The sequence below is a fragment of the Pinus tabuliformis genome, chromosome 7 (assembly GCF_031772625.1).
Source record: "Pinus tabuliformis cultivar Carrire ecotype Pingquan chromosome 7, CPIR1, whole genome shotgun sequence".
NCBI lineage: Eukaryota > Viridiplantae > Streptophyta > Pinopsida > Pinales > Pinaceae > Pinus > Pinus tabuliformis.
Window position 1 is genome coordinate 1,255,549,104 of NC_142293.1, and position 72,089 is coordinate 1,255,621,192.

Below are 72,089 nucleotides of genomic sequence, written 5' to 3' on the forward strand. Positions count from 1 at the left end.
TATGCTTTGATAGAAAATTCTTGAGTTGTTTTGATAAATTGAACAAATCCCTCACAATGTCTTGATCAATGCAAAATCAAGAGGTAGCTTCTAATTTTCTCAAAAGATAAGTATTCTTTATTGCTTTCATTACCTTGTTAATTCCCTCTATGTATATTTAGATTTACTTTTATTGCTTGATTATAATCCTTTCCCTTCTATTTTCCTTGGAAGATAGATTTGCAGAAAGAAATGATTGTGGCTAGATTCAGAGGGAGCCTTCAAAAAAATGAGAAGCCTTGTTGCAAAGGAAGACTTTCAAGGTTTGTAGTAGAAGCAACTCAAGGTATGCTTAAGGTTATAAAATTTGTAGCATGTCTCCATCATATAAGAAGGCACAATCATTTTATTTATATCAATAACTCTCTCATATCTAAGGTTTTGCTATAGAATCATAAAGATTCTTATATTGCTAGAGTGATTGATTTATAAAATAAAATCAACCCTTGTAGTATTATCTTTTGCTATTTGTTCACTTAGGTACAACCCTAGATTTTAGGGTTTGATGATAATATCTAGGGTTTATGAAAAAACCCTAGTAAAAGGTTGATATAAGATCCCATGGCATGAAAATGAAACCCTAGGTGTAAATGCTTCCGCTATGGTTGAAACCCTAACATGGTTTAGTTGTTGGATATCTAAGGTTTAACATTAAAGTTTTGATAACCCTAGATTGATGAAAGTTAACTTCACACACACACACACATATATATGTGCTTGGTTTACTTGTTGATGAGATTTGTAGGTACATAACTTTCAAGAGGTTGTAAGGTTGTATGCCTACCTCATACTTGATGATGACTTTATGATGATGTTGAGAACAATGGAAAGAGGGAGCTGTAAGAACCTTGATGACATTGAAGTTTACACTGATGATTGAAAAATGACCTTGTTGCCATATGAATATAAAGAATGATGTTCCTGAAGATCGAATTTCTCCGATGATATGATGATGCAAAATAAAGAGCCTGTGTAGCTAGAAGAATAAAGTTGTTAATGATATAATTATCTCCCTAAGTTGAGAGGGAGATTGGATGTATTATTTGTATGAAGGGAAGTGTATATCCCCATAATTGAGAAGGAGGACATGATTCTTTGCTTCATGTGTCATGACGAACAATTGCAAGTCTAGTAAAGGCCATAATGAGATCGGAGAATGCATAAATCACTACTGATGGTTATTCTTGTTTCATGAGTCATGAACAAAACTCGTTGTTTTAAGAAGTGTTGAGGCTGAGTTTAGTGTTGCTTGAGAAGTTCGAAAAGGAAGCTTCCGTCGATATTTGTTTCGATATTATGATGACCTAAGCAACATCAAAATGGTTGAGGACCCCATATTTTATGCTAGCATTGATCCAGGTGGATATTGGTGGCCACCCACCTATTCCACTTGGACCCTCACCATTGTTTCTTTCATTTTTTCAATTTCCTTAATTGTAGCACAATTTACTATTTTTGGCAGTTTTTCTAGTCTTGAACTTCCATAGTCGTTTTGAGGCCCTAAACAATGTTTTTTTGTCAAAATTACTTGGTGATTGTTATGGAAATTGCATTGACCACTATAGTCTTCAGAGAGATCTTTCCAACGAGGTATCATACGCGTCAAACGAAGATAAGATTACCAAGTTACGACCCTGGGAAGTTGGCTGCCCAACTAACCCCAACGGGGCCCATAAAATATTGGTGTTACAGCTCCTCGGGTTAGGGTTTTGGTTGTTTAGGGTTTTCTCTTATTGTCCAATAATAAAAAGGCCCTTGAGCCTCATTGTAACTCAGTTCAGAGGCATGTAGCCACCACATCTCTTCTTAGAAATAAGCTACCATCGCCCAAGCTAATCTTATTTTCGTTCTGTTTGTAATCATATTTCAGTATTTGATATAAATGAAATGAAGTGTTATTTCTGCTGCATCTCTATATTTATGGTTATATCTGTAATTTGTTGCATTCCTATTTAAATTTGGTTCAATGGTATCAGAGCGGTATGCTCTTTCTCTGCTTTTCTTTGCATGTCCCCAACGAGGTCGGGATATAAGGAGTTAGGGCTTGAACTGGTCAAACCTTTACAAGACCAACCTCGCAAATTCCGATGGCCTCCCATGGCAGATGAAAAGAAAGATGAGGGGGCAGGAGATCCTACCAAAGTCTTGCTTGAAGAAGCCCTTGAGCGACAAAGGAACATGATGATGGACAAATTTTCCCAGATCCTTCTGTGGCTACCCAAGGGCAATGCATCTACTTCCAGTAGCTACTCTAGAAGCGCCACACCTTTTAAGGTACAAGTTAACTTTGACATTCCCATATTTTAGGGTCAGATAGATGTGGATGTCATTGATAAATGGTTAAATCTGCTAGAAGGATATTTTTATGTTCATGATTTTTCCAACCAGGAAAAGATCACTTTTGCACTTCTCAAAGTCGCCCCCCACGTCAAGGACTGATGGGAAACCTACTGCGAGTAAAAGGATGACAGTACGGCCTTACTGTTTTCAACCGCACCCACTTGGAATTCATTATGGGATGCCATCAAGGAGTAGTACTACTCTGTCGGAAGATATGAGGATAAATACATAAAGTGGACCACGCTGTGGCAGGGAAGGGACCAAGACGTGCTGAAGTTTACCAATATTTTTCATACCCTTCGTACAAAGTTGGGTATCAAGGATTCTGAGTGGCATTTGGTACTCAAATACCACGACTGCCTACACATGTACATCCAGGACGAGATGGAGTTCTTGAACATCTCCTCGCTTGGCATAGCGCACTGATTCGCTGTCAAGATCGAGCAAAAGTTTAAACAAAAGAAGCAAGACTTTGGATCTATGAATCCGAAGAACAAAGGACAAAGCCAAGGTGGGGTGACCTAAGACAACCCGTCGAAGCTGCAAGAAAAGAACACCACCACGAAGTCAAAGAAGGACACAGGAAAGTGGTATGAGTTCCATAAGAGCCCCACTCACAACACAAGTGAGTGTCGGACCAAGCAGTCGTTGGTGGCCGATTTGAAGGCTTCAAAATCAGATGCATGTTTCGACCCTGAGTCAGAACCCGATAAGGGGAATGATAAAGGGAAGCAAATATTGACGCGGAGCCCAACGCCACTATTGCCACTACTAAGATCCAGAAGAATGAGCTTGAAGATCCAGAGGAGGGGGAGCGTCTTTTCCACTCACAAATGTGGGTGAAGGGTTTGCCCCTGCAATTCATTATCGACAATGGCAACCAAAAGAACCTCATTTCAGCAGAGGTTGTGAAGCGGTTGGGCCTACTTCACATAGCACACCCATAGTCGTACAACATCGGGTAGCTTCACCAAGGATGAGATATCCGAGTCAGCCAACAGTGTTGCCTTCCCTACAGCATCAAGCCCTTCACAGATGAGGTATTGTGTGATGTTGTTCCTCTCGACGTTTGTGATGTATTATTAGGACAACCATACTTGTGGAAGCGACATGATGTATATGAGTCTAGACCTCACTCTGTGATTATTTCTTTGGGTAATACGTTGTACAGGGTACCAGAGGTAGACCCACTTACCGCAACCTATTTGATCTCTGCTAAGAAATGTAAGATCATCTCCTAGACTAGGAAATTTATTTTCTTTTTGGTTCGCTCTCAAAGTAAGGGGAAGATTATAGCCACATCCATGGCCCCCGGGAAGGGTTCCTCCACACAACAGAAGTAGGTGGATACGGTCATGAAAGAATACAGGGACATCTTCTCCTCACCCATAGGGGTACCGTTGCACTGTCAAGTCAAGCATTCGTTCGATCTGACTCCCGGAGCACCTCTACCCAACAGGCCGATATATCGTTGCTCCATTATGGAAAATGCCAAGTACAAGCAGCGACATGATCAACATCGGGTGCCACACAAGTTTCAGGTGGGCAACAAAGTCTGGTTGCATTTACAGAAAGAACGCCTTACAAGAGCCCATTGGAAGCTTAGACCACTCCGATATGGTCCTTACACCATTACCGAGGTTGTGGGAAATAATGTTTTGGAGCACAACATTCCTCCATTCCTTGGATTACATCCAGTGTTCAATGTAGATCGCTTTCGGCCATACTGTCCACCATTGTTGAACACATCTGACATTGCAGAACAACTCACACGAACAGAGCTCAACCTGGACTGTATGGAATAAGCCACAACTGATTAGGTCATGGACACACAGATCAATAACACTTAGCAATAGAGGATACATCTATATCGAGTTGTCAAAGCAGGCCAACTCCTTCACCAAGGCAAATGGCTCACCAGGGACCAAGTTTAGTAGAAGTTTCCTCATCTCATGGAGGAACTCAACGCAATGGGTACCATTGCTTCCTAAGGGGGGAGGACTGATCTAGGTGGATATTGGTGTCCACCCACTTATTTCACTTGGACCCTCACCATTGTTTCTTTCAGTTTTCAGTTTCCTTAATTTTAGCACAATTTACTATTTTTGGTAGTTTTTTCGGGTCCTGAACTTCCGGAGCCATTTTGAGGCCCTAAACGACATTTTTTTTTTTTGGAAAAATTGTGTGGCAATTGCTAAAACAATCGCGTTGGTTGTTGTAGTCCTCAAAGAGATCTTTCTAACGAGGTATCATACGCGTCAAACAGAGATAATATGACCAAGTTACGACCCTGGGAAGTTGGTTGCCTAACTAACCCCAATGGGGCCCATAAAATCTTGGTGTTACATCTCTTCGGGTTAGGGTTTTGGTTGTTTAGGATTTTCTCTTATTGTTCAATAATAAAAAGGCCCTTGAGCCTCATTGTAACTTAGTTCAGAGGCATGTAGCCGTCACATCTCTTCTCATAGATAAGTTACCATCACCCGAGCTAGTCTTATTTCCATTTTGTTTGTAAGCATATTTTAGTAATTGGTATTAATGAAATGAAGTGTTATTTCTGCTGCATCTTTGTATTTATGGTTATATCTGTAATTTTTTGCGTTCATGTTTAAATCCGGATCAAGCATATTAATAGTAGATATCAATATTGGTTGGGGTCGTGGAGCTAGAGTATGTTCTGATGGATGAACAAGTAATTGATGTGTTGATCTCTCCCTAAGAAGTTTGAATATTTGACAAACACGTTTGGATTGATGGATATCTTTGAAATGGTTAAGAGGGAGAAATGAGTACCTTAGGTTGTGTGCCCATATGATGGTACTTGGGAGGACATCTTGGTCTAGTTGGTATTGAGATCTTAGTTATAGTTTGGCTTTGATGATGTTTAGATCCCTGTGTGGGAGGGTATTTTGGTCTTGGTGTATGGAGAACTTGTTTTTAGGGTTGATATCTTGACCTAGATGATGCCTATATCCTTGTGAGGTTCGGTGTATTAGCATGGAGGCCTAGATGGTATCCATATCCAGTTGGATTGATACCAGGGTTGTAGCTTGATGGTACCTGTTACTGCGCAAACTAGCAGGGGGCATAAGAGGGATTCCTAAAGGGCAACTGCTAGATCAAAGGGCAATGATGGAGGCTTAGCCCACTATCACCTCAGCTAAGACTCCCTACTCTTTACGGACTTTCACCAATGGGAGGAGACTCGGTATATAGAAGGTCACTTGTGAAGGATGAATCAACCAATGGATATGAAGTGACCCTTATAATCCTTTTCCTAGAAGGGGTTTTAAGAATAGAGCTTTCTTGCTTATCAAGCAAGGTATGAAGATTTCTAGGAGAAGGAGATGAGGACTTGAGGGTTAGGTTTAGAGGAATATGCCTTATGAAGGAGTTTCCCAATCCTAAAATCCTTATTGAACTTGACTTCCCGAATGGTTCTTGAAGATTTGATTTTTCAAAGGTGCGAGACCACACGGGACCAAGTGGACCCAACCTAGGTTAAGGGGCAAGAATTTAGCAACCAATGATGTTCTTAACCCAGACAAGGAGGGGGAAAGGATCAAAGCAAGAATTTTCACTTAAAGGTGTCAAATTGATCCTATGAGGCACTAGCCTTGGGGATGCCAGGAGAAAGTTTGATCTCAGATCTAGGGCTTAGGTTATCTGACAACTCCACCATCAGAATGACTTAAAAATTGGAGGAGGCCTCAAGGACACACCAACGCAGGAGAGGCTAGGAGATCAAACTTTTTGGAGGCCTGCTTTGTCAAGAAAGTGATGCCCTAGGTGACCCAACTTGGCTAGACCTAGAAGAAGGTGAAAAAGAGTTAATTTTTGAGTGACCACCTCTTGGTAGATCAGTGCCTTAGTCTTGGGAGAATGGAGTCTAGGATAAATATGAATGAGGACCTTATTTCTTGGTCAATGAGGCCTTAAGGCTACTTCACTTATCTTATAGGGCAAGGGGAAGCAACCTTACATCTTTATAATTTGACTTGAAAAAGGTGTTGGCTTATCAAGATGAATCCATTGATAAAATTATCCCTAGGAAATTTCATTCAAAATTACATAGCCCATACATTGAGAGATGTTATATAGAGACAAAATTCCACAATTTAAGCAGTAAATGCATGCAACAATTAGCCCTAAAAATAGTGAAATTCTGAATCCAATGTATATGACAAAGTAAGATAAAAATAATATTAAAATCATGTACTTACATGTAATATAATATATCCAACCATCAACAATTTGACAATAGTGAAGCTCCAAGATAAGATAAACCAAATCCAAACATCAAAATTCATCCATGGTCCAATTCATCCTCCAAGAAAAGTGTGAAGTTCTCAAGAGAGAGAAGAGATCCAATCCAAAGTGATGATGAGAAAATGAACTCATCTCACTTGTATTTATACACTAATGAGGAGTTTGAATTAGTCTCTTAGGCCTACATAAGCCCCAAAAATAAAATAATGTGCTAATAACCTAACTTTTGGTGACAAGCCCACCAAACTAGCTCACAAATGAAATAATAAGCCTCTTAAGAGGTCAAATGATAAATAATACATGTCGTAGGGCCCTCCAAGAGGCCTAATGAGGTCCATAGGTGCCATAATGAAGAATAAGACCCTCAAAAGTGATGGACAAGGGGTTGACCTCTTATTCTCCAAACAATAAACCTGTCATGCTCCTAGTGGGTGTGGGGGGGAAATAATAACCTCATGGGTCGAAGATGCTTGTAGATAATTTGTAAGGGCTCTGATGACGGTGTAGGTGATGCCACATCATCCTACAAATACTGGGTCAGTTGTCAAGTGTGTGGTAGATCTGTGGGGTTCGCTGGGCAAAGGTGAACTAGGTGCATCTTCCTTGTCCAATAGGTGAATCTCGAGCAATCCTTGAACATTCTCAGGGATCCATGGAGTGTTTTCTACTGTTGTAGAGGTCCATGGCTCTCAACACACACCATAAATGTGGTAATGTAGCCCTTTGGAGGGTTAGGACCCCGTATAGGGAGACCAAATCCAAGATGGAGACCATCTGCAATCCTGCATAAGATCCAATGCGTCCCATAGCCTTCAAGTACAACAAGTCATTTGTTATAGCTCTGATACCACTTGTTATAGATCTGACCTGCAAATATATGAAATGATACCAATATACCCAATAACTGTAAATAATCACCAGAAATAACAAGATCTGAATATAGAAATGCTTCACTTTATTGATCAAACCCTTAAGGTAGGGCAACACCATACATTCACTCCTTAAGGAATGAGAACACTCCACAAGCCATACTCTTGTTCATACAATAATCCTTGACATCTCTCAATGGGGAGTCTCTAGCCTCTATATTGGCCTTATACATACAATACCATGGGTCATTACCACGGTTTCCTCAATACCATCTATTTAATACCATGGTCTTATTACATTATTGCTAACTACTTGTGGTCCCTTACATGATACGGGTTAACCACCTTATTTATTACTATGGCCCATCCCATTATTACATTATTCCCTTGGGTACCTCCCTCTGTACCCCATATTATCCCCCTTAGGTATACTACATTCCACCCCCCTTAAACATGTTTTGTCCCTGAAACATAAGAAGAACACAAATAATAAGATCTACTCAAAAGAGTAGTCCGCTGGTACCATGCACGTGCATCTAGCCATTCCAGAGAAAGGTGAACCTTCGATCTAACTGGTGCCTCACTCGCTTGAGATGGAAGTTGATTCTGGTGGTTCCTCTGTGTTGATGTGTAGTAGGTGGATCGTCGCCCCTCTCTATCTGTCATGCAGGGGTTGTTGTCCTTGTGGCTAATTCATTGCCATCTTGTTGGTTGTTTTCTTGCGGGGTGATGTGGGTGGTGATATGCTAAAGTTTTAACCAACGATGTCTTTTTCTTTAATTCACCACCTAATGGAGCCTGATTGGTAGCTGGTACATGTTGTGGTGCCTGTTGTTGTTTCTTATCTTCCAATATTACTTCAACCACTGAGTCCTCATCTAATGTATCAGTTCCTGTAATATTTTTTGCTGCAGCCTACTTGGATTCTCCCTATTTTTCTGGTACCTGGTTTGATGTTTGTGTTTGGTTGTCGACTAGTAAAGGCTCATCATATGATGTGTTAGTGTCATTAGAGCTTTGTGCTTCTACCTCCATAGTCTCTGCTTGGGTCTTAATAGAAATATCTTGCAATGTTATTTTCTTTTTTTTATACCAGAGTTTTATGAATTTCTTTTGCATATTAATATTGATAGTACCCACAGATTCCATCCAAGGATATCCCAACACAACATCCATGTTATCCATATCTGAAGTATAAAAATCACAATGCAACACATACTTATCCATAGAAAGCTTCAAATCTTTATAAACTTGAACATCCTCATTATCAACCTGTGTGTTTTCAATGTGTTTTGCTGGAACTTGCAATTTTTTTACCAAATTAACATTGATAAAATTATGCTTGCAACTAGGATTTATAGACACAATGATCTTCTCCTTCTGAATCAATCCATGAACCTGCAATAAGGAGATACCAGTAGGAAATAGCCCTTTAGGTTTCTTGGTTTCCTTCTTTCCTGTAAAAATAAAATCTTTGCTAGGTTGTGTGCCTGTCTGTCTGAGCTTAGTAGGAGGACCCAAAAAATTAGATTTACGGTCAAAGTGGTCACAAATGGATTTTGCGAACATCTGCCAAGTAATTGTCCTTGGATAACATTTAGAATGCGACTGCCACCATTGCCATCTTTCTTGGTCCAAGTAAAGTTCTCCCACACGTAGTTTAGTTTCATCATCTATGATGTGTTCCAGAGTGAAATACTGTTCCATTTGTGCTAACCATATTGCTGGATCAGAGCCATCAAATTTGTACATCTTCATCGAATTCTGATCTAGGCACTGGAATTTCAAATTCGCACTGCAGTTGTCCCGCCTTCACAATTTTTTTTGAAAAAGCGCTGATTTTAAATCAGCGATATCTCCCTCATCCGTACTCCGATTCGACCGATTTTTTTTTTTTTTGAAATTGGGTATTTTTTCACAAAGAACTCAGATCTATAATTAGATTCTACAAATATTGCCCCGGAACATATAGATCTGATCTACAAACTCGCCGCCCCAAAAATGTCTACAACACAGCTGATTTTTAAATCAACGATATCTCCCTTATCCGGACTCCGATTCAGCCGATTTTTTTTTCCCCAATTGGGTATTTTTTCACAAAAAACCCAGATCTGCAATCAGATTCTGTAGATTTTGCACCAGAACGTACAGATCTGATCCACAAACTCACTGCCCTGAAAAATGTCTGCAACATAGCTGATTTTTAAATCAGCGATATCTCCCTCATCCGGACTCCGATTCAGCCGATTTTTTTTTTTGAAATTGGGTATTTTTTCGTCAACAACTCAGATCTGCAATTATATTCTATAGATTTTGCACCAGAACGTACAGATCTGATTTGCAAAGTCGCCGCCCAAAAAGTTCCTTAAAAAAAAAATAAAAAAATTCTACTTTGCCCAAGAAAGTGATCTGATATCACTTGTTATAGCTCTGATACCACTTGTTATAGATCTGACCTGCAAATATATGAAATGATACCAATATACCCAATAACTGTAAATAATCACAAGAAATAACAAGATCCGAATATAGAAATGCTTCACTTTATTGATCAAACCCTTAAGGTAGGGTAACACCATACATTCACTCTTTAAGGAAGGAGACCACTCCATAAACCATACACTTGTTCATATAATAATCCTTGACATCTCTCAACGGGGAGTCTCTAGCCTCTATATAGGCCTCATACATATAATACCATGGGTCATTACCATGGTTCCCTCCATGGTTGTGAACTATGGGCCAACAATACATCCAACATGCAGTGGAGACAAATTGAGAAAATTCATAAGCGTTTGATTACAAACAAATTCAAGATTAAAAGTGCGGTTCCTTATGCTATATTGTTAAGTTAAATAGGCACTGCTCCTATTGAAGCAATTGCTATGGTGCGAGTCATAAGGTATTTAAAAAAAATTGAGCATATGGAAGAGGGTAGATGGCCTAAGGTTGTCTTTAATGACAGATTGTGCAAGAGAAAAAATACTTGGGTGCAACAAAATAACAAATAGTTTAGTAAATTGGGTACTTGCTTGAACGCGTGTCCCATAAACAACAAAGAGATAAAAGATTTTGTTATGGAAAAGTTCCACAAGCATATTTGGGATAAGGAGCTAGGAAGAAATAAAAAGTACTATATTGAAGTGTTTAATCCCACTCATAGTCTTCAACCAAAAGCATACATAGAGACCAATATCTCTTGGAGAGCCAAAATTCTTATTGCTCAGTTAAGGACTAATTCTCATCAACTTTGTTGGGAAATAGGGTGTTGGAAAATGCCAAAAGAAGTGTGGGAGGAAAGAGTATGCATTTTTTGTTCTTCCGGAAAAGTGGAAACAGAAAAACGTTTCATTTTAGAATGTGAGGCCTTCAAAGACAACAGAGAAAATTATGCAGATATGCTGGCAGCTAGCTCTTGGGATAATCTATTTAGTGAGGGGTTTGTCGAGAAGCTGGGAGCATTTATTTTGAAGCTTCACAGAAAAAGGGCTGAATACATCAAGCAGATGAAGAAGCAATTTGTCCCATAGGTTATCTTTAGCCTCGTGGACGTTAAATAATTTCTTTCTATATCTATCCTCCCTTATATCATTTATTTATTTATTTTTTCAATTAGTTTTATTATCTCATTCCTATTGAAAATAAATCATAAATTAATAAATAAATATTGTTTTATTCCATGAAAATGAAAATAAATAAATTAATATTTTATCCATTAACTAATTCCTAATTCATAATAACTTTCTCTCAACGGCTAATTCCGGGCCAAGATGCATCTCTGCTATTTAAACAATTGAGAAGATTGGTTTTATAACTGTTGTCTCGTGGATAAACCACATTAGTTGGTTTGAAACTTCAACCAAAATTCAATAATGTGATTAATCCCAAAGACATTCTCTTTATCAATATGAATCACAAAAGTCTTAAATTTAACATCTAAATAGTTATATAACATATTTAAATAATTCCCAATGTAATATATATATATATATTTTAATCTAATGTGATTTTATTAGAAATTCTTTTAAAAATAAGTGTTATTAATTATTTATAATTTATTAAAAATTTAATAAGATTTTATTAGAATTTTTTTTAATAATAAAAAAGAATTCAAATTGGTCACCTACGATTCGTGCTAGTATTAATTTAAATATAATTTATAGATAAATATCACATTTAAAAAACGATCTAAAATATTCGTGCTAGTATTAATTTAAATATAATTTATATATAAATATCACATTTAAAAAAGGAGCTAAAATACTTAATTAACTTGTACCAAAATTCAGAGTAATAGCGACTTTTTTACACATGATTATCTCAATGCCAGCGAAAAATACTCAACTCACACGATAAAAAGCAGAGAAAACCTCTCGAGGAAGTTTTCTTCATCGCCGTGATTCCAAAGGCGGTTTGCTTTAGGGGAGTGCATTTGTAAATTCAAATATCATAAGATTCCTAAATATAATATTTTCCATTGAGGATTTAAAAAAATTCATAGAACTCGATGAAATCGATCGATTTGTTTTAATTTGGGAGAATCTTCGAATTCCCCGACCCACCCTTTTGGGCGAAGAAGAAGAGAAGCAACTCACAAGGACCCCTTCTTCTGGCCCTGTCACAGGTATGATTTTTTGACCTTCGTAATTTGGTGTGTAAACCCCATATTTATATCAATTGTAGCTGGCAGGTTTGATTACTGTACCCTTCTTGAAACTTGCAGTATTGAGGCTGTCTGGTTGCCTTTTGTTCCCATACTTGTATGGGCTTTATCTGTGCTATTCAGCTATCATTGCGGGAAAAACTTTAAGGATATTGATCCTCAGATCCCAAAGCGTTTCTTCATTCATATTGAGCATTTGGTTATATTGGGTATTATTCTCTGATACATCATCACCATCACCAGATTAGGTCATCGGTTAGGTATTGGCTACTGTGTGATATCAAGGATGCCTCCCCCTGTGACAGGACAGAGCACCCATTCATCGGTCCAATTCCTGAACAACGTGCTCTCGCAGAGGGGCCCTTCGGCGCTGCCCTACGATGAGGAGGTGAAATGGCTGATAAGGCAGCATCTGGTGTCTGTGATTCAGGAATACCCCAGCCTCCAGGCTAAGACTGCAATCTTCAATCATAATGATGGGCGAACGGTGAATTTACTGCAGGCCGAGGGAACAGTCCCCATGTATTACCAGGAGGTCATGTATAATATACCTGTCATAATCTGGCTGTTGGAGTCCTATCCCAGGCAGGCTCCCTGTGTCTATGTCACACCAACAAGGGATATGATAATAAAGAGGGGTCACCCACATGTCAATGCATCAGGTATGGTCTCAATTCCTTATCTGCAAACATGGGTTTTTCCTAGCTCTAATCTTGTGGACTTAGTTAGGAATTTGAGTCTGTTATTCGGTCAGGATCCTCCTTTGTATACGAAACAGAGTGCACCACAGCCTAGGCCATCGCCTACTCCTAGTCATACACAGTCGGCGCAAATGAACCACAGTCATGGTGCCCACATAGCCTCTTCTTCGTCCCCTCTTGGTCATAATCCGAATGCCCATGGTGCCCTTGTTCGACCCCCTGGGCCTCCTAGGGGCTATCCTTATAACCGCTTGCCGCCATCTCCGCAGAGGCTCTCCAACGCAGATGACCCATCGGAGGTTTTCAGGAGGAATGCAATCAATAGATTGGTAGAATCGCTGCACACCGACATGATTGAGTTGAGGAAGGCGACGGAGGTGGAGATGGATGGGTTATTTAACACTCAGGCAGAGTTGAGGCAGAGGGAGGAGCAGCTTGAAAAAGGCTTGAGGGAGATGCAGGACGAGAAAGAGGGGTTAGAGCAGCAATTGCAGCTTATTCTTACCAACACTGATGTACTGGATTCATGGTTGCGGAATAACGAGGATAAGATTAAGACCAATGTCGATATCGACGATGTGTTCGAGCCGTGTGATGCCTTGTCCAGGCAAATGCTTGAGTGCACTGCTACAGATCTGGCAATCGAGGACATTTTGTATTCCTTGGATAAGGCTGCTCAGGAGGGTAGTATTCCTGTTGATTCATATTTGAAGAATGTGAGAACCCTCTCCCGGGAGCAGTTTTTCCACCGTGCAACGGCTGCAAAAGTCAGGGCTGCACAGATGCAGTCCCAGGTCGCTAGCATGGCAGCCAGAGCCTCTCCCTATGTTTCATGATTTGAAAGACGAAACCTAAGCAACATTGTGGGATACGGATGTAGACCTTGTTGCTTAGGCGTAAGTATCACAATTTACTTTTTATGTTTTCATAGCAACTATAAATGAAAATGGACATGCCATATAACATTGTAGCTTAAGGTGAATGCATGACTCGGTGCCTTTACATGTATCACATATTGTCTGAGGGGAAAGAGAGGATGATCATGAAACAGTGCCCAGGGAGTGGGCAGAGAGCTTGTGGCAGAGCTAGGTAAGAAAGAAGGGCACTGCTCAGTTATGTTTCAAGTAAAGCTTTTGGTTGGGCATATTCTCCGGTGTTCTTCGTGTATGATGGTTGCAACTTTCGTTCTTGATTGAAAGTAGGCTTAGCCTGGAAGCCTTAAATCTATATTTTCTATTATAACCATTGGATTGCTGACAGGTAGATAAGATTTCTTTTGTAATTTACCATTTCGTGATCTATATTCTGAATCAAGATGACTTTTTATTTTTTCAGCACCAAGTTCAATAATGCACATGCTGCTTTTAATAAATTGTTAATTCCAGCATCCTTTTCAGAAATTTGTTAATTATGTTTGTATGGGCATATTTGATTTTTCGTGGTTTTTTTTAATCATTCCTTCAATGTGTCATGTATATCTTTTTACCCCTTTTCCAAATGAACAATGAACAGTATACATCATCATAAAGATTATTGAGAGGAGGGGCAGTGTTCAGCCAATGGAAAAGGATGAAATTGAGAAGGGGGTTGTTGACCAACCTTATGCTAATGATTTAGCTGTTGTTCCTCCCACTGCTAACACCTTGAATGGACTTCCAAGTCCATATTCAATAAAAATACAGCTTTCGGATATATATATATATATATATTATGGTAGAAATTATTGTCTAGATCTGTTAAGCTGCATAATTTTTTGGTTTCATATTAATGCAAGTGACAATAAGTAAAATAATATAGGAATATTGCACAAAATTTAGCAACAAATCCTGGTTGGCAAGCATATGTCTGAAGTTTAATTTCAGCCTTAGGCCATTCTAAGAGGTCTCTGCTTAACATTTTGTACAGAGTCCAGACATATCTTAGATGGAAAATTGTAAGATGGTGTTGAAGTTTATATATATATATATTATGTGGTAGAAATTATTGTCTAGATCTGTTAAGCTGCATAATTTTTTGGTTTCATATTAATGCAAGTGACAATAACTAAAAGAATATAGGAACATTGCACAAAATTTAGCAACAAATCCTGGTTGGCAATCATATGTCTGAAGTTTAATTTCAGCCTTAGGCCATTCTAAGAGGTCTGTGCGTAGCATTTTGTACAGAGTCCAGACATATCTTAGATGGAAAATTGTAAGATGGTGTTGACATTTGTCCGGAAAGAAGGCCTTAGAGCCAATTTTTCGGACAAGAAGTAGATCTTAATCCCTTTTTTCTAATAGGTAATGGGCAGTTACAAATCAGGCAATATCACGTGGCACATGCATAATGATCCATTTGTCTTGACTAAATCCATGGTCTATGTAGTTGTGATAACGAAGTGAACAGTAAAAGCCATCTTGGAACAAGTGCTGCAAGGTTCCTCAGTTTTTATCCAATCCAGCTCCAAAATCACCTTTTAGCAATTAAACTACAAGATACGTGTTAGTAGTTGCAAACATGTTTTAAACTGTAAACTGCATTTGGAAAGATAATCACATCGACAGAATTAGATCATCCAGTGCATGTGTAAATGGACCCAAAACAAACTTCTTTGGAACAAGTTGTGCCCAATCTAGCTCTGAAAATTACTACAGTCAGAAACAAACAAACACTGGGTTGCCAAAAGTTTACAGCTAGGCAACAACATCAGAGGCCTAAATCAATCATGTCAAAAGATTAACACTAATTATATTTTACCTCTTGAGTTGCATCTACCTCACTCCTTGTGATTATTATATTGTTCACCTACACCAACAAGATCACTACGTCTTTGCCTGACATACAGATTTGGATTTGGACCTGTGTCACAGGGTTCACCAAACTTGAACCTTAAGGTTTGAAGTTCGGTGAACCTCAACAGAAACTTTAGTTTTGGCACAAGTTCATCTAAAGTTCGGTTTAGGTTTGCTTTTCTCTATTTGCTTCAACCGCGGGTCTCCATACAGCCATCAAATGTGCCCTTTGGGTCTCTTTGACTGTTCTTGTTTTGTGGAGTCCAAACAAAATATGGATTAGTGCAAGAACCCAATTTTTCATGGGGCCTGGTAGCAACCTGGCAGCTTCCCTCCGCCCAAACAAAGTAGTGTATTAATCGTTAAAACATATATGTCATGAGGAACACAGAGTCACTTTGTTGCCAAATGCAATTTTAGTAAGAGATAGTTAAATAAATTGTTGTCTATATTGTATATTATAATATTAATAATTACATATTATATATAATTTTATAAATTGGTGTTTATATCATATATTAGTACCTACATATTATATTATATATGAATTTGTGTTTTGGTCTACCTCAATCTGTAAGAGCCTTCACCAATCTATATTAGATGTTCTCTACTTGCAACCTGATTACTTTTCAAGTTGCATCAGATACATATAAATTCTCGCTAAATCTCTATAGGATACCACTCTTTACGACCATTTGATAGTTTCCAGCCAAAATAAGAAACCATGGGTAGAACTAATCCAATGGTAACCAACTTCAATGTAGGGGTGAATGTCTCCTCAAAGTCCACTCACTTCTATGGTGCAAATCCTTTTGCAATCAACTTTGTCTTGTAGTTATCCAGTGAACCATCAGCTTTGTATTTTGTATAATAAATCCAATTGCAACCAACGGGCTTCTTACATGGAGGCAACTCTTCCAACACTAAATGTTGTTCTTCACGAGTGCATTAAACTCAACCTTCATGTTCCTGTTCTACTCACCCATGCCTCTTACTTCATTATCGTCCAGAGGTTCATAAGGATTTAATGCAAGAAGGAATTTAGCAATCTGAACTGCTTATCTTGATTCTCTATGCACCCAACCTCATCCATAAAGTTGTGACAGTACCATATTGGTATCCACTTCTCTATTTTAATTTCCACATAAGCCATATCTCTTCCTCCTTTTGCAAATTCAGTCCCATAGTCTGGAATATCCCATATATCTTGCTCCTGGAGCAAATTCAGTCCCATAATGTGGAATATCCCTTAGGGTTACTAATAAGCACTTGCCTCTATCTTCAATCCTCTGTATTCTTACTGCTGCAAATCTGCACCGTTCCCGACTTCTTGAGGCTGTTGCTGATACCAATCTGGCTTCCGCTGCCTCCAAACTCACTCCACAGAATGGTGACCCGCTGTCCAAATCTGCCTACAAAATCCCTTGCACTGTCACAGATCAGTGCTTGGGAAGGGTCGCTGCCACAAATATAGATTTGAGAGATAAATTGCTGCTCCCTGAGTTTCTCCGCAGCCGTAATTGGCCTCAGGAACTGAGCTGTTACTGGCTGTTCTGCTGATCTTGGTGCCCTGTGCTGCCACAGATAGGCCATAGATGGTCCCTTGCTGCTCCTAAACTTGCGTCAGCTAGGCCTCGTTGCCTCAGAATGGTGGCTTTTTATTAGATGATGTCTCTGCTGCCCTAGGATGGCCTCAGTTAGGTCTTAATACCACAGAATGACCCTTTTTCTTGATCTGGCGACAGCTTACTGCCCTAGAATGGTCTTTAACAGGTTCTGTGAGGGATACACTGGCCTAGAAAATATTTTGTGCTTGTTTGCTGCTCTACAGGAACCCAGACTACCACGCGGCCTTGGATAAGAACATCAATCTACCTTGCTGACTTGGACAGAAGTCTGAGTCTGTCTGGCTGCCCTAATCCTTAGCCACTGCAACCTTAGAATGGAAGAAGGTGTCACAGAAAGTCTCCTAAAGTCAATTATCCCACAGAGATCTTCTTGCTTGCCAAAAGAACCAGATATAAAGTGCCTCAGAAAATTATGCCAAACAGTGGAGATAAAGAGAGGGGATTGGCTAGGTTGGGATCATCACCACCGAAACAAATCGAAGGAAAAAGGGGTCTTAAACCCTCAGAGCCTCAGCTCACAAAACAGAAATATCCAATCAACCATGATGATGATAATGATTCTCCTCTCTTATTTATAGACTTCCTTTGGGGTCTCTTCTTCTTATTTTAATTCGATGGGTTACAAGTTTCCTGCCACTTCGCCCCAATTCTGGCTTCCTTCACAAGTTTTGTCCTAGTTACCCCAATTTACCTAGTGTTGCCCCAAAAGCATTGGATAATGGGTTTCTCGCTTTATCATTGACTATAGCCTACGGGTTTGGATCAATTTTATCAGAACCGAACCGGTGACCGAACTGGAAAACCTTGTGGGCCGGGAACTGGTCGAAACCAGATTCGAACCGGTAAAAAAACCAGACCAAAAAACTGGTCGACCAAAAACACATAAAATATTCAAATTTTAAAGAAAAACATATATATTCATGTGCATCCATATGAATCCAAACCATTTATGCACAAATAAGCAAAAGTTCTCATTTATATAGCATGTAAGGGTGCACATAACCAAAATAGCATCGAGTGCAATGCATCTCTGAACCAAAAATACATCAACAAACAGGCTCTATATGGCCTCTAACATCCCAAAAATATCATGCTACAACAAATACCTACCTATCATCAAAATCATTGCCTATATTGGGATATTCGTTATCAATATAACCCTTTAAGCATTAAAATAAGATAGAAAAAACGTAGCATGTCAAGTCAAGATTTTGTTCGAGAGATGGGTACATTTTTAGTAGGGTAACGATCAATGTTGCACAAAGCGGGGATGATGCGGGGATGTTTTTTGGAAGCGGATCTGCGGAAGCATCATTTCCCAAAAATCTAGGAAGCGAAGCATCTACTATATATATATATATATTTTTTGCATTTATATTGAAGAAAAACATCCAAAATACCAAATTAGTTGTAGAAGACATGAAAGCATGCATATTTTTACATAAATGAAGATAGATATGACATCCATTGTACATCAATGATTAATTATTCCAGCATCAACCATCTAGATGCTTCAACCATCTAGAATCTAGATTCCTCTTTTCTTGTCTGCCCTTTGCCTCTACTTCGATTTTCTAGAGATATTAGTCAACATTGTCCAATTCTGATCAAACGGCCTAATCCAAGCCTTATAATATGGTAGAGCAAGCTTAACATGCCTGATCAATGATTTTGACTTGAGTGAAAGGTACATTTTTGCTAAGGCCATGACAAAGGAGTTCAACAATCAACGACATCAACACTGGGGTACATATAGGGTTCGGTGCTGTTGATTAAATGCCAATCACATGCCCTCATACATGATATAATCCAATGAAACACTGCAATACCATTGATTTTAAAAACTGTTAAGTATGCTGAATTTTGAATGGGATATGAAATTCTATTTTCTCCATATGAAGTTTGATGAGGTTGGAACCACTCTCAAACATCTTGAGTCATTTCGTGGTAATGTTAAGAATTTAAGTAAAAGGATGAAAATGAAGATTAAAGGAGAATGTCTCTTTTACTTCAAGAATTTAACATTACCATTAAGGAGCATCAAGGAATCATCTAAGGAGCATCAAGGGGCACCTTGGGAGTATTCAAAAAGAATAGTTCCTCACATAACAGTAAGGAATTTCCAAAAAAAGACGAAAAAGGCCCCGCCAAACCATGTGAACCGTCCACCTTCTCTCGGATCTGCTCGCGATCTCTGGTGGATACACACTATAACCTCAGCAGATCTGCAACCGATCCTTTCCAGGTTCACGGATTGGGGAGTCAGAATCGCAGATCGGGTCTCCGCGGATCCGATTTTCCAAGAATTGCCAAAAAAAAGCGGAATTACGGATCCGATTGGTGGTAGATCTGTATGGGACGCAGTTCTGCCTCTTGATCCTTGGGGGGGAGGACAGTTCCTACAATTATGGTCATGAAAGAGGAGTTCGACAACCAATGCCACTAACATCAAGGTACATAGAAGGTTTGGTGCTCTTGATTAAATACTAGTTCCATACCCTCGTACATGACAAAATCTAATGGAAACGTTCCATTCTTCCCAATCTTGAAATCTTCAAAACTGTTAAGTCTGCTAGATTTTGAGTGAGATATAAAATTATACTTTCTCCATATGAAATCCAATGACTCAAACATCCTGAGTTGTTTCATGGTAATGTTACAAATTTAATTAAAAGTGATCGCTTTTACTTTAATAATTTAATATTACCATGAAATGCATAGCAATACCAGGGCCATAGGCTTGATTATTACGCTGTCCCACTCAAAAATTCATGTTTTTTCTTAAAAAAATTGTGTTTGGAACATCTTTGGTCGAATTGTACAGAACTAGCCGGTTCAGTTCAAAATCAGCTGGTTTGGCACAAAACCAACGGGTTCAGTGAAAAATGGTCGCTTTGGTATTGAATCGGCCGTTTTTTGGTTCCAAACCTAGAACTGAACTGGTTTGGCCCCCAAACTTATCTGATTGACTTGTTCCACTGGTTCCAGTATGGTTCTAATAACATTGGGTTGGGATAGGCTACTTTGTACTCCCTTGAGCAATTGCAACATTATAGTAGGGATTTTGTGGTAATGTTAAAAATTTAAGTAAAATGATAAAAATGAAAGATAAAGGAGAATGTCTCTTTTTAAGGAGCATCTAGGAATCGTCTAGGAAGCATCAAGGGGCACCTTGGGAGTATTCAAAAAGTATAGTTCCTCACATAACAGTCGGGGATTTCCAAAAAAAAAGACAAAAAAGGCCCTGCCGAACCATGTGAACCGTCCACCTTCTTTCGAATCCGCTCGCAGTCTCCGGTGGATACACGCTAGAACCTCTGTGGATCTGCAGTCGATCCTTTCTAGGTCCACGGATCGGGGAGTTGGAATCGCAGATCAGGTCCCCACGGATCTGATTTTCCAAGAATCGCCAAAAAAAGCGGAATCGCGGATCCGATTTTCCAAGAATCGCCCAAAAAAAGTGGAATCGCGGATCCGATCGGTGGCAAATTTGCATGGGACGCAGTTACGCCTCTTGATCCTTGGGGGGAGGACAATGCCTGCAATTATGGTCATGATAGAGGAGTTCGACAACCACTGCCACTAACATCAAGGTACATAGAAGGTTTGGTGCTCTTGATTAAATACTAGTTCCACACCCTCGTACATGACAAAATCTAATTGAAACACTACATTCTCCCCAATCTTGAAATATTGAAAAACTGTTAAGTCCGTTGGAATTTGAGTGAGATATAAAATTATACTTTCTCCATATGAAATCCAATGACTCAAACATCCTGAGTTGTTTCATGGCAATGTTACAAATTTAAGTAAAAGTGATCACTTTTACTTAAGAATTTAACATTACCATGAAATGCATAGCAATACCAGGGCCATAGGCTTGAATATTAGGTTGTCCCACTCAAAAATTCATGTTTTTTCTTAAAAAAATTGTGTTTGGAGCATCTCTCGTCGAATTGTACAGAACCGGCCGGTTCAGTACAAAATCCGCTGGTTTGGCACAAAACCAACGGGTTCAGTGAAAAATGGCCGTTTTGGTACTGAACTGGCCATTTTCCGGTTCCAAACCTAGAACCAGACTGGTTTGGCCTTCAAACCCATCCGACTGACTTGTTCCACTGCTTCTGGTCTGGTTCTGATAACACTGGGTTGGGATAGGCTACTTTGTACTCCCTTGAGCAATTGCAACATTACAGTAGGGAACATTACAGCCCTCCCTTCCCGACATTGCCTGTCCTCAAGCAACTGCAAGTTCGGGTGCTGCAAAATTTGGCCCCCTATTTTCAAGAGTGAGGGCTTTTCAATTGTCTCATCTTTTCCTATGATCACTTTCAAAACATCCATCTTCATTCAAAACAAGTGATGCAACATTTGCCACCATGATGAATATTTGCAACAGCAAAAGCTGCACATAAATGCCTTGAATCGATCAAGTGACCAGCACTGAAGTTTGGGGTGATGCTGATGTTAAAACTTCCATATTCATATAATAGAACTTGATGAAGACCATCTTTCTTGCTGACCATTGGCATCTTCATATTCTTCATAACAATATTGATTGTACCTTCATCTTGCTTGTGATGATCTGACACAAGATCCTTTCTTCTGTTACATCCCTAGATTTTAATCTCGTATGGATTGCACCGGAAATACCTCCCTGCCTCCATCATTAGCTAAATTGTTATTCATCTTTATTGCTTCTTCTCTGGTCCTTATAGCATCATCGTTTAGCTTTCTTCTATAGCTATTGTCAAATTCTTCCATTTTCCTAGGTTCTTCCTCTTTCCATCTAAACAGCAGCTCATCCCTGTCAAGTTTGTCTCTACTGACGTCACCTCAATCTGTCTGATCCCTAATTCTTGCATCCTTATCTACTTTGTCTCTTTTTCTAAAATCTTCTTCCTTATTTTTTCTCACATTGCAATCATCTACATTTTCTTGTCACTCCACAATATGCCTCTCTATTTCTCTGGATTCTCCAAAATTTTCTCTATCATACTGATTCTTCCTATCACCAGCATCTTTCCTCTTGCTTGGACGCGGATGGTCCTACCTTTCACATCTTCTACTATCCTGTCCTCTTATGTTTCCTGTGCAAGTGCATGTTTTCCATTGTACCATCAAAGATTCATCGCCTCCCCAACAATCAGAATGCCTGCATTCTCAGACCAGGCTTACAGAATATGAATCTTTCTTCATCAGTTACTGCCTCTTTATCTGAAGCTGGCTTGGCAGGTGACAATAATGCCTCTACTTTGGCTAAATCTTTCTCATCTTTAGCAACCTTGAATTGGGCGACAGATAGCCTCCCACTCAAGCTTCCTAACTATCTCACCTTTTCTAGCTTTGGCCGCTGCTACTTTCATTTTCTCCAGCTCTTCACTATCAATGTGCTTTGACCATCGAGCTTTGGCTTCTGAAGATTCTGGTAGATGGCCAGCAATACTGTGTCCAGCTAAAACTTCCTCAGTTACAAACTTACAACTGGAATTGTTGAAAATGCTTTTATCTGTGCCCTCTCTTCCTTATCCTGAAGAGCCTTTGTCAGTGCTTCTCCACTAATGCAGCTGAAACAGCAGGAAAAAGAAAGGAAAAAGAAAGTCTTTTCCTCTAAGGAACACAATGAACTCCTTATTTCTTGAAAGAAGAGTGCCTCCAGTGAGTCTCTTAATTTCTTCAGCCATTTCTTCATTGCTGGTAGTTTGAACACCCCGTTTAACTGCAATTTTGTCAGTCGCTCTTCTATCCTGTAGCTTCACTATAGCAGCAACCAAATCCCGGTGATTCTTGTTTCTCCCTAATGCAAAGTGAGGATGTATTGTTCTTGCAAGCTTTCGCAGTTTGGTCATTTCCATGTTACCCAATGTTGGTCTCATGCATTAAGGAAGAAGTCTAAAAGGTTGCTTGCAGCCAGGAACTACAGCTGGCAATAAGTCTGCATCTACAGGTCCAGGACCTGACCAGTAAGTAAGATGTAGACCCAATCCATCCAGCATTTTGTCTATTTCATTTTCATAGTCTGGCTCGCCATTTGGCTGATAAGGCTGTTTTTATCAACGCTGTCTCTGCCAAGATGAGAACTGGATACATGATCACGATTGACCATATCGGCTGGTTTATCTCTGATTAATGTACAACCTGTGCTGCTTCCATCAACTCTACCAATTAGCTTGCTTATAGTTTCAGCCTCAGATAGCATGCATTCCTCATGATCCAAAGCAGCCCTTTGATTGTTTTCAGATTGCAGTTTTGCAGATTTTACAAGTGGTGGTTCATAGTTCAATCCTTTGTATAGAACAACAAAACCCCCTGACCTCCAAATCGCTAATCCTCCAGTTCTCCTCTCCAATAATTCGTGGGTTCTCTTCACATTCATGGACGATGAACCTTCACATCTGAACTTTACTAACTTAGATGTTTTCCATTTTTCGTGTACACTACTCACATTTTCCATTTTTCATGTACACTGCTCGCGATCGTACGAGTAACATCAGCACTACACAACTTGATTCTTTCCTTAAAGCGTATTCCACGGCCTCTGAGCCTATTGAGTTCTTGTTCAGGAATAATCAGTTCGGCCAATGTAGGCATTTTCACTCATCTCTCCCTGTCCACATTTTTCTTCCGTACATCCTCTTTCCTTCTCTCCCATGGTTACAAAGCATCTGGAACTCAATAGGGGGTACTCCATCTTCTGTTAAGATCATACCAACCTGAATCATCTTCTGTAGCATCATGCAAGACAATCTGTATAATTGCATCAGAATGACGAAGGTGTGGCCACCTAGCATCTACTGAAGGAAGCCGATTATCAATGCCACCTTCAACCTATAGAGCTCTGCCAGTTGGAAATTGCGATCGTCCTCATGCTAAAACTGTTCCAGTACTGGAAGGCAAACTTGCAATGGATTCTCCTAATGAAGCAGAGGAAACGGTTAGAGAGACACCTCCTTGAGTTTCTGCTTCTAAAGACGTTCTACCTTTCACATCCTCAGCAATGTCAGCATCCATTTCAGATACTTCTGCTTCCATTGTGGAATCCTGTTGATTAGTAGGTTCAATTCGAGATCAAATTATCGTTTTGCTTTGAGATTCCTCTTTTTCCTGATCAGGTGATGGATGATAAATTTGTTGCTGCTGCTGTGGCAGTGCTTGAGTTTGCATCTCATTCAATCATTGGGAACAAACCATATTATATCCCCCCATGTCCAGTAGTCCTGCCTTGATCCATATTAGGCCCCCGTCCAGGTTGGACTCCATGGCCACATTTGACAGGTTGCCATGCCCTAAGCCTTGATCACTATCTGGGCCTGCATGTGAAACAGGACCAACTGCACTGCCTGAATTCATTTGATATCGTTTCTTGGGAGGTGGCTGACTTGGCAATGGAGATTGGACTTGTGGCTGGAATGGAACACCTGTTTTAGTTTAACCACTTCCTGACTGAAACATTGCTTGCGACTGTGATTGCTGTTGGACAATTGATTGAAAGCCCAAACTCTGAGTTGGCTGATCCTGCAACTGATGTGGAGCTGGTTGCATAGGAGGCCTTGGCTGTTGTGGCAATGGTGGCTTCACTGGTTGATGTGGCTGACTTAGAGACTGTTGGATGTTAGGATGCAGGCATCACTTGTGAAGGCTACAGCATACCAAGCATTATTGGTGCCTCTAAAGAATTTCTGGAACGTAGTACTGGAGAGGAGGCCTACTCCATTTCTTTTCCTTTCATCTTCTCGCTCATCTCCGTGCCAGTTATCTCGTTTGCAGCATGACCTAAATTCTCAACTGTGAGATCCTTTCTGTGGTCTAGCACACTTTCCTTTTGTTCCTCCTGTGCTTGATTTTTGTGGGCACTTGTTCGATTCTTGTTAGGAGGGCATAGCCATGTAAATTGACTTGGGTGTGCCTTCGACCATGCTTCAGCTTGTTCTATCTTTTTTGCTAGGTTCTTGTGATGCTCTTCACACTTCTGCCAAAAGTTTGCATACTTCTTCCCCATGGGGAAAACCAATTCCAGCAGCTCCATTTTTCAAATAATCCCTCCAGGCTGGCAGGAGAGCCAGCTCCGATACCACTGTAATGTCTGTTAGGGTAAAATGGCCCTTAGGGTTACTGATAAACACTTGCCTCTATCTTCAATCCTCTGTACCCTTACTGCTGCAAATCTGCACTGTTCCCAACTGCTTGAGGCTGCTGCTGGTACCAATCTTGTTTCCACTGCTCCCAAACTCACTCCACTGTGTCTTGCTGCCACAGAATGGTGACCTGCTGTCCAAATTTGCCTACCGAATCCCTTGCGCTGTCATGGATCAGTGCTTGGGAATGGCCGTTGCCATAAATGTAGAATTGAGAGATAAATTGCTGCTCCCTGAGGTTGTCAACACCCTTAACTGGCCTCAGAAACTTGAGCTGTTACAGGCTGTTCTGCTGATCTTTGTGTCCTGTGCTGCCACAGATAGGCCATAGATGGTCCCTCGCTGCTCGTAAACTTGCTTCAGCTAGGCCTTGGTGCCTCAGAATGGTTCAGAATGGTGGCCTCGGTGCTTCAGCTAGGAATCACGAGGGCCTCAGTTAGGTCTTAATACCACAAAATGACCCTTTTTCTTGATCTGATGGGGGTTTTCTGCCTTCGAATGGTCTCTAACAGGTTCTGTTAGGGATCCGCTGGCCCAGACAAGATTTTGTGCTCATTTGGTGCTCTACAAGAACCAACACTACCACATGGCCTTGGATAAGAACTGCAATCTACCTCACTGACTTGGACAGAAGTCGGAGTCTGTCTGGCTGCCCTAATCCTTAGCCACCGCAACCTTAGAATGGAAGGTGTCACAGAAAGTCTCCTAAAGCCAATTATCCCACAGATATCTCCTTGCTTGCCAAAAAACCAAATATATAGTTCCTCAGAAAATTATGCCAAACAATGGAGATAAAGAGATGGGATTGGCTAGGGTTGGATCATCACCACTGAAACCAATCCAAGGAAAAATGGGTCTTAAAACCATCAGAGTCTCAGCTTACAAAACATAAATATCCAATCAACCATGATGAGAATATTGATTCTCCTCTCTCTTGTTTATAGACTCTCTTTGGGGTCTATTCTCCTTATTTTAATTTGAGGGGTTACAAGTTTTCCTCCACTTAGCCCCAATTCTGTCTTCTTTCACAAGTTTTGCCCCAATGACACCAATTTACCCAATGTTGCCCCAAAAGCATTGGATAATGGGTTCCCCCCTTTATCATTGACTATAGCCTACGGGGTTGGATAGGCTACTTTGTCCTCCCTTGAGCAATCAATTAGTAGGGAACATTACATAATCTTCGTGTGCTTCTTGCATATCCTTAATTCTACAATTGTTTCCCTTGCACCTTGCTTGATATTTTAGCTTCAGACCAGCAAATTTCTTCAGATAAGTCTGAATTAGACTGAAATAAACTTGATTTTTTGTCAACAATATTGCTACTTAGGGTTGCCTTGTTAGAGTCAAGATCACACATCCTGTAAGCCTTTGACTGATTGTGATGCAACTAACAAACATTACCGGTATACTTTCGGAGCAATCCTTCCCTTTAAAATGCATCTATCCATTTTCATTACCTTTTTATCTCTCATCTTCACTTTTCCATTACACGTGGAAGTTGGTGTATGAGGTGCATGAAACTGTCTCTGTATCCCTTGTTGCGAAAATCAGTGGACTGATTGGAAGGAAATTCTCCATTATCTGACTGGAGGACCATTATTCTTTTACCTACTTCCTCTTTTACTGTGGCCTTATAAACTTTAAATACAACAGTAACATCAGAATTATTCTGAACGTTACTCTCACAATTGTTTAGAGATTTCATCAACAAAAAGTAAAAGGATACCTTGCACTAGAAACTGAGGCTGGTTTTATTGGTCTGCGATATCACGATGGACTTTATTGGTCACAGGCCTAGCTCTCTAGGCGCTCACTTATTCAAATACCTTCTAGTGTAGCTTTCCAACTAAACAAACTGAACTTATTTCTTCCATCTCCTGTATTATTGACAATCTGTATACCTTCTTGGACTTTTTTTTTTTGACAGAAATGAGTAGGTTGATGTATTAATTCTTGGCTGGAAAGCCATAATTCAGATTACAAAGAGGTACAGAGATCAGATTTCTCTTCTATCAGGATCCAATTGACTTCCCGTCTATTGAGCCTGTGATTTTTACTAGCTGTAGTTCTTGTAACTTTATCTATCTTTCCTAAATTGCTGATACAAACAAACTGCTTCATTAAAAGGCAGTAAAACATTGTAAACAGGCTATTTAAGGGATGGGGTCCCAGCCTTCGTCTCCATCTCTTAGGAGCGCTCCAGGGGGGCGAAGCACCGCTTTGTTGGCTTCAGCATCGGCTTCTTTATTGTTTTCTCTCTTAACATGAAGGAACTCCAGATTCTAGAAAGTGTTTATCAGGACTCTAATTCTGCTCAGGAGTCTTGATAATCTTAAATTTGAGGGAGAGGATTTATTCACCATGGCCTTAATTATGGACTGGGAGTCCCCAAAAATAATTGCATCTTTGATGCCCAAAGAGATGAGCATCTTGAGTCCCTGGAGGAGAGCCAAGGCTTCAGCTTGAATGCTGGAGTTGAAGCCCACTCCCCAAGCATATCTAGATTCGATTCTGCCATCTGCATTTTTAATGACACCACCTGCTCCAGAACTGCCGGGATTGCCTTTTGCGGCACCGTCAAAGAAGAGAGTTTTTCTTGCCTTCTTTTTGCATAACTCAACGAGTTCTTCAGTCTTGAGACGGATTTGCCAATGCTTTAGGGGAGGAGGAAGCCTGACTTTGTCAACGAACTGGAGGCCCAGAGAATCTCCCCAAGCTGCGTCTTGATCGCTAAGATCTTCCCTGTCTAACTGATCTCCCACACAGTCCTTCAGGTGACTTTTGATTTTAATCCAGATTATTTTAGGATCGCTCTTTTTATCATTAAAAATCCTTTGGTTTCGTTCCAACCAAATGTGCCAGCAGGTAATTTTAGGAAGGGCGAGCCAGGCGGTTTTGATATGAAGGTTCTGAGTGCCACCAGGATACATGCGCATCCAATTTGCAAACAGGTCTGAGCAATGATTAGGAGGAGTGAAGTCAGAGATCAGGGGACTTAACGCCTCCTTCCAAAGAGCAGCTGCGAATTTGCAGGAGAGCATCAAATGAGTGACTGATTCTTCATGGTCTTCGCACAGCGAGCAACGTGAGGGACCGTTAACGCCTCTTTTGCGAAGGCTGTCTTTAGTCAATACCCTGTGATGGCAAAGAAGCCAGCAAAAGATGTCTATCTTGGGGATCGTTGAATGGGACCAGATCCCCTGCCAAGGCCTTGGATCAGGCGGCACGTTCGGATGCTGAGTGAGCTGTTTGTAGCCCTGCGAGACTGTGTACTTACCCGGGATCGATCCCCATCCCCGTGCGTCTGCTTTGCTGATGTTTAATGGAGCTTTGCCTTTTAAGTGGGTGAGGAGGTTGGAGTATTCTTTGGACAGATGCGATGGCACCTCAAGATTTCCCCAGCTCTGCCAGTTGTTGTTTTCCCATTGAGATAAGTCCCACAGCGTTTTGACGCCAGCTCTATCCATCCAGTCTTTTAACAGGATCAGAGAACGATCATCAACGATGGGGTCGCTGCCCATAATGCGGTCCTCCCAGATGTTAATACGCTTCCCATTTCCAGGGATCCAGTGCATGTGTTGTTTGATTAAGGCAGAGGCTCTGTCACACAGCTTATGAATCATAGTTCCAGGGGTGGTGATAGGATTGTCAAGGCAGCGGGCTCTCTGCCCACGGAAGTACTTTTTCCATAACACAAGCTGAGCCCAACCCGGATTTGGAGCAATTATCCTCCATAACAGCTTTGCGCCCAAAGCAATATTTTGCTTGTTGATATTCTTGAATTGCAGTCCCCCTTCCATTCTGGGCAAGGAGATTGTGTCCCAGCTTACTAATGGAATTCTCTTCTCATTAGCTTTCCCACCTTTCCAAAAAAAATTCCTGATATACTCCTCAATTTTCCTTGTGATGCCAAGAGGAGCCATCATCACTGCAGCCTGATAGATGGGAAGGCTATTTAGAACAGCTTTTATTAGCACAGTCTTACCTGCTAGGTTGAGCCAGTTGTATCCCCAGGAACAGATTTTAGACTTGATTTTTTCCAGCAGAGGCAACCAGTCTTTACTGAGGGCTCTTTTTTGGAAGACAGGGAGACCCAGATATTTGAAGGATGACCAAGCAGAGGAGGCTGCAAAACCAAAGCAGTTAGAAATGGCTTGGATCATTCTGGTCTTTATATTCCAGCAGAAAATGTGACATTTGCCTTTATTGAGGTTACTTCCTGAGTCTTCACAATAGACATCCAACACTTCTTTGAATTTTTTAGCCAAAGGAAGGGAGGCAGCGCCCAGGAGGAGAGTGTCATCCGCGAACAGTGCATGGTTTATGCTTTTGACGCCTCTTACGATGCTTATTCCCATTATTTCTTGTTCTGCCTGCTTTTTATTCAAAAGGAAACTGAGGACGGAGGCTTGGAGGACGAAGAGCAAGGGTGATAGAGGGCACCCTTGCCTCAGCCCTCTAGAGGCTTTGAAAAAGTCTGTGGCCCTCCCGTTCACCAAAGGGGCGATCCAAGGCTCACTGATACATGCCTTGATCCAGGTGGTGAATTTGGGGCCAAACCCAAATTTGTGCAAGACATCCAGCAGAAATCTGTGCCTTACCCTATCAAAGGCGCTTTCTAGGTCCAGTTTGACAACCATACCTTTCTCTTTCCGGGTCAAGCTTGAGTGGATCGCCTCTTGGACCAGGATAAAGTTGTCCACTATCTGTCTTCCCTGAATGAAACCTCCCTGATTCTCTGGAATAATGGAAGGAAGAATAGATTTCAACCTGTTGGCAATCACTTTTGTTATCAGTTTGTAACCTATGTTACAAAGGGAGATAGGGCGAAATCTGGAGAAAGTGTTGGCTCCTTTTTCCTTAGGGATAAGGGCTAAGAAAGCCGAGTTGGTACTTCCTCCTATTTTCTGACAAGCTTGAGATTTTCGGACCATTCTGCCTAAATCTTTTTCCACAATCTGCCAGCAAGTCTGCAAGAATCTGGCAGTGAAGCCATCTGGGCCCGGAGCCTTGTCAGGCTCCATGGCGAATAGAGCGGATTTAATTTCATCATTAGTGACATCTGCTTCCAAGAATTGGTTCTTTCTGGCCGAGATCAGAGTGGGTACCTCATTTACTAAGGATGAGGTCTGCCCCTGGCCCTCTTTTTCACTATACAGACTTTTGAAATGAAGGAAGGCAGCATTTTTTATGCTTTGGATATCTCTGTGGGTGTTGTTCTCTTCCTTGATTTCAGAGATGGAGTTGAAATTTTTTCGAGCTTGGGATTGCTTGTGAAAGAAAGCAGAGTTCCTATCTCCTGCCTTGAGCCAAAGCCTACGAGATTTGACCCTCCAATACTCTTCCTCGGCCAAGCTTGCTTTTAGAAGCTTTTGCTGGAGCTCAGCCTCCTTATCAAGGACTTCTTTTGTGATCACTTCATTTTCCGCTTTCAAATGGTGGTTCTCGAGGCATTCTTGAATCTTTTTCCTTTCCACTGCTGGATTGGGAAGGGATTTAGCCCAAGTTTTCAATGCAGCTTTCACTCTCCTAAGCTTTTCTTCCCAAACGAAGAAGGCAGAGCCGTTGACAGGCTGCTTCCATGTGTTTTTTACTAGTTGCATAAAGGTCTGCTCCTTGACCCAAAGGGGGCTGAATTTAAAAGGAATAGGGCCTTGATCCATATGGGCCACGAGATCAAGTTTGATGGGTCTGTGATCAGATACGCTGCAAGGGAGAATATGCATTCTAGATTCTAAACCAAGAAGAAGAAAAGAACTTTGAACAAGAAATCTGTCTAACCTTGCAGCAATGTGACCCGGGCCGAGCCTTCTGTTGGACCAGGTGTATTTGCCCGATGAGGGTTTGATGTCGATCATATCCCAATCCTGAAGCAGATCCTCCACCCATTCGCGCGCCGGGTCCCTTACTATGCTTCCTCCGCGTTTTTCAGCCAAGGATAAGGTGAGATTTAGATCCCCGGCAATGATGATGTTTACCAGGTCTTCAGAATCTGCCAATCCTCTAATGGATTCCCAGCAGATCTTTTTCTCTCCAGCGCTAACTGGAGCATACACATTAATAAGGCAGAGGGTCTCATCTGAGTCCACATGTTTCAGCTTTGTGAACAGCCAGTGAGAGTTGGCGACCTCTAGAACCTTTGAGAATTTGTTTGTGTTCCATAGAGTGCCCAGGCCTCCTGAGGCACCCCGGGCTGAGACTGCTTGTCCTTCACTTCTTTTCCATAAATTTTTGCCTATGTGGAGGAAGGCCTTATCCTCCATTTTAGTCTCCTGGATGAGGAGTATGTCAGGAGAATCAGATCTTATCAGACTTTTGATGGCTTCTTCTTTTATTTTGCTCCCCATACCCCTACAGTTCCAGGAGACGATCTTCATCACTTGCTTTTGGAGTGGGGAGCTCCTTTGGAGCTCTGGATCTGGTTTCTAGTCATCTTCGGTGTTTTAGCCAAAAGTTTCTCAAGGGTAGGCTGGCTTCCTTGCACTTTGTCTTTGTATGTCTCCTGCTCTCTCTTTTCTCGGGCGGATTTTCGACCTCTCATTGATCGTCTGGTCGAAGATTGTGCACCTGCTATTTCTCCTTCTTCTTCTGAATCCTCCGAACTTTGCACATCCTCAGCCTCTTCTGAGGGTATCTCTTCCGTTCTGACTGCATTGTTTTCGACTTGCTTTGGCTCCGGCGAGGGCTCATTGTGAGATGGTCCTTCATTCTGTATCTCTACTCCTTGAGAATCCTCTGTTGCTGAACTTAATTGAATAAATTTATTTCCTTGTTCTTCCATGTGAGGGGTTTGGAGCCCAGAGCCAGTCTGTGGGACTTTGGCATTGTTATTACCAGATCTTGGTGCTTTGTTTTTGGATCTTTTAACCTGAGTCCATCCTTCCTCCTTACCTTTCTCTGCTTCACTGTTTTTCGGACAACCTCTAGCAAAATGGCCGTAGACATGGCATTTCCTGCACTTAAACGGGAGCTGCTCATAATCCAGTTTTTGAACATGCGACCAGCTTCCCACCCTAATCTTTATTGCCTCAGGCAGACCGACCTCCAGGTCAACTTCAACACAGATTCTAGCGCAATCGAATTGATCTTTGCTGTTGGCACGGTCGATGAATTTACCTAAGGTATTTCCGATGTGCATGAGGGATTCCCAGTTCCAGCAATGCATTGGCAGATTGGGCAAACGAACCCACACAGGGACGGCTGAGGGGACGTCAACTGCTGGATCGAAATCAGGCGTCCATTTGTTAAGATACAGCCCTTGAGGGCCCATGAAATAGGGGCCATTGCGGAATATCAGCTCCTTATCTTCTTTTTCAGTAAATTCAAACAGGAAGAAACCCTTCCCCAGAAAGTACGAAGTAACTCTACTTTTAATGAGCGGCGCCCAGTTCCTTGCGACCTAGCTCTCTGTAGATTTGGGGGAGGGCCAGAGCCCAGTGAACTGCCCAACCAAAGCACGCTCAGCAAGAGAGAGGGCGACCTGGATCGGCTTCTCGGGAGGAAGCGAGATCTCAGGGATGTCATCCAAGCGTTTTACAAATTTCGCAGCCTCAGACGTTTTCTTTTTAGGAAGAGAGCTCAGCAGATTAACAAAAGCCTCGACTTCAGAGAGAGGGGGCGAAGGAGGCTCCATTGGAGCAACATTAGCTCGATCCAGTCGAGCTCACCCAAGAACAGCGGGCATAGCCCCCAGATCAGCTCAGAACAGAACGATCAGGGGAGCAGAGTCCGGATCGCCGAAGAGGAAGGAGCAGCGTCGTGCGGAAAAGCCCACCTTAATGGTCTCAGGGCCAAGGCGGCAGCTTTAGGTGCAGGGGCAGTCGCTCTTACCCTAAATCGCAGATTGACATCAAAAAATCGTATACCTTCTTGGACTTATTCAACAAGCAAAGATACTAAAAGTTTATGTGTCCATGCCTTTGCATTCATTTTGAATAGCTTTTGCTGTCAAGACTCAATATTGGCCACCAAAGCATGTGATTCTACTCAATGTTGCACGATTCGTACTCATATGAGACTCGTCACGGCATTGACTCGTTGACTCGTATAAGACTTGGGAACGACCCTTATAAGACTCGTCAAAATACAAAAAATCTTAAAATATCGTAAATTTTAAGCACAAAAAAGAAACTAATGACAATTCCAATCCTTATAAGTTATAAAAACAACAATATATGCAATAATTCATAACATCATCTCATATCTATAAAAGTACAACATAACATATTTGATTTTTGTAAGTAAAACATTTAGATATTGAATAAGAAAAGGACTCATGATTTCATAATTAAAATAAAAAATGTCAGCAAGTTCAAAATTCAAATACATATGTCATAAACGATAAATGATTGTCTCATAACAATCTTGAGTCTCATCACTCATGGATGACCATGCCTAAAATAAGCCCTTGTGGAGCTAGTGGTAACATCGGAAGGCTGAAGCAACTGTGAGGCATGTGTATTTGGAGTTTCCATTTGAGATGGCAAACTAGAGAGATCTTTAGTCTCTTCATCAAGCCAACTCAAATCAGGGGCCTCCTCCTCCACAACCTAATCAAACTCTAAATCAATAGTATCCAATAATATTTGATCTGTGTCCTTTGGTTGCACTTGTTTTGTGAGCATTCGAAGGTTGTAGTAGATGAAAATCAACTTCTCCAACCTCTCATGCTCCAACCAGATCTCTTTTTGCTATGGATGTGCTCAAACACTGACCAATTGCGCTCACAAGAAGAAGCATTGCAGGGTTGACTCATAACTCTGATGGTGAATTCTTGTAATTGTGGTGCCTCTGTGCCACAATCTATCCACCAATGAGCTGTAAAAAAATAACAACAAAGATTATTAGTTTGCAACGCCAAACACATAAAAGAGAACTAGCAAAATTACAAGCTAAGTTCTAGCATTTTGCATTTACAAGGCATTTTCTTGTCCTTGAGACGTTGGCTTGAGCTGAATCCAAACATGCTAGATGCTTCCTTGTACATATCTCATTGTTTTGTTGATTTTGTCCTGAATATCTTGATTTGGGAACATCTTCTCAATACATATCATGACACCTCTCATCACCTCGGGATCTCTTTGAATGCTAGACCCCTCATTATAGAATAAGCTTGGATTGAGATATGCTCCTGCGGCATGCAATGGTGAATGTAGTTTCGTGTCCCACCTAGAATTAATAATTTTCCATATAGGGAGATATTTAGATTCATTTCCCTTATAGAAAGTCTTGATGGCCTTTTTGACCATGTCAATGCCCTCATAAATATATCCCATTGTAGGTTTCTCTCCATCCATCAATCTCAAGACCTTCACAAGGGGCTCAGTGAAGTTGACAATCTCAGTGAATTTGTCCCACAAGCTATTAGCAAAGACAAATGTTTTCATAGATATTGCTTCTAGTTTTGTGCTATCTTTCCAAAATACCCATTGCTGGTTGCAAAACATTCTTCTCAAAGCTTGGTACTCCTACAAAAGGCTTTGAAGGGAAATAAAGTTTGTAGCAAACCGCGTGACAGTTGGGTGACTAAGCTCACCCTGTGAGAATTCCCTCATAAGGTTCAACAACCAAGCATGATTATAAATATACTTGGTAATATGCTTGCATTCTTGCACACATCTTGCACCCACTCCAACTTCCCAATGTCCTCTAGCATCAAGTCTACGTAATGGGTAGCGCATGGAGTCCAAAAAATAGTGGGATATTTGGCACAAAGCAACCTTCCAGCTGCCACATAATTTGTTGCATTGTCCGTGATTACTTGGACAACATTTGCAACCCCAACTTCCTCCACCACATCAGCCAACAATGAAAAAATCAAATGTGCATATTTTACATTTGCAGATGCATCAATGGATTTTAGGAACACAGTTCCTTTAGAGCAAGCTACAACAAAATTTATTATTGTTCTACCCCTCTGATTTGTCCACCCATCAGACATAATTGTACAACCTGTGAATTTCCATGAGCTTTTAAAGCTCTCCAATTGTTCCTTGACACACTCAAGCTCCTCATCTAGCTCTTTTCCCCTAAGTGCATTATAAGATGGGGCTTTGTATCCAGGGCCAACACTTGCAATGGCATCCACCATGGGATGACAAAAATAAGACTTTGCATAGTTGAATGAAATATTGTTATGGTACCAAAACCTTCTCACGGCCATATCTGCCTCCTTCCTCTTTTTTTCATTGAAACTGTCCAAGGTTGGTTGAGATCCTGGAGTTGTACGAGGACTGAAGAAAGAAGAGGTTATACTCCAGTTTGCCACAACAGAGGAGTTACCAATAACTGGACTTTGAAACTGTGTTTCACTTTGAGATGAAGATCTACCTATCCCAACAACCTCATCCTTCTTTCTTGCCCTTTTAAGACTTGTTTCTTTAATGGATTCCAAAGCAACTACCATTTCAGTAGTGACTTCATCAGGGAAACTTGGACAACATCCCACACCATTCCCAAGGATTCTGGCTAGGTGGTATTTCAGCCTGCATGCATTGTGGCATTGCAATAATTGCACTTGATATTGTGGTCATTACCGGCAATGATTCGTTGACCATGTGCCCATGCCGGATCATGAGACTGTTTGAAACCCTTTGGTGGCATGGCGACAAAATTTGGAAAAAAAAAAAAATTTAATTTTTTTTTGTTATTTTAATTTGCAATCTTTTTCGCTGTGTGGCTGAGAAACTCAGCCACAGGCAGCCACAAACATAATTTTTTTTTTGCAAACATAAAAAAAAAAAAAAAACAAAAAAAAACAAAAATGAATACATGGAAAACATTCTAACTAGGTTCATGAAGCCTACCTGAAGCTTAGTCTTATATGATGAAGCCTCCTTTAGCTTCCTCCAACAGCGCCTTTAGCTTCACTCTCAACACTCACACAAATTAGCCAAACACTCAAATGACAAGTGAATGAGAAATGGAAGGGAGAGAGGTGCTTATAAAGCATTTTTTCCCTTCAATTTCATGTCGGGTCACGAAACTGTCTGAAACCCTTTGGTGGCATGGTGACAAAATCTGGTTAAAAAAATAAATTTAATTTTTTTTTTGGTTTTAATTATTTTTTTGGTTTTGATTTTTTTTTGTTATTTTAATTTGCAATCTTTTTTGCTGCGTGGTTGAGAAACTCAGCCACAGGCAGCCCCAAACATAATTTTTTTTGCAAACATAAAAAAAATTAAAAACAAAAAAAATACATGGAAAACATTCTAACTAGGTTCATGAAGCCTACCTGAAGCTTAGTCTTATCCGTTGAAGCCTCCTTTAGCTTCCTCTGACAGCTCCTTTAGCTTCCTCCGACAGCTCCTTTAGCTTCACTCTCAACACTCACACAAATTAGCCAAACACTCAAATGACAAGTGAATGAGAAATGGAAGGGAGAGAGGTGCTTATAAAGCATTTTTTCCCTCCAATTTCCCTTTTCCTCCACCTCATTTCCAAAAAAGAAAAAAAAAATAAATTGAAAATTTAGACAGTTTGTGGGTTTTTATGCCTGACGGGTCCTATACGGGTCCGATAGGGGTCTAATGAGCTACTCGCGGGTTTGATGCGGGTAGCCGGTTCTTATGGAAAACCTGCCAGGTCCGGGTCTAGACTGCGGGTTCTATGCTGGTGACCCAGCCCAGCCATAGACCCGCACTTACCCGCGGGTTTAAAACGGGTGGTGGTGCTTCACTGATTCTACCACATCATTTCCAACAAATTTTTTAATCCATGTTCTTCAATTCCTGATGTAGTCACCTTGCCATTTCTCTTATCTTTTTTGATGAAACATATATCGCATCCAGGTGTTGTGGATTTTGCCTGTTTATCTCACTAGAAGAATCTTACTTAAGCATGGTATGTAAAGGACATTTTGAAAGATGAATGTCTCACCACCAAAGATTTGATCCCCACATTTACTCTACCTTAAACTTAGTGCTTTCAAGTTTCTACCATTACTTAAAACTATTGTTTCTAATTTTGATTTGTCTTCAACAAAATCCAGACCAAATTTTCCAGTTAATCATATTGATTAAATGTTTGCTAATCGAAAAACCAATTAACCAAAGACCTACCTCCCTCATGAGAGACAGCAAATGCACAGACATCCTCCTTTTCTATGCCACATTTGCTTGTTGTTTGCTAAGCTGACCTTTGTCGTGTTCTATATCCGACTACCTCTTTGCACATTTTCTTCTTCAGATGTCATACCTTACTACAATATTGAATTTGGATCTGATAACATATAAAATATCCACACACACAATGTTATGCAGTTGCACATAGAAAAGAGATGACATGTCTAGTGGCAAAAATCATTATTAAACTAAATGAAATTCATTCGGTTTTATGAATTTATTAAGTCATTTTATATAATGCTAACTGAAAATTCTATGATATATATGTATTATATACAGTAAAGCACATCATAATATGACCATTATAGTAAATATACTCTATTGTATCTCTCATTACCAACAGGGAAACTGTAAATGGAAATGTTTCTAGACTCATTCTACAAGTTCGTGATGTTATTTTTTGAACCTGCTTGCAGTCTCATTGTAGAGCAGACATGGCTCTAGCCTCTGATACTAGTGGGTTGAACCAACAACAGAATGATGCTACTCTTCTGAAAATAAATCAGTTTAATTGAGGAGGTTAGCCTTCAAAAAACGTTCATGGTTTACTGCAGGAAATATAACTTTATTAATTCAGAATGTCAAATTTACATGACCCTCAGCTGCTTATGAAACTAAGCTTCTAAAAGGGTTTAAGCTGGTTGTAACAGCCCTGAACAACACATCTCCCTAGATACTCTCTCTTCCCTTTCTCTTAAAAGGATGCATACTGTGACTTGGATACATCCTGAATCAGAAAACCTACATCTAACTAGCTGCATGCTGAGATGATGTATATACAGATGGCCGTTGGATATCAATCCCTTAGCCCAGTTCATTGAGCCCCATTTTAGTTTCACCAAGGTTTGGTGAAATGATGCCCAACACCTCTTCCTGCTGCTTATCTTATTTTGTGTTATTTTATAGTGAAAGTGCTATACCTAGGGGCAGGATGCTTATTTGTCTCTTAAGAACAATGAAAAGATTAAAAGTTTCCTCTTGAAGGATTAAACCCTGCACACCAGGATAAGTTCAGTTACACTACCTTATCTTAACTCCTATTTTTCTTGCCTAACACTTAATGGTGCTCTACTTATGGCTGCACTCAGATTTCTTGTGTACTGAGAGGGGTTTAGGTCGGAAGAAGCTGCTAGAAGCAGCTCAGCATCTGGCGCCACCTGATGAAAAGAGATGCCAGCCAGTACATTGCGTACTTTTAACTTTCAGACCAAAGTCCATGGCAAAGTGAAAACTCCGACACCACAACTAGTGTGCTAACATAAATAAATAGATTATCCATGCAAAACCAAACACTGTTCCAAGGCCAAAGTTCAAAGTTCACTGTTCAAACCAAACACTAAATAGAGAAAGCCTAACTGACTTACTAAAGAGCTAAAACCAAGGCCCAAACAAATCACCAGCACATGCAGGGGCACAAAAGAGAGTTAGTCATGACTAGTGTGCACAGAAGAACCCATATTACCTCCATGGCCATAAGCCGCTGCCATCTGAAATCATCAGGAATATTGCAGGGGCAGCATGGCCAAACCATTGTGCAGAAAAATTGCCAGCATCTTCAAGTCCCAGCCAGAAATGCACTACCAAAAGTGCAATCCTGTAACTCAAATTGATGGCCAGGTTGCTAGAATAAGTCCAAAGGGACTCTAGCACTCCAAGTTTAACTCCAAAATTTTCCCTTCCCTTAATCTTCTCTATCTCCCCTGGAAAAAGTTCATATGCACTGTTTAGGGTTTCCGAATAACAGGATTTTCTTAGAGCAGCATTGGAGGGCTGGTGCACTTCATTACTGGTGATGTAATGAAGGGAGCAACTGATTGCATGTATGTTAGGATGGAAACAGATCCCATTTTAACTTTTTGTATTTGTTGTTAACGCACCCAGTTAATTATAGAGCTAGTTGTAGCCATTTCTCTATACCCTGAAGGTTATCAAATAGCATGGCTTCCTTTTCAATCCTGTTCTTCTGAACGTTTTGATGGATATCCTCTATGATATAATGGTAAACAAATTTTGAAATGGATATAAGTGTAAACCATTATAGTTATTGGAAGTTAGATTCTCTTTTTTCCTATCTGGCAGAATAAGGAAACTTGGTCAATTCCCTTTTCTAAAACTTACCAATTTATGTTTCAAGTTGTATCTTCATTTATTACAGGTCCAAGGGGAATAATATGTGACATGCCCAGCCATTTATATGACACTTACAAAAAAGGTGGCAGAAGTTAGAACTAGCTATTGTGCAAGTATGAGAGAAAAGTCGTGCATTTGTACTGTGTCTGCACAAGTTTATGATTCTTCATAAATTTTTTTGATATATTTGTTGCTAGTGTTAAAAGAAGACGCTGGATTCTGTTTGCCTCTGCCCTAGGTTCTTTAAAAAAAAATACTACATAAGTTAATTTCCATCTTGTAGTTCCCTGGACCAAGCAGGGTTGGTGTAGGCAGGGGATTGTTCACAAGGAAATTGTGAGTAGTTCAATTCTTGTTGTGTATTATTCTTGCACAAAATATCCATCACAGGTGCAATCATCCATCTAATTTGGGTAACTGGAGCCTCAGCTGAACACTGTTTTAAAATATTCTTCATTGGCTATCAACACTCAATTGAGGTCTCTTGGTCCAATCATTAACAAGTTGTCAATCAGTGGTAAATGTGTTTCAACTTTTTATGGAATTGATGAGATATTCATACAACACTGTTTGAAAATGTATGTGATGCTGGGAACTCATGCAGTAGTAACCAGGGGTATCGGGTTTGCCAGAGATCCTTGCTCTAGAAATAATATTTGGTTGGGATCAACCGTCAATACTTTGATTGTCATATCATCATATGAGATTTATTCATTTTGAAAGATGTCATTCCCCTCTGGGTGCTTCATCTGATGCTGGCCTTGTGTACTTAGCTACCAACTTATGCTTCCAATTTTAGAATTTGAAATTCACTAGTGGTGAATTTGTCATTCTTACCTACTGAATTTCAAGCTCCAAAAATTGTATAATATGTTGTAGATTGCATTTTGAGCTTCTTATAAATGCTTATGCTCTAATATTTTTGGGCAACTTTTCTTGAATATGAATTTTTGCTGTGGGATTTTTAAACCAATTCCATTTCTTTGATCATGAAATTGTCCTAAAAGTTATTGTAGATTGACACAATCATTATAAAATTAGATGATGCCCTTAAGCTGTCTATGTTGCAGGTATGAACTGTTTCTAGTCCTTAAGTTTATTGTCTGCAAATTATGTATTAAGATGACTGGGAGTTCTTTGTGTGTTAACAATGCATTGGATTTTGTTTCAACAGTAGTGTTACTCATTTTGAAATTGTCTGCTATCTAGTATTTACTGGTCATGTGAAGTAGCTAAATAGCTTGCAGCTTAATTTAATGTTGGTCAATCATATAAACGATTCTGTTAGACTAGTCTGAGTCTGTGTTGATCACTAAGTATTTGTAAGTCAAGTATACTTCGAGGGAATTTGAATAACAGGTCATACTGGTCAAAACATGCTTGTACATAACTTCTATATTACTGTATTTGGTCACTCGACCTTTCTTTGGATATTTCTCATCTTAAGCTTGGAGATTTGAGTTTGTCTTAATTTAAACTTTAAAGTCAATGAAATTGCATTGCCATGGCCCGTCAGGGATTGCATTTGGAGCTTCATCACATTATTAGGATGGGAGACTTATTTGCTACTGGAACAATTTTAAGTGTTGATTTACGCTTGCATTCTTGTAGATTAGGTTGGTGAAATGGTCTGTTTTGACTTATTATTGTTATCAATTAGAAGGTTTTGTCATATGTGTGAAATTGAATTCATCCTTATATTCTTCTCCTTTTATAATTGTATTGAGTCGCATGTTCACAATATCTCAACAAGTTATATTCAGTTATTTTCTTGGGGCTGTTTGTTGTGAATATCTGCAATTATTTTGTTTTTCATAGTTCTGATTTTACTCTAGAACATAAATATTAATTTTTATGCTAAGCATGTCCACATCCAGCCTTGATGATTGTGATTTTGATGCTTTCTTCATGTTTAAATGTTGGTTGAAGTATAACTGCAGAAGCAGTACACCTCAAGGTCGTTGGTTCATCAATTTTATTGAGAAGACTAGAGTTAGAAATCTAAATATGTTGAATGGCATGTGATGCAGCCCATTTGCAGAAGTTACCTGTAAGAACTATGCAGTTACTACAATGGTCTTTTTTTTTTTTTTTTTAATATTAGTCATTGAAGTGGTCAAGATATTCTTTTTGTGTGTTGGATACAACATTATGTCAACACACTGTAATGCTGCGTACAAGTCCACAAGTTAAGGTTGCACTGATATGCTTCCTTGTGCCGGATTTAACCCTTGAAATGAAAATGGGATTTCTGCAGTCAACCTTGGGTATCAACATATTATTGCTGCTCTAGGTGACATTAGATTGAACCCCTTTTGAAAAAGTTGCATCACAGAATTTCTCCTTTCACCTTTTGCATTTGATTATGACCTCCCTCTAGGTTGGTTGTCAAGCATTGGGCAGTGACATTTTCATCTTATCACTCCAACTTGTGAAACTAAATCAAATATCTTGCGAGTGCAATTGACCCATATAATCTCAGTTGATCTTTATGGGGTTCAAGGCCAAATTATCTTGTCATTAATTTCATGTATAAATCACATGATTGACGATATGATATTGGGTGTTATGTGTTCTGTTGAAAATTGAGAATGCTGTGGATCTCTCTTTATTTCAAGTCTCTCCAACTTGAGGTCTTGTTCAATATCATGCAAAATGCTTTGCACCACCTTCTCCTTGTGATTACAATGGAAATTGCCTCTCACCACATTCTCTTGTAGATGGAGTAAGGGTTGAGGGAAACTATTGGCGAGTAACGTTGGATTTGGGTTTAATTGGGCAATTTGGGATTTTTATTTCTCAATCGACAATTTTGGTGGAAGTTGGAAGTTTTTTGGTCCCTCAAGACGAACAACTAAAACCATTTTCCATTTTAGCTTTAAGAGTTGTTATCACTTTGTCGCTTACACCTACCTACAAGTTAGTGAGAAAAACCTTCAACCTTACAAAGTGTGGTTGGTGGCAAGGAACTCAAGAAGGGGTTGTCATATTAATCCCGACTCTCCGTTTGAGGTATCTCTTAGCTAGTTGGTGGCAAGGAACTCAAAGAACGGGCTGTCATATTAATCCTGACTCTCCGTTTGAAGTATCTCTTAGGTTAGCTAAAGAGAGTGGTCCTTAATGAAAAATTAAGGTAAAAGATGTCAGTTTTTAAGAGAGTATTATAGTGAAAATGGATTACTTCTAACGATTTATGAGCAAATATGATATGAACAATTTGAAATAACAATGCCAATCATTAATATATGAGAAAAACCATAAAACGAGTGTCTTATAAGGAATTCGGCCAACAATTTAAATATATATTTGCTTAAAGTAAAATGTAATGCTCTCAAAAGAAAAAACAAATTAACCTTGAAATGTAAACAAAAGATTGTTAGTACAAGATATTGCAAGATACATAAATGCTTTTGAGATTATCAACTTTATGAATCAAAACATGTTGAAACATATTTTGCCAAGACCCAACAATTAGTAATTAACTTGAAAATGTAAAAATTAAAGAATTGTTAAACCAAGACATCAATATGCAATTAGACTTTGAAGCACGAAAATTAAACACTTGTTTGAAATGATTACAATACTTGCTTTTAGAATAGACTCTGCGTGTGAAAACTCAAACCATCAAGAGACAAGTAAAATAAATGTAATGGAAAGTGTTTTTGGTTAATTTCATTTATTATCTCTACAACAAGATTGCAATTGAATTCTTCAATCCTTAGATTTCATTCTCGCTTAAAGATATGGATCTTACAGTAATGAGTCAATAGAGGAGTAGAGAGTTTTTATGATGTCTGTTTTAAACAACTTATGTTGGATGTAAAATTTTAATGAGGTTTGAGACATTCTTATACTAAAATGTATAGATGAAGCGCAAATTGTGTTAATTCCCCAATTTGAAATAATGATATATGTAAATGTTTCAAAGAGAAATAAGATAGTTGCAAAATTTGAGAGATTATAATGTGAATGATCTCATATGTGTTTGCACCATTAAATGGAAAATAGACAAGTAAAATGGAATGGATTGTTTTAAGTTACAATTGTTTCAAATAATTGATAGTGCATTCAATAGTTTCCATAAAATATAACATAAATTGACTAATTAGTGAAGCATATACTTGAAGAAATTATGAAACAATTAAAACTTGCCAAATACAAGATTTAGAAAAATTTGCATGTGGATGTAAGAATTTAAATACAAGATTTAGAAAAATTTGCATGTGGAGTGATGTGTGAATTTTAAATATGCACAAAATGAAATTAAGAATTAGAAAGCTAAAAAAACTAGAAGCAAAATTAGTCCATTTACAAAATCCCTCCTTTAAGCGAGGAAGTGGGATGCCATGGGAAGAATCTTGAGTTCTTGCAAACATTTTTTTTAATTATATTTTATTAGTGTTTAAAGTGGGTAAAAATGCTTCTAAGAAGGTTGTCCACAATATTAGAGAAATCTTTACAAAGATAAGATTCTAACAAATCTAGATTCTCTAAAAAAAAATATAACAAGAAGTTTGAAGATGGAAAAAACTTTCCAAAAGAGATTCACAAGACTCAAGAGGTCCACGGCCTAGATGAGTTTGCAACTCTCCCAAGTGCTTACAACCTTCTAAGAAATCAGTGTTTGGATAGCATGAGGGGGTTTTGCATATACAAATGATTTGTTTCCCAAAACTTCTCTTCAAGCTCTTTGTTGTTAATGTTCAAGCTTATGGGTTGCAAAACACAACCAATTGTCAATGTGAAATTATGAAAAAGAAACCAAAATTAAACTACAATTTTGTATAGCTAAAGTAATGGAAGTGAACTCCCATACTTGCATAGCGTTGGAAATGACTCTTGAATATGAAATACAACTTTGAAAGAACTATAATAAAAAAAAATATTTTAAATTTAAATGGATGATCAAGTAGTTATGGAGTAAGAAAACATTTTTTTGCTCTTTGTCGGATGAAAAACTTGGAGCAAACAAATGGAGTATTGGATTGTTGTGACTTTAGGAGTGAGTTGATTTAATTGAGATTTCTTCCACTTTCAAATGGATATATTTTCTACACATTTGAATTTACAAATGATTAAAGCAATATAATGAATAAAATAGGCCAAACATTCCTCCTAAAATGAATTAGCAAGTTTATCCATATAATACTACTATAAATCAATGATATGTGCAAGATAATTTGCATACATCAATCCAAGTAAGATGACAAGTATAAACTAATATTAATTCAATATGCAAAAGAAATTAAATACAAAAACAATAACATGAAAATATATCACTTCATAACGCCAGATAGGTCGAAAATCTTGATTATATTAAAAAAATATGCAAGTACAAAATGACATAGTTTCTTTAAGCCTAATAACTCATAATAAAATACAATATGAGAGCATATAACTTCATTATATAGAGAGTTGGGAGCAAATCCCAAGGGAGAATGTATGTGAAAATTGAACTTAGAGTAAATCCCAAGAAATAGCAAGTTGAGTTCCAAACAGAGATGACAAAGACACCAAGGCAAAACGAATTCCTCATTACCACCCAAGGAAAATTGAATTCTTTTATATGGCAAAGTAAACATATCCATGAGTGAACAAAAGCAATGAGATAGCTCCAGTCAAACCAAATCAAACTCGAACCAAATGTCGCCACTTTAGATGATGATCCCAAAGATTGTCTGTGTAGATCCCTAGGAACTGCATGATTTCTTCAAGTGAAACTCATAATCCTCCATGTGAAGTGTTAAGTGTAGAAACAACTCGAGCTAACAGTGAGAGAAGGTCCCATGAAATCCTCAGTCTAAATATTCCGTAGAATGTTATTTCAGTGCATGAGTGCATGAGTTCCTCTAATAAATTCGATTTTTCACATGTGCAATTGTTGCTTTATTTCTGGGAAATTCGATTTTGCCAAATAATGGTGCATTTATGATGCAGTGTGCTTAGTCATTTTCCACATGTCCATTGACTCAACTCTTTGACTTAAGATAATTTTCAAGTCATTTTCACGTCATTTTGTCACATGGGATATTTTATTTTTCTCTATTTTATTTAATTTTAACTTAATTAAATGCCACAATTTCCACTAAACTTAGGAAATGTGAGTTTTGAGGATTCAAAACACATTATGAACCCCTCAAAGTGTGTCGTAGTAGAAAGTTGAGGGTGACAGATGTAATTTTTATTATTCATACTCCATACAACTTTTTTAGACTACACTCATAACAATTTAAATACAATTTTATTTGCAATTTTTGACTTTACAAGAGATTTTTTGGCGTAAATCACAAGATTTATTATTTGGACGCGTTTCGAACCAATTAGTGTGGTCATCGTCAAGACAAGTTAGATAGATCTTGTGATAGAACGTCCAAATGATAGATCTTGTGATTTACGCCGAAAAATCTCTCGTAAACCTGATATGGATCACAGAAGCTTCAATTCAACAATTTTTGACTTGTAGGAAATCTAAAAAATTAAAAAATGACTACCTAGACTTAACCAAATTCCTTGAAATTTATGGCGTGATCTAATATGATAATATATATCAACTTTAGACTTTAATGTGTTAGGGGCACAACTTTCAAATTGCCACCTCGACTTTGGAGTAAAAAGTGAGTGAAAAAATCCTGAAAATTATTCACCTCTAAAAAAGAAGAGATAATTAACCAAATAAAAAAACACTCCAAAGTTTTTTCATTTGCTGATCGAGTCTCAACATCATAGGCTTGTTACAGACTCAAAATGCGTGATTATTAGTATGAATTATTACAATTCTTCGCAGTGTGTGGAATCTGGGTACAAGAAAGATGATGAAAAAATAGAGGTAGAGTTTAAAAACTCTGTTGAATGATAATATATGATTGTACAAGTGCCTTTTGGTACATCCTTAGGCATGGAGTGTTTATATAATCATCAAGTGTCATTTCAGTGGTCAACATTTGGCTCCATATGGAAGGGCATTCTACATATGAAGTGATAGTGTGCTAGAACTTGGAATATGCATCTATCGATAAAAGACATATATCAACAATTTCCATTCAAAATATCATCAAATGATATCGTGTACAAAAATGAAGAAATGAAAATTTATTCTAAGAGTATAAATGACAATTTATTCATGAAATAAAACTAATTAAACAAAAATGACAAGGGATAAGGTTAGAAATATGATACAAAAATTGCCCCATGGCATTAGATGTCTTCAGTGAAACCCATCTTGAGAACCTGCCTGCTCACAGGCAAGTCCATATGTTCTTTGTTTGATGTGCCTTGTCCAATTCTGACTATCTTGGGACTTTGACTTGCCCCACTATTAACCTGTTTGTGGCCATCAAATATACCAAACCTCTTTTTTTTTTTGTCAACTATTGATGTGTTGAGGCTCGATCTTGCTCAAAACTAGCGATTCATTTTTTCTCTCTTTTTTTTGGTTGTTTTCATTTTTTTTTCCTTTTCTTCTTGGTTATTTGCAATGGTGATGATGCTGCAATTATTGTCAATCCTACTGCTTTGTCTTGAAAATGCTCTGAAGGAAAATTTGAAGTACCAAAGCTTTTTGTGCTATGTCTAATCTCTTCATTTTGAATCTGTTCTGTTAAGAGGGGGGGAGAAAATTTGTCAACATTGCATCACTTCTTGTCTGGCATGATCTATAGATAATGCCATTGTTGAGTTTCCTTGGATCTTCAACATGATATCTTTTCTCTAACTCCCAGTGAAGTCTGACAAAGGTATTATTAGGCATGAGGATGATGGCATATGATAAGTCCATTTGAAGGCTAACACCTAGATCTGATGCCTATTTTTTTGATAAGAGCATTTTCCATGAAACAAGAACATTTATCACAACAATATCCATAGTCATTATTCTGTCTGGGTATGCAGCTAGGAAAATCTGTAAATCTTTAACTGTTCCACACACTTCAATTCTTTTAGAATCCATTGAACATATGTTGTGATAGGGCTTAGATACCCTTAAATTCAGTTGCTCCATGACTTTCTTGGTCATGACATTTGATGAAGCCCCTGAATCAGGCATGCAATTGTGTAAAAAACGACCATTCAATATTAAAGAAACATAAAATGGTAGATGATCTTCGTTTCCCACATAACAAACCATACTTTTCAATACAATTTCCTCATCTTCTAGTTCATCATTACATTTTTCTTCCCTTTGAGTAACTTCAATGACACTTAGTAACTTGGCCCTTTGAGATGGCATCTTTAAAAGTTCTGTCACTGGAATAGAAACCTTTGCATTATTCACCCAATTTCCCAAGTCAAATTTAATTCTCAAGTAGGAGGATAATTTTTTTCTGCCTATTCTGGTCTTGAACATCCCTTCTCTGATAAGTCACCCCTTTGTGTTTTTGCCATAGCAAGAATCTGTCAAGATGTTGGGCTTTCCCCAAAAATCTCAGTGACTCAAAATTTGCAATCATATTGTCAACCCTAAGATTATTATGCCTATGGTCAATCTCTTGATTTCTGTCAATGGAGTATACTTGATCTTCCATGGAAAACATATTAATTTGACCACTTGTCCCTACATGTTCATCTCCTAACATGCCACTTTCCATGTTTCTTTTCACATATGGGCATGTGGCCTCTTCATGTAACTCATTACATGGCCTACAAAAATGGGGAATTTGATCTACCATGTTGGTGGATTCCAATGGATTAGGAGGCCTATAATCTTATGAAGGGATATATATATATTTTTAATCTATCATTTGGCCTAGGCTGAAATCTTTGCACTTGTGATCTTTCCATGGCCACCAACCTATTTTGCATTTGTTTTAATGTGATTTGCTTCCATGATCTTGATGATTTGAGTTAATTCTTTAATAAGATCATGTGTAGTCTCTTCCTTGGCATTTTCTTTGGAATCATTAGATTTCGATGGCCCTTTATTGAAACTAGGAATTTCAGATTTTCCTGATTTCTTTCTAGCCCTCTCTATATTCAAGAATTCAGATTGAGCTACACTTAAATTCGTAGGCTCCTTCCTCCTCAACTCATAGGCAATGTCAACACCAAAAGCATTTAGATATGAACACAAAAGAAATCCATCAGGAGGTTTAATAATGACAAGCATGCTTTTTACTAATTCATTGAATCTCTGGTTAAACTCCTCCATGGTTTCATTCTCATTTTTCTTCATGTTTTTAATGGCATTGATCAAATGCCTATTTTCCTTCTTCTCTCCAAACTTATCTAAAAACGCAGTTAGAATGACTTGTAAATAGTTATATGAGTTAGGAGGTTGCTTAGTGAGTCAATCAAGAGCATCATCTTTTAACGATAAAATAAAATGTTTCATCTTCACATCCTCATAGTTGGCAGTGTTACACCATTTAAAGATACAAACAATAAATTTTTTCAAATGTGATGTAGTACTAATGACATTGTTACTTTGAAAGGAAGACAACTTTTCAATAGCCTTGTCAGGGATATTGTGAGGATAACCATTTATGTTAGTGTAGTCACAAGGAGCAAAAAGATCATTCATGATGCTAGGCTCTACTTGTTCTTGAAAAAGCAAATGAATATAAAAAATAATTTCTTGCCCAAGACTAGCAAGAACTCTACTATGAGAAAGTCTATTCAACCTCTTTCTAAAAACCCTTTCAGGATCAGGGGAGAAGCTAACTAGATCACTTGATTTTCTCCTAGTAGAGACTATTGTAAAATTTGGATTGAGTGGAGTTGACACTTGAGCAAGAATTTAAATCTAAAGTTCAAATATGCTAAAGCCAAAAGGTTAGTCGATTTCCCAGGTACAAGAAAGCTTGTCCTTGACAACAATGCCAAAAATGCTGTCACCTTGCTGCCTACACCTACTTACAAGTTAGTGAGAAAAGCCTTCAACCCCACAAGGTGTGGTTGGTGGTAGGGAACTCAGAGAAGGGGTTGTCACATTAATCCTGACTCTCTCCGTTTGAGATATCTCATAAGTTAGTTAAGGAGGGTGGTCCCTAATGAAAAGTGAAGTTAAAAGATGTGAGTTTCTAAGAGAGTACTATAGTGAAAATGGATTACTTTTAAGGATTTATGAACAAATATGACGTGAGAAACTTGAGATAACAAAGTCAATCATTAACATGAGAAAAACCATAAAACCAGTGCCTTATAAGGAATTTGATCAACAATTTATAGGTAGATTTGCTCAAAGTAAAATGCGATGTTCTCAAAAGAAAAAACAAAGTAACCCTGAAATCTAAACAAAAGATTGTTAGCACAAGATATTGGAAGGTAAAAAAATCCTTTTGAGATAATCAACTTTATGAATCAAAACATGTGAAACATATCTTGTCAAAACCCAACAATTAGTAATTAACTTGAAAATATAAAAAGAAAGGAAATGCTAAACCAAGACATCAATATGAAATTAGACTTTGAAGCATGAAAAGAAAGAACTTGTTTGAAAGGATTACAATACTTGTTTTTGGAATAGACTTGGCATATGAAAACTCAAACTATCAAGAGACAAGTAAAGTAAATGTAATGGAAAGTGTTTTTGGTTAATTTTATTTATTATCTCTACAACAAGATTGCAATTGACCTCTTCAATCTTCAGACTTCACCCTCGCCCAAAGATATGGATCTCACAATGAGGAGTCAATAAGTAGTAGATGGTCCCTATGATGTTTACTTCAACCAATTTATGTTGGAGGTAAAAATTTAATGAGGCTTGAGACCTTCCTATACTAAAATTCCTAGATGAAGTGCAAATTGTGTTAATTCCCCAATTTAAAATAATGCTACATGTAAATGCGTCAAAGAGAAATAAGATAGTTGCAAAACTTGAAAGGCTATAATGTAACATGAGCTATTGTGCTTAAGGAGACTCTATGAGATTGTATTCACTACTTGCAATATAATACAATAGTTTTTGGGGTAAAACGTGATGGTGTTATTTTCCTTGCATATGTGGTAAATTCTTGATTTGTTATTATGTTTCTATTTATTTCTTTATGTTATTGTTTCTTTCATGCTTGTTTCAAGTTATATTAGTATGCATCTATCTCATATTAGCATACGAATTACTTATTTGCTTTAGGGAAATAAATATTCTAGTGGATAATAGATGTATCTCTAGGAATTTTTTTCCACTGCACTTATTTAATTTCATGTCGATTTAATGATTTGTGGTGAAGTTTTGTAGATGAGTCATTATTTGGTCAAGCTTTTCAAGCGCGAGCGGAAATTCTTGGAGGAATCAACCCATTCTTAAAAAATATTCAAGGAGAACCCGAATGTGTTGAACTCCAAAGTCTCATCTATATCTTATTTGTGTCTTGCAGGGATTTTTTCAAGTTTCTTAAAGCTTTTATTTCTTGCACCAAAATATCAAACTTAAAATAATTTTATTTATTACATATTGCATTTCATTTATCAATATTCAATTATTTCAAAGAGCTAAGTCATGGTTAGTCAATGAGAAGAGCTTGCTCATACCCTTTGGCCTAGCCTATTGTATTTTTTGTAACATACTTTATAGTTTCTTTAGCTAACATTTGTTGTTATAGATTGGTTCTAACTTGTTCTCTTGTAGCTACTTGCGAGATTCATCATCAAAAAACTGCTTGCAAGTTTGCATGCTTGACCTTGGGGCTCAGATTTACTGATTATGTCCACCTTTAGGCTAAATTCATTCTGGAAAAGGTCGTGTTCTTCTGAAGGGAGGCCGAGTTCATTTTGGCAATCTTTTTCTCTCTCTTGACTGTGGCCATAAAAGAGACTTATCTTTTCTTCTCTTTCTTAAAAAATCTGCATTTTGTTGAGCTTTTGTGGGCCTCAAATTGCAAAAATTTTAAGCAAAGAAAGATCCATGGTTTGATGTCAATTTGTTAAGACTTACCTTGGAGTTTAGAGAAGACTTCATTATCTTTTCCTTCTTGTAACAACTAATAAAATTTCTGATTTTGGAAGCGTGGGTTTTACCCATTGGTATCCATATCTCTCCACCTCTTGGAGAAGCTTGGTGGTTTGATTTTGTTGGTTTATTCCATTTTGTATGCATATCATCTAATTGAGAAATTAACACAACATGCATCATACTCATTTTGCATGCACTTTAATTTAATTTACATATTTTAAATCCAAAAGAAGTTCAAATTTTTTGCAAGCAAACATTTTTTACTATATCTTATTTGACTTGAACACATTTTCAAGTTTACTTATGCTTCACCATTAAACACATTTTACATGCATCAAGTATTTGACAAATTTTCTCTATAAAGTAACATTCCATTTCATGTCAAACAAGTACATTTCAAGTTGATCTTAATCTTAATGTGTTTGATTAATATACTTGCATGCCCCAAACAGCACTAAAACTTATCTCCAACTTAAGTTGGTTGAATATACTTTTAGGGACTCTCTACTTCTATTGACTCCTCATTGTGAGATCCAAATATTTGGGCGGGGATGAGGTCTAAGGACTAGAGTTCAATTGTAACTTTGTCTTAACAGTAACAATAAAATAAACCAAGAACAATATTCCATCACATTTGCTTTGTTTGTAATATTCTTAAATTTTTTGCTATCTTGATGGTTTAAAGTCTCACATGCAAATCTTATTTCAAGAGGCACTTTGGATGCAAACATTGTAATCTCTTTTAATTTGCAACAAGTTTAATTTCCTGTACTTGGAAATTGGCTTACCTTTTGGTTTAATTGCATATTGTCATGAATGATTTGATTTCATTTTGAAGTACTATTATTTTGGGTTGCAAACTTATTTGCATGTTGTCATCTTAGTCTGACATTTGAGCTCTTTTTGTCATCTCATTCTCACAAGTAGATTTTTAATTGTATTATTTTGAACAAGATAGTTTCCATGATTTGATTTGTAAACTTATTCATCTTAAAAGCATTTATAATATCTTGTGTTAACAATTTATTGTTTCACTTATTAGGATTTCTTTGGCTTTCCATTTGAAATCATTTCATTTTATCTCTTAAAGAACATTACTTTGAAGGCATTGGTTGTTTATATATTTCATTCTTATCTTATGTATTGATGATTTTTTTTTTTTTTTAACAGAAACGGATATGATCTTTCATTGACTGGGCGGCCAGAAGCCATGAAATCGGTTACAATAGGCTGGTGGATTTTCTGCTTGACTTTTCAGCCAGCGAACCATGCCCTCTACTCTAAACAGTCTCTTCTTTTTACATTTAGCAAAGTGTGTTTCTGCTGCTAATTTCCCCAGATGGAAGATACAAACAAACTGGTATAGAAGGAGACGGAAAAACATTTCACTTTAGGGAATTGGGTCCCAAAGGACTTTATTATCTCTGAGAAGGGAGCCAATGTCTAGTTGGGCTGCCTTATTTGCCTCGCTGTCTGCTTCTCTGTTGTTTGTTCTCAAGACATGGAAGAAATTCAGTTTCATAGTCTTTGTCAAGCCTTTGATCCTTGAGATTATTCTTGCAAGTTGTAGGTCCGTTGAGATGGAATTGTTCGCCAATGCTTGGATAATTACCTGGGAATCTCCAAAAACATTTGCCTCCTTATAGCCCAGTTCTTTGAGAAATTTGGATCCTTGGTAGAGGGCCATCGCTTCTGCTTGGATGCTTGTAGAGTGGCCTAATCCCCAAGAAAATCTGTGGACAACTGCTCCGTCTGGATTTATTATGATACCTCCGGCTCCCGCAATACCTGGGTTCCCTTTAGCAGCCCCATCAAAGAAGAGCGATGGTAGAATTTGGTTGGACAACCAGGTTTGAAATTCTTGTTCATTTTTCCTGATTTGCCAATCTTTGGAAGGAGGGGGAGAACTGTTTACTTTTGGGAATTTGAAGTTAAGAGCCAAACCAAGCTCTATGTCCTGTTGGCTTAAATTGGCATCATCCCCTTTGTCTTCCAGCCACTCAGCTAGCTGGCATTTTGCTGCATTGGCCACTAATCTGAAATCCTGCTCTTTATTTCTAAAGATCCTTCGGTTCCTCTCCAGCCATACTTGCCAACTGATAAACTTTGGTAAAGCGCTCCATGCTGATCTGACTGTTTTATTTTTTGGAGGATGGCCGGGGTATTTGGTCATCCAATTTGCAAATAATTCAGGGACTGAAGGAGGAAAGGTGAACTTATGGTTCCAAGGGACTAGGAGCTCCTGCCAGATAGAGGATACGAATCTGCATTTGATCATAATATGAAGGGCAGTTTCAGGATTTTCCTTACATAAGGAGCATCTAGACGGCCCATGGAAGCCCCTTATCTGCAGCCTGTCTTCAGTCAATATTTTCTGGTGGCAAAGGAGCCAGCAGAAGTGGTCAACCTTGGGGATTGAAGGAATTCTCCAGATACCAGTCCAGGGAGCAGGGTTGGGTGGCACATGAGGCCTCTCTAGGCATTTGGCATAGCCCTGAGATACAGAATAGCCTGAACGTTTTACTCCCCAGCCTCTCACATCGTGCTTGTTTTTTAGAGTGGGAGCAAGCCCATGCAAATGCGTGTATAGAGAATTCAGATCAGGGCGAAGTTGAGTAGGAACAACGAGTTGTTTCCAACCAGCCCACGCGTTTTCCTCCCAATTCGAAAGATCCCACAGCGTAATTATATTGGCTTCTGTCATCCAACGCTGTAATACAGGCTTGCGCAAAACTTCAGCCAGCGGGGGTTTGTTAAGAATGCTATCGTTCCATATTTGAATACGCTTTCCGTTGCCTGGAACCCAGAAAGCATGATCTCGAATCAGAGAGCTGGTTTTGTTGATGAATTTGCTGAAAGGGGTGTTAAAATTATTCTTGGGCTGGTCTAAGCATCGAGTTCTTGGTCCTCTGTAATATTTTCTCCATAGTGCAATTTGTACCCAGCCAGGATTTGGAGCTATGATCCTCCAAATTACTTTGGCTCCCATGGCTACGTTTTGTGCATTGATATCTTTTAGATTCAAACCTCCCTCCTGGAATGGTCTGGAGAAAGTATCCCAATTTATCAGTGAAAATCTTTTCTCGTTTTGTTTACCTCCCTTCCATAGAAAAGTTTTGATTAAGTCCTCCATCTTTTTTATGATTCCTGCGGGTGCCAATAGGACTGAAAAATTGAAAAGAGGGAGACTGCTGAGGACGGATTTTATGAGAACCGTTTTCCCTGCTAAATTTAGCCAGGAGGACCCCCAAGCCTGCAATTTTTGTTTAAATTTGTCTAACAGTGGCAGCTAGTCTTTGCCCAACGCCCTTGAGTGAAAGATGGGCAAGCCCAGGTACTTGAACGAGGACCATGAAACAGAGATTGCAAATCCCAGGCAACGAGCAATATAATTTGCAGTAGAGGCGGGAATGTTCCAGCTGTATATGTGACATTTGGAGTCGTTTAGAACACTTCCTGAAATCTTACAGTATTCTTCCAGGACTTCTTTGAATTTGGACGCTGAATGCATTGATGCAGCCCCCAGTAAAATGGTGTCATCCGCGAAGAGCGCATGGTTGATGCTTTTGGCCCCTCTAGCTATGCATAGGCCAGCTAATTCATGGTCCTGTTGTTTGCGTTGAAGATAGAAGCTGAGAACAGAGGCTTGAAGCACAAAAAGGAGAGGGGACAGGGGGCACCCCTGCCTCAGCCCTCTAGAGGCTTTGAAGAAGTCAGCTGCCCTTCCATTTACCAGTGGGGCAATCCATGGCTCCGATATGCAGGCTCTAATCCATTTGATAAAGCTTGGGCCGAACCCCATTTTTTGCATAACATCAAACAAAAAACTATGTCTAACTCGATCAAAAGCATTTGCAAGATCTAGTTTGACAACCATACCTTTCTCCTTGCGGTGGAGGCTGGAGTGAATCGCCTCTTGGACCAGCACGAAGTTGTCCACCAATTGCCTGCCTTGGATAAAACCACCTTGATTATCAGGGATGATTTTGGGGAGGATCCTTTTCAGCCTATTGGCTATCACTTTAGTTATGACTTTATACCCAATATTACAAAGAGAAATTGGGCGAAATCTGCTGAATGTATTTGCTCCTTTCTCTTTGGGGATGAGAGCGAGAAAGGCTGAGTTTGTACTGCCACCTATCTTTTGACAATCCTGAGATTTCTGTATCATTTTGTACAAATCTTTTTCTACTATCTGCCAACAAACCTGGAGGAACCTGGGCGTGAAACCATCAGGACCTGGGGCTTTGTCCGGGTCCATTGAGAGCAGGGCTTCCTTAACTTCCTTTAGAGTGATTTTTTCTTCTAGAGACTGGTTCATTTTAGAGGAGATCATGAGAGGGACAGCGTCCAACCAGGCAACGTTGACATCAGCTCCAGCTTCTTCTCTGTACAACTGTTCAAAGTGGGCTGTAGCTGCCTTTTTTATGCTGATAAAGTCCTTCAGTACGTGGTTGGCTTCCTTTATCTCACTGATGGAGTTGCGGCCTTTCCTGGCTTGGGCTTGTTTATGGAAGAATGAGGAATTTCTATCTCCAGATTTGAGCCAGAGGCTCCTAGACTTGAGCCTCCAGAATTCTTCCTCTGCCAGACAGGCCTTGTGGAAACTTTGTTGAAGTTTGGCCTCCTTTTCCAATTCAGCCTTAGTAATTTCCGCTGTTTCAAAGTGCAGATGTTGTCTTTCTAGCTCACTTTGAATTTTTTTCCTTTCCGCTGCCGGGTTAGGCAGGGTTTTGGCCCAAGCTTTTAGCATGATTTTAACTCTTCTGAGTTTTTCCTCCCATACAAAAAACGCTGATCCATTGACTGGCTTCTTCCAGCACTCTCTGATTTTATCCATAAAGTCTTTTTCTTTGATCCATAGGGAGCTGAATTTGAAGGGAATAGGTCCCAAGTCCTTAGTGGTCATTAGTTCAAGGCTGATGGGTTTATGATCTGATATGCTGCTGTGGAGAATATGCGATCTGGCTTCTAGACCAAGGAGAAGAAAGGAGCTTTGCACTAGAAATCTGTCTAGTCTTGCTGCTATATGTCCCGGGCCAACCCTCTTGTTTGTCCACGTGTATTTGCTGACAGTTGGCTTGATATCTATCAGATCCCAATTTTGCATGAGGTCTTCTACTGTTTCTCTTGCCGGGTCTCTGACTATACTGCCTCCTCTTTTTTCTGACGAAAGGAGGGTAAGGTTGAGGTCCCCGGCTATGATGACATTTTCCAAATTTTCCTGATCTGCCAAGCCTTTGATGGAGTCCCAGCATGTTTGCTTTTCACCTGCATTGTTAGGGGCATATACATTGACCAGACTAATAATTTCCTTAGTTTCTAAATGCTGCAGCTTTAAAAAAATCCAATGAGTATTCAGGGACTCAGAGATAAGGGAGAACTTATTTGAGTTCCAGAGCAACCCAAGTCCTCCAGATGCTCCACGGGCGGAGGTTGCATGCGCTCCATCTTTTTTCCAAAACTTTCTGCTTGCTTGGAGGAAGGCTATATCCTCCAGCTTTGTCTCCTGGATGAGAAGAATGTCCGGGGCTTCCAGCCTTATTAGGCTATTCATTGCTTCTTCTTTGGCTTTGGAGCCCATTCCCCTACAGTTCCAGGAGACTATCTTCATCATTTACTTTTGCTGTGGTGAGCTCCTTTGGAGCTCTGGGTGTGAATCTTCTTCGTCTTCGGGGTTTTTGCTAGAAGTTTCTCTAGCGTTGGCTGGCTGCCTGGAGCTTTTCCTTGTATGTTTCTTGCTCCCTTTTTTCTTTGGATGACATTCGACCTCTTGTAGATCTTCTGGGGGTGGACTGAGACTCTCCTATTTCCCCTTCTTCCTCTGAGTCCTCGGACTCTTGGGTTTCCTCCTCATCTTCCGATATCTTCCCTTTAGTCCTCTCTGGTTCGCTTTTAGATTTGGGCGGGGAGACTTCTTTCGCAGTTTCGGTCTCCTGGGTGGTCATGTTTTCAGATCCCAGTATCTCAAATTTATTTCCTTGGCTCTCTATGGGTGGGAGCTGAGCAGGGCCCGGTTGGGTGGCTCTGGGGTTAGTATTTGCAGTCTTCCTGAACGCCGTTTTGGATCTTTTAGCCTGATTCCATCCTTCTTCTTTCCCTTTTTCCTCTACCCCTTTGGACGGGCAATCTCTAGCGAAGTGTCCATATACTTGACACTTCCGACATTTGAACAAAAGTTGTTCATAGTCCAATTTCTGTACATGCGTCCAAGGGTCGACCCTTATTTTGATGGCTTCTGGTAGTCCGACCTCCAAATCAACCTCCACATAGATTCTAGCGTAGTCGTACTGATCCTTGCTATTGGCCTTATCTATGAACTTCCCAAGGGTGTTTCCGATGTGTTTCAAAGAATCCCAGTTCCAGCAATGGACCGGGAGGTTGGGGAGCCTTACCCAAACCGGGACCGCCGAAGGCACGTCCACCGCCGGATCGAAGTCCGGTGTCCATTTATTCAGGTACAACCCTTGAGGCCCCATGAAGTAAGGGCCGTTTCTGAAGATTAGGTCCTTGTCCTCTTTATCTAAGAATTCGAATAGGAAGTATCCTCTTCCGAGGAAGTAAGACGTTACCTTATTCTTGATCAGGGGAGCCCAGTTTCTAGCAACCCAGCTCTCTGTTGATTTTGGGGAGGGCCAGAGACCTGTAAACTGGCCGACCAGAGCACGATTTTCCAGAGACAAGGCTACTTGAATCGGCCCTTCAGGAGGTAGAGCGATCTCGGGAATGTCTTCCAGTCTTTTCACGAACTTGGCAGCTTCCACGACTTTCTTCTTGGGCAGAGAGGCCAGCAAGGATCTGAAGGCCTCAGCAGCAGATGGAGGGGGAGGGGAGGAAGGCCCATGAGGGGGATCCGGTTCCTCCATGATGAAGCAGATCAAAACCTAGCTGATTGCAGCCAGGTACTGGGCCTTTGGCGGCAAACCCCGCAGCCTGAGGAAGAACACTCTGCGATCCAGCCCGCAGGAGACGGAGGGATGCAGCAGCGGGTCTGTCTGCAGGGAGCAGAGGGGAGCAGAGGCGGGCACGAGCGCAGGGATCAAGATCCGCTGGATGCGGATCTCGCAGAGGTAGGGTCGATTTGCGCAGCAGCCACGTTCTTAGGAAAAGTATTGATGATTATTGCTCATATAAGTTTTTGCTTATAAATCTTAAGAAGTAATCTATTTAACTATAACACTCTCCTAGAAACTCACATATTTAACTTAATTTTCCTTTAGGGACCACCCCACTTAGCTAACCTAGGAGATAACTTAAACATAGAGAGTTGGGATTAGTGTGACAACCCATTCTTTGAGTTCCCTGCCACCAACCACACATGTGGGGTTGAAGGATTTTCTCACTAACCTGTAGGTAGGTTTAGGAGGCAGGAGTAACACAAGTGACTCAGTTTGATTTACATAATTGATTTGTGTTTGGAACGGTGCATTTGAATGTGAATTTCTTCTTTTAGGTCTTAAAATATTTCTTTTGTGTCTACAAGAGACATGGAATGACCATTGGGAATTACAATAGTTATTCCTAATAACCCAAGTTATTGTGCATAAATAGACTAATCGTAGATGCACAAGCTGCTGATGGTGTGTTTACAATAGTTAATAAGGGTTAGTTGCAGAAAAAACACCTCCATGTTAGCAGAGTCTCATGGGGTCATAATTTTAAACACTGGAACCGGTGACCAGACTAGTCCACCTAATAAACCAGGTTTCAAACTGGAACCAGTCAAATCGACACTGATTAGATCTCAAAGAACCAGTCTCTAAAAAATACGTGAAATAATTAGTTTTTAATAAAAAACTATTTTTAATATTTAAAACTATGATTCCAAACCAATAGAGACAAAATATGCAAGGTTTTCTCATCTATATACCATGTAAGGGTGAATATACCAAAATGGCACTAAGTGCAATACATATTAGCAAGAAAATACATAATCAATGAGGCTCTAAATGGCCTCTAGAGTCCAAAAACAACACTCTAAGTTATGGCGCCACTGGCCTACTACAACATGACCACTCCTCATCATGATCAAACTTATCACCACTACTAGACAAAGGATCATTGACATGAGCTACATAAATAATACGGCCTAGAGTTTGAGGACTCCTAAAACTCCTCTACACATTTAGTAGTAGTAGGAGCAAAAATATACATCAAAACTACAAATCACTGATCAACATGGTCAATCATGAAACTCATCATTAAGCGCTACTAGAAATGGGATCATCAACAAGAGATACATAAACATCATCTAACTCAAAGTCTTCAGAGTTGGATTGCTCAATCTTGTAACATGATATAAATTGAAAAAGTTTAACATGCCTAACCAATGATTTTGGTTTGAGTGAAGGGTTCATCTCCTCAACCTTATAATGTGGTAGAAAAAGATTAGCATGTCTAGCTAGTTGTTTTCCTTTGAGTGAAGGGTACATTTTTGTTAAGGCCATGGTAGAGGAGTTCATCAATCAATACCACCAACATTAAAAATGTTCAACAACCAATGCCATCAACATCAAGGTTATTAAAAGGCTTCATGCTCTTGATCAAATGCCAATCTCATACCTTCACGCATGATAGAATCAAATGGAAACATTGCAAACCCCCAAACCATGAAATCTTGAAAACCATTAAGTCTGTTGAATTTTGAGTGAAATATAAAATTTTAATTACTCCATATGAAATCCAGTGAGGCCGAAACCATTCTCAAACACCCCGAGTAATTTCATGGTAATGTTAAAAATTTAAGTAAAATGATGAAAATGAAAAATAAAGGAAATGTCACTTTTACTTAAGAATTTAACATTACCATTAATTTCCAACATTTCTAGGGTTGAGATCTGTCAGAAAAATGAAAGGGTAGGCATGATTTTCTTGAGGGGCTATTTTTGGAGGAAAGCAATCCAAATTTTTCCTCAAAACAACTTCAAAACTCATAAAACTGCATTCTGTGGAGTCTGTAGCTAGCCTAGCAATAAATCGGCTGGTTTGACCACAAATTGATCGGTTTGGTCCAGTTTTTGTGATTTTTTGGCAAAGTCAGTCCTTAAACCGAGTTTTTTACCTGATTCGACCCAGTTGCCTAATGAACCAGCCGGTTTGACCGGTTTTCAGTTCATGCCGGTTGATTTGTAAAACTATGCACGGGGTGTTAACTATGATAGCTGCACATCGACCATGAGGTTGTCTAAGGCAAAGGCAAAAGAAGTATTACAAGTATCCATATTTTGATTGTTTTCCTCATATTTTGTTTTTTCATGGGGGAAGACTCTATATTAACAAATAAAGGATAATGGCCAGTGAGGTGAGTCCATTTAAAGGATAATAGAAAATCCTTTAGGTCAGACTTGCCCCCCATTGAACATCATTTAAGATCTATCAAATTGAATATTAACTCTAAATTGTGCATTATACACATCAATAAGAGGTTCTTTAAAGGAATCAATAAAGAACAAAGAACCATTAACAAATGATGTTGCAACAAAGCTTCCATGAGGGAAACAAACTCACACACAGAGACATTGTTGTGCTCCTCTAAAATGAAATGGATCGATATAACTAATATCGCTTAAAAGAGCGGCTACCCAATATATTTTACAAGAGAAAATTCACGCTAGGTATTCCACACATTGTCTTAGCATTCTCAAACATATTTGCATTGCGAAAATATGTGGCCAATAGTTTTTACACCATTGCAGTGTATGTGTTCATAAGGCATGTCCTTGATAGTTGCTTCTTAGAAGGCAAGCCCTGTTAAATTAATAACCATGGAAACACTCATTTTGAAGGAGAGTTGAAAGGACTATATTATATATAGATGGATTGTCCATTTCAATGTCAACATCAGCAAACATTCTAATGTCGACAAAAATTTCCTTGAAGAAAGTGATGTCCATAGAGATTGATTTAATCACTCTGATTTATAGATCCAATATTAAATAGTACCAAGGTGTAAATTTGAAAAAAAAAGGGTGAGCTATTACAAGGTTTCTCGCAAACAAGTGATGTCACTATTTTTTTGATTGATAAGATGGCTCCCTACTGTTTGACATAATCTAAACCAATGCCTCCTTATTGCTTGGGCAAGGTACAAAGGCGCCATAAGACCATGAGACCATAAAAAAAGCATCCTCCCCCCCAACCCAAATTTCAACCATAAAGAAGATTGGGCAGCGTAAGGAAACTAAAAAGAGATGTGGTAAATGTGGTCTGCCTAAAGGATATTACCAAGAATTGTGATTCTACCGGTGAAACAAATCCTTGATTAATCAACTATTAATTTTTGTATTGAAGTTTTTGTAGGCTCTAATTCCACATAGAAAAGAGGGAAGATATTTCCAAAGGAACTCAATGGGATCTAATTGTATTTCAATTTTCATCTCATGCACTATTAGGGATGATTCAACTATTCTAGTTTCTCCTCCACCCATGTCAATGAGTGACTAGATTTCAAGTCACCACTATGGGCGAAACATAGTGATTATGTGAGTACTTTGAAGGAGATTCAACACAATCCTATGAGAAGGTAATATAAAGAGGGGTCATGCAAAATGATTGTTGATTATTTCATTGCCTTTTGAAAGAGATATAATTGATATTGAACCTTGATCCTTGGTAGCCTCTAGAGGATAACAATGCACAATGACAATAATGACTTAAGAGAAGGGGACAAGAGGGTGGCCTTGACTCATAATTTTATCAGATAGGATGCAACTAATAAAGACAATGCTGATTCATAATGACAAAGGGCTTTCACCATAGAAAAAATGCATTTCAAACTCAATCATGATAACATAGCCCAGATGAAGTATGTTGTAAGCCTCGTTAAAATCATTTTTTAGAGAAACAATTTTGATTTTGCTTACTTGGTGTTATTCAAAAATCTTGTTTTCTTAGTTTTGACAATTTAGTGGGGCAAAGTGTTTTATTTTTGAAGATAAAACATCAACAATTATTTTTATGTTGTTTAGATCTTTAGGAAGTTCTTTTGAAACTATTTTTCCAAGTATGGGGACTACTTTTTGACAAGCCTCTCGAGCAATGTCGACACTTTGATGGGATATGCAATAAATATACTTTGGGAATACAACCCAAACATCTGACAAATTTCATCAAATTCTTTATTTAGAGTGTTGTTGGGGTTCTTTAAATCCATGTTTTCTAAAACATATTTCAAATTTAAGATAATCAAAATATTAATTAGTAGCTTTATCCCCTTGTTTGATTCTTTGCAAAGTAGCACTAATTATAACTCCACAAAGATAACATTCTTCCATGCATTTGATAATTTGTTTGTGTATAACTATTTCTTTTCGAAGTCTAACATTATGCCAATCTTCTTTAAGAAAAAAAATAATTTTCAATGAGCTTTTGCCTTGCTAGATCCTTTCTTCTTCTTCAAAATTGAGTTATTGTCTTACCCTAGCTTTGAAAAAATTTCACAATTCTTTTGATAACAACATCCCACCATAAAATCCATCCAAGTTCTTGAGGCCGCCTCTCCAAATCTATACCTTCACAATCAAAGCACGACATTCTTTTGAGTCTCAATGAGAAGCATTCAATTTGAAAAGAAACACAATAGGGAGAGTTTTTGAATCATATTGAACAGAAAGTGAAGATGGCTAACAATTCTCATTGAGGGACACAAAGTGAAAATGGTTAACAATATGTATTGAGGAAGAGTTTAGACACATTATCCATTATGAAGAAAACAAGTTCTTCGTTAGAAGCATAAATTTTGTTGCCAAGAATTAGCTAGGGCATTTATCTGGGGAATATCTGAATGCCAATTTTTTTCTCTCTGCGAATGAGTCACCGCTTTTGATGAAAAGGGCAGAGAATCAAATTCTTGTTCTTTTGAAAAAGATTTTTTAAAGAGTTATGGACCTAAAAGTGTTGCTTGAATAATTTCATTTGTGCTTCCAAGTGAACGAAGCCCCAACGTCGAGATGTTTTTTTTTTCCAATTGATATCAATTATTCAAGATCTAGCTTTAAAAAAGTACAAGCATTATTTATTTACTTATTCATGTTTGACCTAGAGATAACAAGAGCTACTCCCCATTCTTTCCCATCCTCTCCTTACATTTTTAAAATCTCAAGTAAAAATCCATTTTGCATTTACAAGTATCAAATCAAACCAATCTTGAAGTTGGAGAGAATCAACCACATGAGATTAAATAAATGGAGTAGAAATCCTACTCCATGGACAAGTATTCACATCTTCCACACATGTTATGTGGATTCATACACAAAGTAATGATAAACATTCCTAACCATGAGGTAACTCTGGGTAGTATCCCCAAACCCTAGTGACAAATACTATTATAGAATAACCATTCCAACCAAATTTCTTTCATGTATGAAGCTCAAAACTCAATATCATATTCCCTTATAGATAATAATTTATGCCTATTAATTGAAATGAGATCCTTGACTAGCACTCTTTTAGAGAGCAATGTGAATCAATGCCTCAAACACAACGTGGATCAATTCCTCAAACACAACATGAATCAAGAACTCATCCAAACCACTTTGAAGAAAAATGATTTCCTTACAACCACATCTTTGTAAGTGTATTGTCTCGAATTTTGCATTATCTTGTGATGAGATTAGGAGTCTCCAGAGCTTATGTCAACCAAGTCACAAGAGTTAGATTACATTATTAGTGGGCTTTAATAGAGGGTTTTAGGGAGCTCTACGGGATCCAATTGAGATAATTAATCATATATGACCATCACGACCAGTTCCACATGATTCGCTCTTAGTTCTATTGCATTTCGACAATTCCCGTAAAACAAGGTTATTAACAAAGATATTTTAATTAATTATGCTTAAGTTGTTGTTACGGGTTGATTACTTGGAGAAACATCTTAGTGTAATAGCTCATTGGAATCGGGGGGAAAAGATCTACAAGACATCATGATAAAAAATGACTTTGGGTGACTGATGTGACCATGGAGGAAAATTAAGCATTTTCTAGGGTTAAAAATGGATTTAATTAGTTAATAAAAGTCTCTTTATTAAATAAATAAAGGAAAAACACTTTTAATATTTTATTGGAGGGAAAAGGTAAGTGAGTTATAAAAAGATAAATGAAAGGGTCTCTTATTTTTTCACTTGCATTTTGATAAAAGTTCTTGGAGAGTTTTAGAGAAGCAACTTAGGGTTTGAGAAACCCTAGCTTCCATAACTAGCTTTGGTGTTGAAAGTAGACACCTTAGTTGGTTCAAGAAGAGTGAGATCACTCAGATTTCACTACTGTGCTTTAATGGAGTAAAATATTTATAGGAGATTTGAACTAGAAGAGGTGTTATCAGTTGATTTTACATTTTGATATTGTGTTTATCATATTTCTTGACAGATGTGAGGAACCCATGAAGATTCTCAGCTCCAATATCATTCAAGTGGGTCAATTTGAAGAGTGGAAGAGAACTCATGTGGCCAAGATCCATATTACTGAAGGGAATGATTATGAGGAGAAATAGATGTCAACTTTCCTTGATATAACACAGAAAAATTGTGGGTCGAGTTTCATGGTTTTGAAGCGTTGAACTCTTCCTTGTGTTAGTTGTGCATATACCTCTGTTTGGAGGTCAATTTGGGCTATGGGAGTCATATTTCCTTGGTGGATGAGGTTGCTGGCCTTTATTATACTTGTTGGGTACATTTTTGATGAGAGAGGAGACCACTGTTCACGTAGAACCAAGTCTTCTTCTCCCTTGTTGGTTGTGTGGGATTTTCCTATAACAGAGGCTCAAATTTCATAGATAGAAACCGTTATTGGTTGGATGTACTTGTGTATTTGTTGCTGAGTAGATTCATGTGGCTTTATTGTAGTTGTATCAGAGGCAAAATCATAGAGAGACAAGAGGTAGATTCCCTTGGGTCTTTATTATAATAGTGGATAAAAGGCTGAGCATCATATTGAAGATACAATGTTCCATTAAAACCAGGTTCTCTGATGTGCTCATTATGATGTATTTTTATTATAAGAAATAAGCAATATGAGGATATACTTTTCAATTTGTTGAAATATAATTTATATCAATAGAACAAACTATTTTCTTTTGTTACTTGTTATGACATGAGTTGGTTTGTAGTATAGAAATGTAAATGTGCCATTGAACATTGATACATAAACAAATAAACCAAAAAATATACCTACAATAGTACATTAACAAAGTGTTTAACAAAATATTTCAATGAAGAAGAATTTAAGTCTCAGAAAAATCAGAGGCCATAGTGGGGTATTCCCTAGTTGGGATCTTACAATGGTATTAGAGAATATTCTTGGACAAATTTTGGGTTTAAAGGAAGATTATAACAAGGGAAAAATGCTCCCAAGTCAAGAAGAACTATTTTCCCAAAAAATTATGACAAAACTTTTGCAAAGGTGATAGAGCACATGGAAACATGGGTGACATGAAAGGCAACAAATACAAAAAGGAATAACGGATCCAAAGATGAATAAGTAGCTAAGGACCAAGAAGTAAGGTTTGAAGGGAGCCAAAAGGAGAATAATAGTTCAGATAAAGATAAGAGAAAGGTATCAACTCATACAAAAGATACATCACTTGTAGTTGAAGGTGAATACCATGACCAAACCTCCAAGGACGAATCGGGAAAAGTCATACCCGTTGAAGATGAAGCTTGCACAGATCCACCCCAATAGGTTGGTACAAGGGTTTGGGATGAAGAGTAAAAAATTGCTACAGAATGTTTGTCGTCACTTAGCGAGATTGTTGAGTTAGATGATGAGTACAAATAAAATCATGAGACTACGAAAATTGAAGATTCCCAAGAGGTGTGCAGAGATGATAAAACACATGTAGTTGATGGTGCAAATCCAGACCCATCAGTTGATGAGGTAAATGTTTCTTACAAGCCTACTTATGCCTATCACTTAGAAAACTAATTGAATATGAATGAAAACAATATTAGTGCAATCACGAGGAATTATGATTATACACTAGTATTGGTGACAAATTATTGTTGAAGTGCAATGACACATGACAATTTAGGAGGAGAGATTTCACTTTCAAATTTTTAGACCCTTAGAAAGGCATTGGGAGAGATGAAATCAAACTACCTACACCTCCTTTCAGACAAAGATGACCTACTCATGCTTGATGAGATATATCATGATGCACTAGTAGGGAAAGAGGAGGAAGTTGACAGGCATACACATGAGCTTGAGACTACCCAAGAGTCCTTGAAGAGCAGCCATATGGCCCCTCAAGAATCAAAGTTGCAGGTCGAGCATCTTTGTGTAGAGTTGAATTGTGTACATTCTTCTATGGAAACCATCACACAAGAGGATGTTAGGGGCACTCATGATTTGATAAAAGAGCCTCCTATGATAGTCGAGCACGAGGAGCACCCAGATGAACTGGAACTTGTAGAGAGGTATGTCCTAGAGGTTTCTAATTATGCACCCATGGGATGTGGAGACATGTATATTTCAGATGAGTATACATCCATTTGGAATCTAGGTTCAATTGAAGCTCAGGTTGGCATTGGGATCCAAATGAGTATACAAGTCGAATATTAGAAGCTCAAGGAGGCATTGAGATCTAGGTTGGGATTTCCATCATATACCATAGGTGCAGGATGGATATGGCATTGACAAGGTGGTTAACCTAGTGACCGAGCACACCCATTGTTTCACACCTCCATCAGAGTTTCGGTCAGTGCTAATGGTGAGTTGGTTTGATTGGGGAGTATGCAGGATTTGGGAGATGTCTTGGAACATCGTCAATATACGGGATTGAAGGGTGGTCAACATGGCTCAATAGGAGTTATTCAGATGAGATGGCATCTGTATGCCACTTAACAGAGCATTGTATGGAGACGATGTCCTCCCTTTGATGTACTGGGCCCAAGGGACACCGAGGGTCAGAGTAACAATGACACCTCCACTGGCACCTGAGGAGCTATGCTATTCTGATTTACCAGGGAAAATTAAGAGGAGTGAATCATTCCATAGTGGATTCACTAGTGGGGTGACAAATACGTTAGTATATGCAGGATACTAGACGAGACAGGGGGGTTATATTGGAAAGTGGCGGTATCTAGTGGTGTATAGGGATATGCCGCGATGTGAATCGATATGCAACGTAGCACATGGATGCATGGTTGTATGAAACGATGTACGGTGCTTCACAATGATATCTTGGAGCATTGCTTATGAGGAGACTATATGACTGGGATGTCAGGCATACCTTTGGGTTTGGATTACCCAAGAATGGTGAGTGGACGAAGGATCATCATGGAGCATTGCATTCCTCGAAGGTTGATCTTTGATTGGAACATCACCTGTTTAGAGTCAGAGATCAGAAGAACCACATGACTGCCCTTGGGTATCCGTATCGGTTCTTGATCATGCCCTTGGGATTGACTCATGCCTCTATCGTTTTTCTAGTATGACATACTATTGTAGAGGCTTTTGTTGTTGTTCTTTAATGCTATTTTCACATATAGTGGGACACATGGGGGTCACCCTAGCCAGCCAAATGAGACATAGTGCATCATGGACAAGAGAGTGACCTTCCAGCTGAGGCATATGTTCAACACAAGTTGACAGATACAAGAGCAAGGATGGCATGACCTATTGTAGAGGAAACATATGTTTCGTCCTTGAGCACACACTTGGGGAGATGATCATGAGCGTGCTGCATGACACACCTTTGACAGGACATTTCGAGGCTTTGTATGAGCATGAGGCACAATGGATGGTAGACCTCTTTTATAGGAGGGAGGGTAGGCTCTAGTTGGTGTTTGGGCACATCATCAGGAGATGGGATAACATAGTTCGCCTTGTGATCTGGCAGGAGGAGAACAACATAACATGCACCACATTGACTCATGATACATGGTGTTCGTCTATTGGTTGCATACAAGGATCATAGATGAGGCATGGATGGGATCCAATAGTGAGCAATACTTCACCACAACAATTAGTTATGACCAGAGTGGAACAATGACAATATGGAAATTTCTTCTTAATTTTAACATGGAACTTTGGCATTACAGGACTTGACAACTCAACTACCCTTATGGAGGAGCTAGACTTTATAAGGGAGGATCGCTCATATCTTCCATTGGACCTCAGTTTTATAGAGAAAATTTCACTTCTCAGTGACTCGTTCATATTATGGAACACCTCACTAGCATGGCAGTGTGATCAATAGGAGGAGGCGATGGCTAGTTCATGTAAACGATGAGGATTGCACCTTCAAGAGTTCACTATTGAGGTACATGAGATTGGTTTTCGGGTAGAGAAACTTTCTAAGGAGTTGACCGAAATTTTGCATTGTCGAGATGCTCTATTTATTGGAAACATGTAGAGGGCCTCTGGTGTTTATGCCTTGTTGGGGAGTGAGTGGAGCAAGGAATGCTTCATGACGATCAAGATGGTTTGGGATTCCGAGATCATGGGATCCATTAGTGTTTGGGTAATGCAGTGTTCTGGAGTGGCCTTGAGGCACATTTGGGACCTTGGTATTCATCAGGATCAACTTGGGGAGAGGTAACGAGTGATGACATTGCTCGAGGACAAACAATTTTGGGGAGGAGAGACTGTGATGTCCCCAATTTTTACATTATGTTGTGATGCGATTAGGAGTCTCCAAAGCTTATATTAGCCAGGTCATAGGAGTTGGATTACATTATTAGTGGGCCTAGAGGGTTTTGAGGAGTTTTACGAGGTCTGTGCTATGAATAAAATATAGATATAAATTATAATAACACATCATAAATAATGATTAATTAATTAATGAATATGTATGTCCTTAAGGACATGGCCATTCATAAAGGGACACTTGCCAAGGGTATATAAGGAGGCCTTCACTCTCATTTGTAACATTATTCTCATCCATACATTTTAATATATATTCTTGTATGTTCTATCAAGATCTACATATTTCAAGTCTTTTGTAGTGTTTAACCTGCTATAACGAACCTTGTTCGTTACATTGGTATAAGAGAATTCCTCTGAGTATATGAACTGTGTGCGTTACATTGGTATCAAAGTTGTTTGATCCTTTGGCTGCTTAGCTGCTACACAGAGCCACATTCTTCGATCCAGGTCCTTGGCTGTCAAAATTCGTCAACCTTTTCGCTGTTGAAGCATTTCGCTACAGAAGTTGGAGTTTCTCCATTTTTGCCAATTGGCCACCATAAAAGAAAATAAAAGAAATTAAATTAAAAAAAAGAAAAAAAAAAAGAAAAACATAAAAAAGAAGAAAAGAAGAAGAAGAAAGAAAAAAAAGTTTATATAAAAAAATGAAAAAGAAAGTGAAAAGAGAAATAATAAAATAATAATAATAATAATTTTAAAAAAATTTGAAAAAAGTGTCAAAACTAAAAAAATAAATATAAACCATCATATATATATATATATATATATATATATATATATATATATATTAACGATAATGAAAAAATTACTTCTTCCCACGAGCCGTTATATGCACATTGTGTTGAAGCTAACACCCGACAGCTTTCACGCCACCATCGTCCTAATCCACTGAATCACAAGCAGTGGCCGCTCTTGCTACTGACCGCCGAGATCTCTGTGTTTGACTGTGCCTTCTCACCCGCTACAACACGAATTCAGACGCCACCATCTCTTTCCCTAGTGATCACAATCATACATTGCATTCGTGGTCCCCTATCCATCATCCCTTGCTCACAGTCTCAGATAGAACCGCTGGTCTTCATACCAATTATTCCGTCGCTACCCTCCATTAATACATATCAATTCTTCCTTTCGATCCTACAGTTGCATCCATTCGATTCTATACCCCAAATCGTACAATCGCATCCTTAAATCGTAAGGTCATGTGTAATTGTACAAGTTGCACGAATCACATCTGTACATACTCAAAATTGGTCACCATACCCAATTAATTTTAATTCATTAACCTTACTTTTTCAGACTATAAAAAAAATAAAAATAAAAACAAATGGAGAGAGAGAGAGAGAGAGAGAGAGAGAGAGATACAAAAAATAAATTCTAAAAAGAGTTTTGAACTTTGAATAATATAAATATATATAAAAGAGTAAAAAAGAAAGGGGGTTATTCAAAGTTATGCTTAAAAGAAGAAGGAAATGTTAGAAGTACTTCAATGTTTAAAATAAAAAAGAGGAGTATTTCTAAGATATATATATATATATATATATATATATATATATATATATATATATATATATATATATATATATATATATATATATATATATATATATCTATATCTATATATAAAGTGATAATTGGGTGAAGAGAAAGGATTAGACACAGTTTTATAAAATTAACAAAAAAAAAATATTTTTATATTCTTAAAGCTCGTTAAAAAAACAAATAAAAATAATAAAAGAGGAGTGATATATATTAAGGACTTTTATAAAGTCTATATATATAAATAATCAATGATAAGTGAAGAAAAAAACAAAAAGATGACGCCCACAAGAAACAATTGTTTATTTTAAAATGTCCTTTTTGTTCAAAAGGATATCTTAATTGCCAGGAATAATTTAGAAATCAGAATGTCGTATGCACAAAATGTTATAAAACTTTTATCTTAGTTGAATTTCTAAGTGATGCACACAAACAATCAATAGCAACAGATATAGAACAATTATATAAGCAACATCATGCATATTTTAATAAGCAAACAAAGAAAATGGAATCCAAATTTCAAGTTGAACACCCATTATCACTCCTACAAAATGACGTAATCCAATGTACCGAAAAGTGCAGCTCGAAGATCAAGAAAAAGACAAAATAGCCAAACTTCGGCAAAACAAGAAAACATTACAACAAGAATATAAACATCTTGCGGATATGCATTTAAGGAAGTAAAGGAAAAGGATGAAGAAATTTCTTGCCTCAAAGACCACGTTGAAAAATTACTTGCACAAGTGAAGAATACTAAGGTCACAAAGAAGGAACTCAAAAAACACTTGTCAGAACGAGAAGAAGAAAATTTACGTTTAAAGAACCTTAATAAAAAATTATTAGAACAAATCAAAATTTTAAAAGATGAAAAGAAGAATATTAAGGCTAAAATCAACAATTTAGAAAACGAAGATCTTTCACATATAAGGAATCATAATCAAAACCTTCTTACACAAATAAAGAAGCTAAAAAATGACAAGAAGTCGCTAAAAGACAAGTTAGAAAAACTTACTCGAGAAGAAGTATTGAAATCTTCACTCATACCAGTGCAAGTTTAAGATAAGGGAAACAATAATGATACAGTCAATATTGCAACTAAATAAGAGGATAAATCAGTTGAAGCAAGGACGTACTCAAAACTTGCAGTCCAAACAACAAAAAATTCAAGTGATTATCTCACAATTAATCAAGCAAATTTTGAACCTGAACGAAATCAAATACCCCAATAAAACAAGAAATCACCACAAACATATTAAGGCAAGATCAAACCATAAGAGATCCTTATCGACATCTGAATCACAAGAGTAGACATCTACGTTAGTCTACATATTTGAACCATTTAGAATGAAAACA

General features: G+C 38.6%; 1 protein-coding gene and 1 pseudogene across 3 annotated transcripts; one reads left to right on the forward strand and one right to left on the reverse strand.

Annotated features, from left to right (window-relative positions):
* The first annotated feature begins 11,887 nt into the window (after positions 1-11,887).
* LOC149251939 (protein ELC-like) lies at positions 11,888-14,218 on the forward strand. Of its 3 annotated transcripts, none has more exons than XM_089459630.1 (2): positions 11,888-12,141; positions 12,241-14,218. In XM_089459630.1, exon 2 carries the CDS (start codon positions 12,467-12,469, stop codon positions 13,715-13,717), a length of 1,251 nt encoding a protein of 416 aa, XP_089315756.1. In that variant the 5' UTR covers positions 11,888-12,141; positions 12,241-12,466; the 3' UTR covers positions 13,718-14,218. The 3 variants fall into 3 exon arrangements, with proteins under 3 accessions (XP_089315756.1, XP_089315757.1, XP_089315758.1); XM_089459631.1 differs by having other exon boundaries at positions 12,304-14,218; XM_089459632.1 differs by having other exon boundaries at positions 12,424-14,218.
* Positions 14,219-22,351: 8,133 nt separating this feature from the next.
* LOC149251940 (CRM-domain containing factor CFM3, chloroplastic/mitochondrial pseudogene) lies at positions 22,352-23,934 on the reverse strand (annotated as a pseudogene).
* Positions 23,935-72,089: the final 48,155 nt, after the last annotated feature.

Excerpts from the sequence above, each read along its gene's own strand:
- LOC149251939 (XM_089459630.1), top strand. The coding sequence starts at position 12,467 with ATGCCTCCCCCTGTGACAGGACAGAGCACCCATTCATCGGTCCAATTC.